This window comes from Sciurus vulgaris (assembly GCF_902686455.1).
Source record: "Sciurus vulgaris genome assembly, chromosome: 15".
Taxonomy (NCBI): domain Eukaryota; kingdom Metazoa; phylum Chordata; class Mammalia; order Rodentia; family Sciuridae; genus Sciurus; species Sciurus vulgaris.
Window position 1 is genome coordinate 78,431,584 of NC_136476.1, and position 72,089 is coordinate 78,503,672.

General features: G+C 38.4%; 3 protein-coding genes and 3 pseudogenes across 6 annotated transcripts; 4 read left to right on the top strand and 2 right to left on the bottom strand.

Annotated features, from left to right (window-relative positions):
• The first annotated feature begins 3,082 nt into the window (after window positions 1-3,082).
• LOC306644899 (olfactory receptor 1J21-like) lies at window positions 3,083-14,691 on the top strand (annotated as a pseudogene). Its single transcript has 2 exons — window positions 3,083-3,446; window positions 14,118-14,691. The product of its transcript is annotated as an olfactory receptor 1J21-like (transcript).
• A 15,096-nt stretch (window positions 14,692-29,787) lies between these two features.
• Window positions 29,788-30,726, top strand: LOC306645753 (olfactory receptor 1J21-like; the record flags this gene model as incomplete). Its single annotated transcript, XM_079113840.1, has 1 exon — window positions 29,788-30,726. One exon carries the CDS (start codon window positions 29,788-29,790, stop codon window positions 30,724-30,726), a length of 939 nt encoding a protein of 312 aa, XP_078969966.1.
• Window positions 30,727-38,682: 7,956 nt separating this feature from the next.
• LOC306645732 (glycerol kinase-like) lies at window positions 38,683-40,453 on the bottom strand (the record flags this gene model as incomplete). The annotated part of the gene is made up of 1 exon (XM_079113793.1): window positions 38,683-40,453. Exon 1 carries the CDS (start codon window positions 40,342-40,344, stop codon window positions 38,683-38,685), a length of 1,662 nt encoding a protein of 553 aa, XP_078969919.1. The 5' UTR covers window positions 40,345-40,453.
• Window positions 40,454-41,114: 661 nt separating this feature from the next.
• LOC306644900 (olfactory receptor 1J21-like) lies at window positions 41,115-42,044 on the top strand (the record flags this gene model as incomplete). The annotated part of the gene is made up of 1 exon (XM_079112156.1): window positions 41,115-42,044. The coding sequence occupies one exon, from the start codon at window positions 41,115-41,117 to the stop codon at window positions 42,042-42,044; it is 930 nt and encodes a 309-aa protein (XP_078968282.1).
• Window positions 42,045-45,890: 3,846 nt separating this feature from the next.
• Window positions 45,891-46,796, top strand: LOC306644901 (olfactory receptor 1J21-like; annotated as a pseudogene). Its single transcript has one exon. The product of its transcript is annotated as an olfactory receptor 1J21-like (transcript).
• Window positions 46,797-57,370: 10,574 nt separating this feature from the next.
• Window positions 57,371-58,823, bottom strand: LOC306644902 (olfactory receptor 1J21-like; annotated as a pseudogene). Its single transcript has 2 exons — window positions 58,326-58,823; window positions 57,371-57,820 (listed from the first exon to the last, which is right to left on the bottom strand). The product of its transcript is annotated as an olfactory receptor 1J21-like (transcript).
• Window positions 58,824-72,089: the final 13,266 nt, after the last annotated feature.

The following is a 72,089-nucleotide window of genomic DNA, read 5'->3' on the forward strand; positions in this document are numbered from 1 at the left end:
TTCTTCTCCCAGGGGAAGCAAAGGAAATGAAGCTGTTACATCCTGTTTGTCTCTAATTTGGAGCTGGGGATGGAGGCACTGCCTGCAGGACCCGACCCTGGTTTGTAAAACCATCACACTAATTTCTCAGAACTGTGAACGGTGTTTATCTCTATGACTGTGTTGGTTTACTCTGAAGGGGAGACTCTTCTGCATGTTGCTATGGAACTTTGAGCCCTTTGGAGACTCCACTTCCTTCACTGCATCTCATGACATTTAGAGGGAAATGGAAGGACGTCCCCATGACGTGTCCCGTGTGTGTGTGTGTGTGTGTGTGTGTGTGTGTGTGTGTGTGTGTGTGATAAAGCAGTCAGGGCCTATTGTCTGTATGAGAAATGTTTAATTATGTTAATGGCCAGAGAACTGATGTGGCCTCTGTTTCTTTCTTTTAATTCTGTTTAGTTGTACACAACAACAGAATATTCCCTGACATTGTCACATAGGTAAGGAACTCAACCCACTCAATACCCACAACTCCCCCTAAACCCTTGCTCCTCTCCTTCCACTCCACCAACCTCTATTCAATCCATTTACAGTTTACTTTTTTTTTTTTAAAGAGTGTGCTGTGGATACACCCAATACTGTGGCCCAGAGTGCCACATCCATACATGTACCTATGAAAATTCAGTCAGATTAGTTACACTGCTCTTCACTTTTTCCTTCTCATCAGTCCTCTTCATCTACTAATCTTTCCTCTATCTTGATGGAATAAATGTGTTTTTCTATCTGTGTGTGTGCATCCATGTCAGTGAGTAAAACTGATTTCTAGACTCCACCGAGCCTCACACAGAGTATTATATACAGTTCCTTGTGGAATAATTTATCTTTGAATTAAGTATCTATCTAAATTTTGAAAAGATAAGGCAAAATCAAGTCCCCATGCAGCAGTGCATCTCTAACTGATTTTATATTTCTTTTTTTGTTTGTTTTGCGGTGCTGGGGATTGAACCCAGGGCCTTGTGCTTGCAAGACAAGCACTCAACCAACTGAGCTACATCCCCAGCCCTTCTATTTCATTTTTGAAAGCATATTGTAAAAACAGTTCTCCTTTAGTCATCAGGTATTTTGGGATTTTCTTTGAAATTTTATACCAAATCCCTGTAATCTTACTCATCTCCTCAGCCACCATCCAGGTTTCATTTTGTGTCTAAACTGCAGCCAGAACTTCCTATTCAGATTCCTGTTGATCCTCTTGCCTTGCTGTCGTCTGATCTCTAACCAGTAGACAGCCAGTTACTTAAAAGTTTTCTTTGCTTTTCTTAAACCTTATGTTGTGTGAGCTAGTTCCCTGAGAATGGAATTGGAACATTCTATTTTAGCAGAAGAGGCCTTATAACTAGTTCTGAATAGTTCCTCACTTCATAACTTTTCCAGGATGACCATAACCTTGACATAATCCTTTCATGGCCCATCAAGGGTTCGTGCTCTTTCATTTCCAAATACATAACTGGAAGTGCCCATTTTTAGATATGTTATGTGTCTTTTTTTTCTATTAAGAACTCCTTTTAAAGTACACATAGGAATCCACTTCCTAGTCTGCTTGGCCTCTTGTAATTCAACGTCTTTCAATGTCATGACTCTACATTCCCTCTAATTTTATTTCTAGGAAATTATCCTATGGATATATATGTTAATTGTTACAATTTCATATGAACAATGTTATTTATATCAGTATTGTTAGAAGAGGCAAAAATATTAGAAACAACCTACATGTCCATCCAACAGCTCATTGTGATTTTTGTTGTGATAAACTTATAGTTACTAACATGGTAATCAGTCACATAACTCAATGTATAATTAATTTCAGGTAACAAGAACCTATTAACAAAAATTTTAACCTACTGTGCTGAAGAATGTAGAAACTTCAAAGAATTTCAACCAAGTTGAGAGAACTGGTACATTAATGCAAAGTTTAGTTAACCACTCAAACGAGTGATGAGTCTCATCTTGAGACATCTCTCCAGCTCCCAAAGACAAAAGATGCTCACAGTGAGAGATTCTATATTTAGTAGCACATCCTGTTTGGTTTTCCTATTCTGTTATGATTGTTCAAATGAATAGGTGTAAAGCAAACTGACTTGAAGGAGAGAGAGAGATGAATTAGCAGAAAAGTATAAGAAATAAGATAAGAAATGTTAGAATTATGAGAAGAAATATAAAATCAAGAATCTTTCATATAAATGTTTAGGAATGAAATAAAGGAAGAAGGTTTTATTTTCTTGTTCTAGATAGACATTTAAAAAGAACTTCTTCACTGACAAATCCTAGATATTACTAGAAAAGTTAAATACTTCCTGGTGTTCCGAGTACTTAAAATAAAAGAATGATCTCCTTTGAGCTAAGGGAACACACAATGGGAATTTGGAAGGAAAACCTGGTTTTTGTCCTTATTCCATGAAAATTCCTATAGATCCAAAATGTTGAGTGGGAAAGAATTTTCTTAAAGGCAGAACTGATGGGTTTGTCATAAGGAATGTCACCAGACATTTAATGTTATTTATTGAGAGGGATTCATGTCCTTAAAGCTCTTGCCTGGACTTGCTACAGATGATAAATCCAGCAGCTGTACAGTTCCTGATAACTTGCAGATCCAAAGCAGCAGATTGGATTCTCTTCATTTGATCTAATACCTGGAATTAAAGCATTAGCTAACATATGTTTAAGAGGAATGGAGAAGATTAAGAAAGGTCAACAAACTATTGGAGTTTATCTACAAATTTTCTATTAACTAGTTACTGACCTGGCCTTGAAACTAACCCTAATCTCACATTTCCATCATGAACTCCTCAAGTTGGTGAGATTTGATGATATTCAGATACTTCATTCTTCTTCAAAATGTATTGTGTTGGTTTCTAGGTATACAAATAATATCCTTTTATCTGAGCCATTACTAGTTGATAGTGTGTCAAAATTTTGCCATATTCAATTACAATGCACACACTAACCAGTCAAAAACCAATCTTTATTACATGATAGTCACAATCATTTCTCATTCTTTAACATTTACCTATATTTTTCATCTCCAGCAAAAGAGAAGAAGAGCATGAGGAGGGCGAACCAGAGCATGTGTCTGAGTTCCTCCTCCTGGGGCTCCCCATCCAGCCAGAGCAGCAAGGCGTGTACTGTGCCCTGCTCCTGGCCACGTACCTGACCACGGTGATGGGGAACCTGCTCATCATCCTGCTCATCAGGCTGGACTCTCGCCTCCACACCCCCATGTACTTCTTCCTCAGCCACTTGGCCCTCACTGACATCTGCTTCTCCTCAGTCACAGCTCCAAAGATGCTCATGAACATGCTGACGCAGACTCAGTCCATCTCATATGCTGGGTGCATTTGTCAGGCATATTTTTTCTTATTGTTTGGAGCTCTTGACAGCTTCCTTCTGACCTCAATGGCCTATGACAGGTCTGTGGCCATCTGCCACCCCTTGCACTACACCACTATTATAAGCCAGAGCCTTGACTCTGCTATGAGTTCACTGAAAAGCATGTGCAGGTGGCCGTCGCACATGTGTCAGAGACCATCACCCAGCTGAATCTTAGTGGCTACCGGAAGAATCTCCAGAAATCAGATGTCTCTACCTTAGTTAGAAGATGCCCCAACCTGTCCACCTGGACTTAAGTGACAGTGTAATTCCTGGCCTGTCTCGTCGTCCGAGGGACACGCTCCTACTTCTGTCCCTTGCGATTTCGCCCCAAGCATATTTATTTCTTTGAACATTTTTTATTTCTGTGTTGTCAAACATTCAAGAGCCTTTATTCTAGCTTTCTTAAGTATAGACTATATTATCATTTGCTCTGATCAACCTGTGCAATAGAATAGCCAAAACGATTCTTCCTATGTATTAATAGAGTAGCTGTTGACCAACCTTTCCCCCCTCTCTCCTTTCTTGTGTTCTCCCTAACTCTTTGTAATTCCTTAATCTCTGCCCAAATTATTTTCAGTTTTGTTAGGCTGACTATCTAGGCCCAAAGAGTGTAGCCTTTGTTCCAAACTGGAATAAGACAGAGATGAGACAGTTTTTCTGTAAACGGCCAGCACAACAGCCCAGACCGACTGGGTATAGGACCCAAGTGTTGACAGTGGTGAACTTGGTCAGAGTCCTCTGCCCAGTTCTAACAAGGCCACATGGGGGTGAGGCAAGAATGGGGGGTAGAGAGTCTTACAAGGCCTTCCAGGCGATGCTGTGATTATGGGAAATCAGCTCCTTCCTAGAGGGTGCTCTACCTCTTTGGGTGTGGGCTGGAAAGAATGGCTAAGCAGGGTGTCAGGAGGTCTAGGCATACTGAACTGAGCTCAAGTAGAAATTCAGCACGGTTTAACCCAATCATATTTTATTTTAAAATGAAAAAAAGAAACGTTCTTGCCCAACTCATCAATCTAGTGTCTTGTGTTTCCATCTAAAGTAGTTAAGTGTTATCTTTAGCCCTTAAGAAACCACTTCTGCTTAAGGCCAATGTGCTAGCCTCATTGTTGTAAGTTGGTAATGGTGACAGGTGTTTCTGTATTCCTTTAACTTTAGTATTTGGTATAAAGGAGGAATTCATATGTCAGAGACATTTAGGGACTATTCATATTCTGTTAAATTGCCTACATTTAGTTGAATTGTATTCATACTGTGTGTGAATCAAATCCTGAGACATAATAGTCTTGAATATTTTGATTTGAGTGATATTTTACTGGAAATTTTACTTTAGTATTTATAAAATATTGAAATAACAGAGAAAATATATAGACAGTTTAAATATATGTGTGTATACATAATATATTGTACATGTACATGTGCATGTGGTTTTGATATGTGACATGATAACATTGTAAATCATTTACAGAAATGTTTGTTTAAAAAGCTCAAGGTCTACACAGAAACCTCAACACTGTGAAGCTTCTTCGGTAGTCCTCCAGATATCTTCTTTCTTCTTCACTCTTTCCAACATGAGCTTGGGTTCCCTCAGAGTTCTAATACTTCTGCAGTGGCCCATGAATTTTGCCTGATTGAGAACAGCCTATACAATTAAATTAGACTCTCTTTATTCTTGACATTTGCCTTTGTTGTTTCTGTTGTCCATGTGAAATTCATCTATATATTCTCATCTTTTACTCTAAACTCTTAACACACTACTCTATTTTGTAATTTGTTCTTTTTAGGTACACATGACAGCAGAGTGTATTTTGACATACTATACACACATGGAATATAGCATTCTAATATGGTTACCTGCACTATTTTAATGGTTGCTTTTTGTTTCCACTATTTTGCTATTTTGAAAAATGCTACTATATATGTTTTTTAAGTGTGAATCCAGTGTGTATATCAGAGCGTCTCTAATTTGTACACACAGAACAATTACTGGATTTTTGGGCAACTATCACTGCTGAACTCCTCTATGAAATAGTTATATGGAGAAGCCATTCCAAAAAGAAACAGCATGTGATTTCTAATATACTAATTTCTAATATCCCAGAAAATGCAAAGCAACAGTGATAATAAAAAGATCAGTTGTCATCAAGGATGTGTGTAAGGGAAAGGAAGGGATGAATGGGTAGAGCAAAGAGGATTCATAAGACGAAAGTTATTATGTTTGATGCTTTAACCTTGAACACATGTTCTTATGCATTTGTCAAAATCAACCAACAAAACAAACAAAAACCAAAGGGAAGAGATTGTGCAGAGTCAAGGGAATGTTTCTGAGCATGAATAGGAAACCGCTGAGTCCTGTGACTGTAACACATGCCCCTGACCTAAGTAATCCTGTGTTCAGAATCCAGGCGGGGTGTCCTCAGGAGCTACAGCAGCAGAACCAGCAGTACATGAATTGATCACAACCAGCAAGACCCAGGTATTACAGCATGTGCACATCCCCTTCCCTGATAGAATTTTCTGCTGGAATTCACTAGTGAATCATGCTTTACACTATGTTTTAACCAAATATATCTGGATTTTTAAAAAAAATAAAGAACTCCTTTGTCCTATGTACCTAATAATATTATGCCATAGGTTTTTTAAAAACATTTTTTCCTTGTTCTTTTTAGTTTTATGTGACAATACAGTCTATTTTGATGTGTATATACAAACATATACAAACATCGAGTATATTTTATTCAAAATAGGAACCTAGATATGTGGATGTACATGATGTTGAGATTCACTGTGGTGTATTCATACATGTGTGTAGGAAAGTTATGTCAGCTTCATCCCACTGTCTTTCCTTTCCTATCCTCCTCCCTTCCATTTATTCCCCTTTGTCTAATCCACTGAACTTCTCTTCTACCCACTGTTTGTTGTGTATTAGCATCCACAACAATGTCAGAGAGAACATTCAAGCTTTGATTTCTTGGGATGGTGTACTTCACTTAGCATGATAGTCTCCAGATTCATTCACTTACTGGCAAAAGTTATAAAGTTATAAAGTCACCCTTTTCACAGCTGAGTAATATTCCCTTGTGTATATAAACCACATTTTCTTTATCCATTCATCTGTTGAAGGGCATCTAGATTGGTTCCAGAGCTTAGCTATTGTGAATTGAGTTGCTATAAACATTGAGGTGTCACTATAGTATACTGATTTTAATTCCTTTGGATATACACTGAGGAGTGGGATAACTGGGTCAAATAGGGTTTCCATCCCTAGTTTTTTGAGGAATCTCCAAACTGCTTTCCAGAGTCACACAGATTTGCATCCCACCAGCAATGAGCGTATGCTTTTCCACATCCTTGCCGACATTGTTACTTGTATTCTTGATAACTGCCATTCTTACCTTGAGTGAGATAAAAATCTCATTCAATGTTTTGTCCTTTTAATGATAAAGTATTTTAAATTAATTTCATCCTTTCTCCACTTCTCTGCAACACCAACTCTACCATTACCATTTTCTAGATGTAGACATTACTCTATACGTAGGTATACATCTATATTGCCCGTATGCCATGCTTCTGGTTTTTTTTACTGGTTTATTCATATTTCTATTTTTAATATGCATCTTTATCCTATTTGCCAAAAGCCATGTTTTCTGAAAAGTTATATTGTGTGGGGTGACAAGTGGAGTTGAGTGGTGTGTGCCCTGTGATCAGCACGTCATTTCTGGTTATACAAACCACAGAAACCAAGTGCTGGTGCTCAGTGAGATTCATATATAAGTATAGTTTTAAAAGTACTGTTGTAGATAAATATAACTGCATAAATATTTATGCTTATGTGCAATAAATACATACATGCAATAAAAACCACTTAATAGTCTAATTAACTGACAGTTCAGTTTGTTTATTACCACAGCATGGTCCCATCTGTTTTTTTTATAGAAATATGTTTAACACGTAACATATAACATTATTAACTGGAAACTTTATTATTCATAGACAAATATAGAAATATAGAAACATGGTTTTAACTGTAAGCTTGGGAATGGTAATTAGATTTTTGTCTGTTTATTTGTGGAATAATATTGGCTAATGAGAGTGAACTCTTGTTTTTCTTTTCTGTACCAGGAATTGAATTCAGGGGCACTTAACCACTGAGCCACATCTCCAGCCCTTTTTAGTTTTCATTTTGAGACAGGGTCTCACTAAGTTGCTGGGGCCTTGCTAAGTTGCTGAGGCTGGCTTTGGATTTGTGATCCTCCTGCCTCAGCCACCCAAGTGGCTGGGATTACAGGAGTGAGACACCAGGCTAGGTAAGAGTGAACTCTTGATTCATACAATAACATAGATTACGTTATCATGCTAAGTGAAAAACATCCTATATAAAAGATTATATGCTGCATGATTATGATTAAATGAAGTTAAAAAGCATTCAGGAAAATCAGGGCGGGTTGAGATTGGAAGACCATGTACCTTTGGGAGATTCAAACTATAAAGGGAAAGAGAGGGGCTTCTGTCAGACTGGAAGTTGTCTATCTCTTGACCTAAGTGATCATTCCAGTAGTGTATACAAATGAAAAAAATTAAAGAGGTGGATATTTAAAATTCATGTTTTAAAAAAGTATAAATGACAACACCTCAATAAAAATTATTAGGAAATCACAAATAATAAACTTACATGGACTATGTTTATAAAAGAAATTATAAATTGAATATATTTTCAAAATAAATGGTATCACATTGTAGAAAAGGGAAAAATCTTACCTGTAACATACTAGTGATTTTTGGGCTGAACTCAGAATTAACCTGAAATAAGACAGATTACACTATTAGGAAAATGAACCAAACAGATATTTCCTTAACATTTCATCCAACAGTGGCAGAAAGCATATTTGTCTTAAAGTCAATGGAATATTCTCCAGGAATGACTGTATTTTAGTACTCAAAACAAGTCTTAAGTAGTACAAATAAATCAATAAATAATTAAAAATAAAAGAAAGAAAGAAAGAAAAGGGTATCATGTATCATCTTCGAGCACAGGGGAATAAAGCTAGAAACCAGAAACGGAACTTTGGGAATGATACAAAGACCTGAAAATTAAACAATGGTCTTTTGAATGACCAAGAGATAATCATGAAGAAATCAAGAGAAATGAAAAAAATATATTAAATCATATGAAAATGAAAACAACACATCAGAACCTGTGAGATAGCAAAAGCAGTAATAAGTGCTTATAGAAAATATAAGAAAAATTTGAAATAAATAACCTAGTGATGAAATTCAAGGAACTAGAAGACCAAGAACAACAAAACCCCAAATTAGAAGAAAAGGAATAACAAATATCCGAGATACAATAAACAACATGCAGACTGAAAATACAAAAGCCCAACAAAATTAGAAATTTTGTTTCTGAAGAGTTAAATAAAATTGACACAACATTCCAAGACTAAGAAGGAAAAATAGAAGAAATAACCCAAATAAATAAAATCAGAGATGAAAAAGAACACAGTACAACGGATACAACAGAAAACACAAAGGATAATTAGTGACTACTGAGAATAAGTGTACTGAGCTGGGCAAAACATAGAAGAAACTGACAACTTTATGGATGTATACAACCTACCCAAACTGAAGCATAGGTGCATAGAAAAGTTGAACAGATCAAAAATGAGTAATAAAATTGAATCAAGATTTAAAAATGGGGCTGGGGTTGTGACTCAATGGTAGAGCACTTGCCTAGCATGTGTAAGACACTGGGTTTGATCCTCAGCACCACATATAAATAAATAAATAAAGTTTCATCAACAATTAATAAGAATATTTTTTAGAAAATTTAAAAATTCCTTTCAACAAAGAGAAGCCCTGGATGAGATGGCTTCTCTGATGAATTTTACCAACCTTTCCAAGAACTAACATGAGGTTCTCAAATCCTTCTGATGTATTGAAAGGGAGGGAATCCTTCCAAACTCCTTCTGTGAGTCCAGTATTAGCCTGATACCAAAATCAGCAAATGACAAAATAAAAAAAGAAAAGCAAATATTAATATCTGTATGAACAATATGATGTACATCACCACAAAATTTCTCAAAAAGTGCCATCAAATCAAATACAAGACACAAAAAAGATCATACAGGGAACTGTGGAGGTAGTTTAGTGGTAGAGTGCTTGTTTGGCAGGCATGAGACTTGGGTTGAATCCCCAGCATCTCCAAAGTAACAAACCGCATCATGATCAAGTGCAAATTATATCAAGAATCCAAGGATGGTTTTTATGGTTTAACATTCATGCATTGTAAACATAATACAGCACATCTACAGAATGAGGATAAAAACCATAAGTTCATGTCAATAGATAAAGAAAAATCAAAATGAGAGGGAGGAGGGGTCAGGGGTATGAAAGATGGGGGAATGAGACAGACATCATTACCCTATTACATGTATGATTACACGAATGGTGTGAATCTACATCGTGAACAACCATAGAAATGAAAAGTTGTACCCCATTTGTATACAATGAATCAAAATGCAGTCTGTAAAAATAAAAAAAGAAATAAAAAAGAAAAATCATTCAATAAAACTAACATTCTTCATGATAAAATTTCAGAAAATTAGATATAGAAGGAAGATACATCAGGACAACAAGGCTTCATATACAGACACAGCCCTAGTAATTGAGAATGGAGAAATGTTTTTTCTCTAAGATCAGGAGGAAGACAGGGATGTCCACTTTTACTACTGTTAAATATAATACTGGAAGTCTTAGAGCTATAAGACTAGAAAAAGAAATAGAGGGTATCAAAATCAGAAAGGAGGAGATCTAATTATCCTTGTTTGCAGACAACATGATTTTATGAAAAACCTGAAGACTCAGAAGAAAACAACTAAACTTTTAGGTCCATAAACACATCATAAAAATCAATAGCTATTCTTAGATGCCAATAACAAAATTTATGAAAGAAGAAAAGGAAAGAAATTTCATTCACAGCATCTCCATCAAGTGACCAATGGCCTTCTTCACAGAACTGCAAATTCATTTTGAAGATTAAAAGACCCAGAATAGTCAAAGAAATGCTGAGCAATAAGAGCAAAGCTTGAGGCATCACAATACCTGATTGCAAATTATACACAGACCTATAGTAAGAAAAAAGGCATGATGCTGGCATCAAAATAGACATGAAGACCAATGCAATAGAATAGAAGACACAAACAAATTCACATAGATACAGTAGGGTGATCCTTCAAAATGCTGCCCAAAACATACACTGGAGAAAAGACAACCTTTTAAACGAATGGCGTACTAGATACCTAAGCTTATGGTTTCAGAGATTCAGTCCATGGTGACCAACTCCATAGCTCTTGGCTGGAGGTGAGGCAGAACATCATGGCCAGAAGGGCATGCTGGAGGAAGAGTGCTAGATTCATGACATCCAGGAAGCAGGGGGGAGGGAGGGAGGGAGGGGAAGGAGAGAGAGAGAGAGAGAGAGAGAGAGAGAGAGAGAGAGAGAGAGAGGGAGAGAGAGAGAGGGAGAGACAGAGAGAGAGAGAGAGCGAAAGGGAGAGAGACAGAGGGAAAGAGAGAGACAGAGAGAGAGAGAGAGAGAGAGAGAGAGAAAGGGAGAGAGACAGAGGGAAAGAGAGAGACAGAGAGAGGGAGAGACAGAGAGAGAGAGAGAGAGAGAGAGAAAGGGAGAGAGACAGAGAGAAAGAGGGAGAGAGAGAGACAGAGAGAGAGAGAGAGCGAAAGGGAGAGAGACAGAGGGAAAGAGAGAGAGAGACAGAGAGAGAGAGAGAACGAAAGGGAGAGAGACAGAGGGAAAGAGAGAGAGAGACAGAGAGAGGGAGAGAGGGAGAGACAGAGAGAGACAGAGAGAGAGGGGGAGAGAGAGAGAGGGAGAGAGGGAGAGACAGAGAGAGAGAGACAGAGAGACAGAGAGAGAGAGGGAGAGAGAGAGAGAGACAGAGAGAGAGAAAGGGAGAGAGACAGAGAGAGAGAGGGAGAGAGAGAGAGACAGAGAGAGAGAGAGAAAGGGAGAGAGACAGAGAGAGAGGGAGAGAGAGAGAGACAGAGAGACAGAGAGAGAGAGACAGAGAGAGAGAGAGAGAGAGAGAGAGGAAGTCTAGCCACACCCTAGCTGCCTAGAGTTACCACCCCATTAATTCATTCAAATTATTAATTCATCAAATAAATTAATCCACTGATTTGATTACAGCTCTCATATTCTAATAATTTCACCTCAACATTTCTGCATTGTCTAAACATGAGCTTTTCAGGAACAGCTCATATCCAGACCATAACAACAGCTGATGGGATGCAGGTGTGTTTTTGTGATCATTTATCAAGCTTTGCACTTCAGGTCTACCCATTTCTATCTGTGAATATTATACAGTCATTAAAAATATTTATTTTTAAGAAAGCAAGTTTGGTTTATAACATTTAAAAGAACCAATTAATCACAATAAATTTTCACATACGTTGACCCTGAAGAATGAGCACATGATATTAATTTTCTACCAGGCATGGGGGAAATAGAGCTGATGATACATGGAATAAATCTGGGATAAATGTTTCAATGGTTTAGTGGACGGCACACATTGATGGTATTGTGTGAATCCTGCACTGAAGGAATGTGGACACTACAGCTTTGGGGCAGAGACAGATTTACAGAAACTACATTCTTTTCTCTAAGTCTGGTGGTGACCATGAGATATGGTTTCCCTCACTCTTTGGCCGTAGAGTAAAGATATTAGAGTGTTTCTGGTGTGTTTGAAATATATGGGGTTGAGAAATGAGTCTTTGGTTAGCATGCTCAACCTCAACGTCCCATTATTCCAAGCACAGAATGAACTTTTCCGAGGGTGAAGTGGTAAGGCGGTAACCTCTATGAACCACCAAGTTCCTAATTGCAGCCTGTTTTTATTATCATGGTTCTTCCAAGAGTGAATTATTTTATTCCTGAGTCAACAAGCAATTCGTTCCCCACAGGAGAAAGGAAATGAAGCAATTACATCCTGTTTGTTCCTAATTTGTAGCTAGCTGAAGTGGGGGTTGTCTCCTAGGACTTCTGTATGCTTTTCAAAATAACCCCACCCCTGCTCAGATGCTGTGAACAAACACATATCCATACCCCTGTCTTGTTTTGAACTGATAGCTTCTCTGTGTTAGAGTGGATCTTTGAGCCCACCTGTTTTCACTCTATTCTATGTCTTCTAAAGAGAAACTGAAGAACTTTCCCATGGTATGTAACTGAAGATGTCCTTACTTATCATCTAACGGGCCATACTGGAGCTTGAGTAGAATCTATGTTAAATTGTATGCATAGGTTTGGCGTGTGTGTGTGTGTGTGTGTGTGTGTGTGTGCCCAGCATGTGCTACTGATCTTTAGACTCTATCCACCTCACACAAGAAGATGACAGACAACTCTGTAGAGTAATTCATCTTGAACTGAATATCTATTTAAATTTTGAAAAGAGAGGGCAGAACCAAATTTCCATGTACAATGCTTTCTATCTGATCCTGTATCTAATTTTTGAAAAATCAGTGAAGAAATATACTTCATTTTGTTATCATTAAGCACTTTTAGGTCTTGCTGGGTTTTCTCCAAATCGTATTCCAAGCCTCTGTATTTTTATTTATCTCTACTGTCAAGATTTAGTTGTTATTTTGTACCTAAAGTGCTTCAATAGATTCCTGCTGACATTTGCCATGCTACAATCTGATCTCTACTCAATGGACTATATGCTATTTGAATTTCTTGGTCATTTCTATGCTGAAACTTTTTCTTGGGTATACTATTGGCCTGAAAATAAAATCGAAACTTTCCATTATGTCAGAAGAGGCCTTATATAGTTTGACTTCTCAACAATTCACCAACGCATAATCCTCCCAGGCTGCCCATGGCCTTGAATTTTCTCCATTCTTAAATGCCCCAGCCATGTCCTCTCCAAACACTTCACTAGAGTGCCCATTTGTATAACCTGTGACAGCTTCTTCTATTAAGAGTTTCTTTTAGAAAATATGTAAAAATAGACAACCTCATCACTGTAGTTTCCTATAGTTTGACACTCCATCAAGATCATGATTTAGATACATATGTTATCATACAAAATGACATGTAAATAATATTATTTATTGTAACAGTGCTGGAAAGAGACATATTATGAACAGCCTATGTGTCCTGGGGGGGACAAAAATGTCTTTTGTCCAGATCATCTGTAGCTGACTAATGTGGAAGAAAGCTTGAAATATTTGAATTAAGATGCACACACTGACTAGTCCAAAGCCATGTTTTTATTGTGTAGTAGTCACAATGACTTCTCATTCTTTCACATTTCTATCTCCATTTTCATCTCCAGCATGAGGAGGGATAACCAGAGCAGTGTGTCTGAGTTCCTCCTCCTGGGGCTCCCCATCCAGCCAGAGCAGCAAGCCATGTTCTACGCCCTGTTCCTGGCCATGTACCTGACCACACTGCTGGGGAACCTGCTCATCATCCTGCTCATCAGGCTGGACTCTCACCTCCACACCCCCATGTACTTCTTCCTCAGCCACTTGGCCCTCACTGACATCTGCTTCTCCTCAGTCACAGCTCCAAAGATGCTCGTGAACATGCTGACGCAGACTCAGTCCATCTCATATGCTGCCTGCATTTCCCAGGTGTATTTTTTCTTGTCATTTGGGGGTCTTGACAGCTTCCTTCTGACCTCAATGGCGTATGACAGATATGTGGCCATCTGTCACCCTCTCCACTACACCACCATGATGAGTCAGAATCTCTGTTCCCAGCTAGTTGTTGTGTCTTGGGTTTCATCCTTTTCTAATTCCCTTGTACATACCCTCCTTCTAGCCCATCTCTCTTTCCTGAGAGAAAACACCCTGAACCACTTCTTCTGTGACCTCTCTGCTTTACTAAAGCTGTCCAGCTCAGACACCACTGTCAATGAGCTGGTTATTCTCATTGTAGGATCAATGTTCATAACTGTGCCATTCATCTGCATTTTGGTCTCTTATGGCCACATTGGGGCCAGCATCCTGAGAAGACCCTCCATCAAGGGGATCTGCAAAGCCTTGTCCACATGTGGCTCCCACCTCTCTGTGGTTTCACTGTACTATGGAGCGATTATTGGGCTATATTTTCTGCCCTCATCTAATAATTCCAATGACCAGGATGTCATTGTGTCTGTGCTGTACACTGTGGTCACCCCCATGCTGAATCCCTTCATCTACAGTCTGAGGAATCAGGATATGAAAGGAGCTCTGGGAAACATACTCAGGAGAGGAAGATTTTCAGCATGAGGGACAATTTTTGTTGCATTACGGATATTATATCTTCTCAGTCCTCACATGCATCACTGTCACTCTGAAAGGCTGTTTCTTGGTAAACCCTGATGTGTGAGTCTTTCTTCAGCCTTGCTTCACTTTGAGTTCAGTTTTGTGTCTGTTTAAGTTTCTTGTGAAATGTAGAGTCTCAGGAAAGATTTTCACAAACACGTCTGCACATTGTTACTTTTCACTTAGTATCCTTGTCTTACCAACATTGGGATTGTTATGTAGTCAGAGCCATTGTTCATTTTAAAAAATTGGATGGATTTCTTTTTTAGTAAAACTTTTTACTTTGACAAGATAATACATTTAATTAAAAATTAATTTTTTTCTGAATTATATTTATACATTTATTTTTACTTTCAAAATCGACACATAAAGTTGTACATATTTACAGGGTACTCTCTTGTTTCTTTCCTTCGGTATATATTGTTTTCTTACATACATTGCATGATATTCAAATGAAAGTAGGCATATCTATCTTCTGAAATATTTATAATTTATTTTGCTGAAACATTCCAAATCCTTTGTTTTTGGAAAAATACAATATATTATCATTATCTTTAGTCAAGCTACAGTGCAATAAAACACAGAATTATGTAACTAATGTACAATTAATCAATCAACTTTTCTCTGTCCGTCCTTCTCCAATATCCTCATCAGCTATCCATAATTTCTTATTCACTATCCAATTATTTAGTTATTTTACTAGAAAGTTGGTAACCAGGTCCATAACTTTTTTTTCCTCAAAGAGACATGGCCTGTTCACAAATATAAATGAGATGAATTGATGCAAAAAGTCATGGTAATTTTCAAAAAAATATACAGGTACAGGACCAGTGTGTACTCTACCAGGTAGTGTGGTAATTTTTGAAAATTACCAATCGTGTGGTAATTATGGGAAATGAATTCTTTTCCGATACAGGGGTTCAGCCTATGTAGGTGTGGGCTGAAGAGTGGATTTGTCAGGATGTAAGTGTAGGCCACCTGACCTGAGTTTGAGCACAGTTTAACCCACCTGTAATTTATTGCAAATGAAAGAAGATACTTTCCTTCCCAAATATGTAAATGTAGTGTCCCATGTTCCCCTTGGAAACAGTGAAATGTTCTCTTCAGTGCTTGAGAAACTGCTTCTGCTCCAGGCGAGGACATTAAACCCCATTCCTATAAGCTGATTACTGTGACAGATGTTCCTATGTTTATTATTTCCATTTCTATTTGGTTAAAAAAATGAAATTTAAATTTAAGAAAGATTATAGCAAGCAAGTGTCGCTACACTAGCAAAATTTGGAGAAAGTGGAACTCAAGTCATGTGTAATATTAAATCTGAGTTGCGGAAACTACATGAATATTTTTCAAACCTCAGAAACATTTTAACTCATTTTACTTGAGTCTTACAAAAATACTGAAATAGCTTATAAATAAAATGACATGTATACAGTTTAAATATGTGTGCATACATGTAATATAATGTACAAATTATGTCTGTGTTCATGTACATGTGACATATGATCACATTTTAAATAATATTATTAAAAGAAATAATCCTTGAACAATCTCTAGACTTAGTAGAGAACTAACAATATTATTGACTCTCCTTTGGTCTTTCCTCAATCATATATTTTTTCCTCTTGAAAGAACCTAGTATCTTGACTATTTTCAAAGTCCTTTACTTTGAATTAATATTTTACACTTTTGTATTGATTCCTAAATTTGCCTCCCCCAGAAATATATATAAAATAGTAAACAATACTATATTTACTTTGCTGGTTTGCTTTTGTGGAGACTAATGTCCTTGTGAAATTCATCTATATTTTCATCTTTCACTCTGAACCCATAACAGACTAATCTCTTCAATTTTAGTATCCATTTTTTTCTTTCAGCATTTTATTACAATGAAAAATTTGCTAAAAACACTTATATGCATGCATCCAGTGTATACTTGCATCAGATCTTGTAAATTGCATACTCCAGAGAATAATTGGATTGCAGGGTATGCATTTATCTGGTATAAATATCAGGGCTACACTCTTCTACGAAATAGATACACTAAGAAACCTGTCTGAAAAAGTTACATTCTAAATGATTGCAACTGCATGACATCCTAGAAAATGCAAAAAATAGAGATAATAAAATGATCAGCGGATGATAAGACTTTAGGGTAGGGATGGGAGGGATGATTACATAAAGAGGATTTAAGGGTCCAAAAACTATTACATATGATGCTGTAGCAGTGGGTACCTGTCACTATGCACTAGTCAAAAACAATGCTGAAACAAACAAAAAGGCAAAGTAATCACTACAGTACAACACAAAGCATGAACCCTAATGAAAACTATGGATTTCAGTTAATAATGTAACAATTTTGGTTCAATTGTAGCAAATGTATTACACCAATGCAAGATGTCAATAGAGGGGGGTAAGGATGTCAATAGAGGAACCGTGGCCAGGGATTGGGAAAAGAACTGTGTGAACACTTCCTGTTCATTTTTTCCATAAACCTCAGGCAGATCTTAAATATCTATTTTTTAAAATTATACTATTTTAAAACTTTATCCTCAAAGTATAAGAATTCCAGTTACTTTACCTCTTAATATGTGGTATTGACAAGGAGATCTTTAAAATGTTTGCAAGTGTTGCAAATGACAAATTAAGTGTCATTGTACTTTTACTTTCTACTTCACTGACCATCAATGTGGCAAAGCATCTGTCACTAGGTTCACTGTATATTTTGGACAGAGACGGCTGGCTCTCCACCCAAATTTTACCATTTGTGAAGTTTCACCAGGAGGGAGCTGCTACATTTCAACTAATCTATGTGGGTCTCAGTGACATTGTTCCGAGTGGAAGAAAATGTGTTATTTCCTGGTCAAGATTTTAGAGAAAACACATGAAACTACTCACCTATTTGATGGAAGCAGAACACCCTCAGTACTTGGAAATACTGGAGCCTGGTTCCTGAATTACCACATGGTGGAACATCATCTACCCACCAGGAGATCTACCCTCCACCATTACAACAACCATCATTATCCTTGCTACTAAAAATTCCTTCAAGTGAAATAAGTGATCATGTCTTTCTCTTGCCTTTGTATTAGTTGTATTGTACTTTACATATTGCATTGTAGACAGTCTATGTAATGTGGATGTTAGTCCTTTGTATTCAGTGAAATGTCTTTCATGATTTTTATATGGTTACTTTAAAAATGTGTATGAGGGTCTCAATTTTAATGTGTTTAAAGTACTTAAATCATCTATTTGGCTGCCGTTCTTGATTTTAATGTGATTCTTTGAGGAAATCACCTTGCAATGGCCACCATTGTGTTTTCTTTCTTTTTCTTTATTTTTATTGTAAACAAATGGGGTACATCTTGTTTCTCTGTCTGTACATGAAGTAAAGGCATACCATTTGTGTAATCACACATTTACATAGGGTAATGGTGTTTGACTAATTCTGTTGTTTTTTCCTTCTCCCCCACCCCTCCCTCCCCTCTTTTCCCTCTATACAGTCCCTCCTTCCTCCATTCTTGCCTCCCTCCTACCCCCCATTATGTGTCATCATCTGCTTTTGCAGCGAGATCCATTCGTCCTTTGGTTTTATGAGATTGGTTTATCTCACTTAACATGATATTCTCCAATTTCATCCATTTGCCTGCAAATGCCATAATTTTATTATTCTTTATGGCTGAGTAATATTCCATTATATATATATATATCAATGTGATATATATCAATGTGATATAGATATAGATATAGATATAGATATAGATATATCACAGTTTGTTTATCCGTTCACCAATTGAGGGGCATCTAGGTTGGTTCCACAACCTGGCTATTGTGAACTGAGCAGCTATGAACATTGAAGTGGTTGCATCTCTGTAGTATGCTTATTTTAAGTCCTTTTGGGTATAGGCCAAGCAGTGGGATAGCTGGGTCAAATGGTGGTTCTGTTCCAAATTTCTAAGGACTCTCTACACTGCTTTCCAGAGTGGCTGCACTAATTTGCAACCCCACCAGCAATGTATGAGTGTGCCTTTTTCCCCACAACCTCACCAACACCTATTGTTGTTTGTGTTCTTGATAACCGCCATTCTAATTGGGGTGAGATGGAATCTTAGTGTAGTTTTGATTTGATTTGCATTTCTCTTATTACTAGAGATGTTGAACACTTTTTCATATATCTGTTGATTGCTTGTACATCTTTTTCTATGAAGCATCTATTCATATCCTTAGCCCATTTGTTGATTGGGTTATTTGTATTCTGGGTGTAGAGTTTTTTGAGTTCTTTATAGATTCTGGAGATTAGCACTCTATCTGAAGTATGAGTGGCAAAGATTTTCTCCCACTCTGTAGGCTCTCTCTTCGCATTGCTGATAGTTTCCTTTGCTGAGAGAAACCTTTTTAGTTTGAATCTATCCCAGTTGTTGATTCTTGCTTTTATTTCTTGTGCTATGGGAGTCATGTTGAGAAAGTCTGATCCTAAGCCGACACGTTGAAGGTTTGGGCCTACGTTTTCTTCTATAAGATGCAGGGTCTCTGGTCTGATTCCAAGATCCTTGATCCTTGTGCAGGGTGAGAGATAGGGGTTTAGTTTCATTCTGCTGCATATGGATTTCCAGTTTTCCCAGCACCATTTGTTGAAGAGGCTATCTTTTCTCCATTGCATATTTTTGGCACCTTTGTCTAGTATGAGAAAACTGTTTTTATTTGGGTTTGTGTCCATGTCCTCTATTCTGTACCATTGATCTACCTGACGATTTTGGTACCAATACCATGCCATTTTTGTTACTATTGTTTGTAGTAGATTTGAAGTTCTGGTATTGCGATACCCCGTTTGACTCTTCCTGCTAAGGATTGCTTTAGCTATTCTGGGTTTCTTATTCTTCCAGATAAATTTCATGATTGCTTGCTCTATTTCTCTGAAGTTCATAATCTTAATTGGAATTGAATTGAATCTGTATAGCACTTTTGGTAGAAAGTCCATTTTGACAATATTAATTCTTCCTGTCCATGAACATGGGAGATCTTTCCATCTTCTAAGGTTTTCTTTAATTTCTTTCTTTGGTGTCTGTAGTTCTCATTGTAGAGGTCTTTCACCTCTTTTGTTAGATTGATTCCCAAGTTTTTTTTTTTTTTTATTGAGGCTATTGTGAATGGGGTAGTTTTCCTAACTTCTCTCTTTGAGGATTTATCACTTATGCATAAAAATGCATTGGATTTATGAGCATTTATCTTATAACCTGCTACTTTACTGAATTCACTTATGAGTTCTAAAAGTTTTCCGGAGGAATTTCCCAGTTCCTCTAAATATATAATCATGTCATCAACAAATAGGGATAGTTTGAGTTCTTCATTTCCTATTTGTATCCCTTTAATTTCCTTGGTCTGTCTAATTGCTCTGGCTAGAGTTTCAAGGACAGTGTTGAATAGAAGTGGTGAAAGAGGGCATCCCTGCCTTGTTCCAGTTTTTAGGGGGAATGCTTTCAGTTTTTCACCATTTAGAATGATATTGGCCATGGGCTTAGCATAGATGGCCTTTACAATGTTAAGGAATGTTTCCACTATCCCTATTTTTTCTAGTGTTTTGAGCATGAAGGGGTGCTCTATTTTATCAAATGCTTTTTCTGCATCTATCGAAATAATCATGTAATCTTGACTTTAAGTCTGTTGATGTGGAGAATTACATTTATTGATTTCTGAATGTTGAACTAGCCTTGCATCCCTGGAATAAAGCCCACTTGATCATGGTACACTATCTTTTTAATATATTTTTGTATGCTATTTGCTAAAAATTTGTTGAGAATTTTTGCATCAATGTTCATTAAGGATATTGGTCTGAAATTTTCTTTCCTCGATGTGTCTCTGTCTGATTTAGGTATCAGGGTGATATTGGCTTCATAGAATGAGTTTGGGAGGGTTCCCTCCTCTTCTATTTCATGAAATACTTTGAGGAGTATTTTAATGAGCTCTTCTTTAAAGGTTTTGTAGAACTCGGCTGAGAACCCATCTGGTTCCAAACTTTTCTTTGTTGGTAGGCTTTTGATGACTACTTCTATTTCATTACTTGAGATTGATTTATTTAAGTTGTGTATGTCCTCCTGGTTCACTTTAGGTAAGTCATATATCTCTAGAAACCTGTTGATGCCTTTGAGATTTTCTGTTTTATTGGAGTATAGATATTCAAAATAGCTTCAAATTATGTTTTGTATTTCAGTCCTGTCTTTCGTGATAGTTCCTTGTTCATTCTGAATTTTAGTAATTTGAGTTTTCTCTCTCCTTCTCTTTGTTAGTGTGGTTAAGAGTTTATCAATTTTGTTTATTTTTTCTTTTTTTGTGTGTTTTAATCTTTTTTTTTATTTTATTGTAAACAAATGGGATACATGTTGTTTCTCTGTTTGTACATGGCGTAAAGGCATACCATTTGTGTAATCATAAATTTACATAGAGTAATGTTGTTTGATTCATTCTGTTATTTTTTCCCTTCCCCCCACTCCTCCCACCCCTCTTTTCCCTCTATACAGTGCTTCCTTCCTCCATACTTGCCCCCCTCCCTAACCCTAACTCTAACCCTAACACTAACCCTTCCCTCCCCCCATTATGTGTCATCATCCACTTATTAGAGATATCATTCGTCCTTTGGCTTTTTGAGATTGGCTTCTCTCACTTACCATGATATTCTCCAATTTCATCCATTTGCCTGCAAATGCCATAATTTTATCATTCTTTATGGCTGAGTAATATTCCATTGTATATATATACCACAGTTTCTTTATCCACTCATGAATCGAAGGGCATCTAGGTTGGTTCCACAGTCTGGCTATTGTGAATTGAGCAGCTATGAACATTGATGTGGCTGTTTCTCTGTAGTATGCTGATTTTAAGTCCTTTGGGTATAGGCCAAGGAGTGGGATAGCTGGGTCAAATGGAGGGTCCATTCCAAGTTTTCTAAGGAATCTCCACACTGCTTTCCAGAGTGGCTGCACTAATTTGCAGGCCCAGCAGCAATGTATGAGTGTACCTTTCTCCCCACATCCTCGCCAACACCTGTTGTTGCTCGTATTCTTGATAATCTCCATTCTAATTGGGGTGAAATGGAATCTTAGGTTGGTGCTGATAGTTTCCTTTGCTGAGAGAAAGCTGTTTAGTTTGAATCTATACCAGTGGTTGATTCTAACTTTTATTTCTTGTGCTATGGGAGTCCTGTTAAGGAAGTCTGATCCTAGACCAACAAGGTGAAGATTTGGACCTACTTTTTCTTCTATAATCTGCAGGGTCTTTGGTCTGATTCCGAGGTCCTTAATCCATTTTGAGTTTAGTTTCATGCATGGTGAGAGATATGGGTTTAGTTTCATTTTGTTGCATATGGATTTCCAATTCTCCCAGCACCATTTGTTGAAGAGGCTATCTTTTCTCCATTGCATATTTTTGGCACCTTTGTCTAGTATGAGAAAATTGTATTTATTTGGGTTTGTGTCTGTGTCCTCTATTCTGTACCATTGATCTACCTTTCTATTTTGGTACCAATACCATACCGTTTTGGTTACTATTGCTTTGTAGTAGAGTTGAAGATCTGATATTGCAATACCCCCTGTTTCACTCTTCCTGCTAAGGATTGCTTTAGCTATTCTGGGTTTTTTATTCTTCCAGATGAATTTCATAATTGCTTGCTCTATTTCTGTAAGGTACATCATTGGGATTTTAATTGGAATTGCATTGAATTTGTATAGCACTTTAGGTAGTATGGCCATTTTGACAATATTAATTCTTCCTATCCAAGAACATGGAAGATCTTTCCATCTTCTAAGGTGTTCTTTAATTTCTTTCTTTAGTGTTGTATAGTTCTCATTGTAGAGGTCTTTCACCTCTTTTGTGAGATTGATTCTCAAGTATTTTATTTTTTTCGAGGCTATTTTGAATGGGGTAGTTTTCCTAATTTCTCTTTCTGAAGATTCATCACTTATGTATAAAAATGCGTTGGATTTATGGGCATTGATCTTGTAACCTGCTACTTTACTAAATTCACTTATGAGTTCTAAGAGTTTTCTGGTGGAATTTACAGGTTCCCCTAAATATATAATCATGTCATCAGCGGACAGGGATAGTTTTTCTTCTTTTCCAATTCGTATCCCTTTAATTTCTTTGGTTTGTCTAATTGCTCTGGCCAGAGTCTCAAGAACGATGTTGAATAGAAGTGGTGAAAGAGGGCATCCCTGCCTTGTTCCAGTTTTTAGGGGGAATGCTTTCAGATTTTCACCATTTAGAATGATATTAGCCATGGGCTTAGCATAAATGACCTTTACAATGTTAAGGAATGTTTCCACTATCCCTATTTTTTCTAGTGTTTTGAGCATGAAGGGGTGCTGTATTTTATCAAATGCTTTTTCTGCATCTATTAAAATAATCATGTGATTCTTGACTTTAAGTCTATTGATATGGTGAATGACATTTATTGATTTCCTGATGTTGAACCAACCTTGCATCCCTGGGATGAAACCTACTTGATCATGGTGCACTATCTTTTTAATATGTTTTTGTATGCGATTTGCTAAAATTTTGTTGAGAATTTTTGCATCAATGTTCATTAAGGATATTGGTCTGAAATTTTCTTTCCTTGATGAGTCTCTGTCTGGTTTAGGTATCAGTGTGATATTGGCTTCATAGAATGAGTTTGGGAGGGTTCCCTCCTCTTCTATTTTATGGAATACTTTGAGAAGTATTGGAATGAGCTCTTCTTTAAAGGTTTTGTAGAACTCGGCTGAGAACCCATCTGGTCCCGGACTTTTCTTTGTTGGTAGGCTTTTGATGACTTCTTCTATTTCAGTACTTGAAATTGGTCTATTTAAATTGTGTATGTCCTCCTCGTTCAGTTTAGGAAATTCATATGTCTCTAGAAACCTGTTGATGTCTTTGAAATTTTCTATTTTGTTGGAGTATAGATTTTCAAAATAGCTTCTAATTATGTTTTGTATTTCAATCCTGTCTGTTGTGATATTTCCTTGTTCATTCCGAATTTTAGTGATTTGGGTTTTCTCTCATCTTCTCTTTGTTAGTGTGGCTAAAGGTTTATCAATTTTGTTTATTTTTTCGAAGAACCAACTATTTATTTTGTCAATTTTTTGTATTGTTTCTTTTGTTTCAATTTCATTGATTTCAGCTCTGAGTTTAACTATTTCCTGTCTTCTACTACTTTTGGTGCTGGTCTGTTCTTCTTTTTCTAGGGCTTTGAGCTGTAGTGTTAGGTCGTTTATTTGTTGAGTTTTACTTCTTTTATTAAATGCACTCCATGAAATAAATTTCCCTCTAAGTACTGCTTTCATAGTGTCCCAGAGATTTTGATATGATGTTTCTTTGTTCTCATTTACCTCTAAGAATTTTTTAATTTCCTTCCTAATATCTTCTGTTATCCATTCATCATATAATAGCATATTGTTTAATCTCCAGATGTTGGAATAGTTTCTGTGTTTTATTCTTTCATTTATTTCTAACTTCAATCCATTATGATCTGGTAGAATACATCGTAGTGTCTCTATCTTCTTGTATTTGCTAACATTAGCTTTATGGCATAATATATATATGGTCTATTTTAGAGAAGGATCCATGTGCTGCTGAGAAGAAAGTGTATTCGCTCTTGGTTGGATGGTATATTCTGTAAATGTCCGTTAAGTCTAAATTATTGATTGTGTTATTGAGATCTATGGTTTCTTTGTTCAATTTTTGTCTGGAAGATCTGTCCAGTGGTGAGAGAGGCATGTTAAAATCACCTAGTATTATTGTGTTATGGTCTATTTGGTTTCTGAAATTGAGAAGGATTTGTTTGACATACATGGATGAGCCACTGTTTGGGGCATAGAATTTTATGATTGTTATATCTTGCTGATTTATGCTTCCCTTATGAAATGACCTTCTTTATCCCTTCTGATTAACTTTGGCTTGAAGTCCACATTGTCTGAAATGAGGATGGATACTCCATGTTTTTTGCTGAGTCCATGTGCATGGTATGTTTTTCCCCATCCTTTCACCTTTAGTCTATGGGTATCTTTTTCTATGAGGTGAGTCTCTTGTAGGCAACATATTGCTGAATCTTTCTTTTTAATCCAATCTGCCAGTCTATGTCTTTTGATTGATGAATTCAGGCCATTAACGTTCAGGGTTATTATTGAGATATGATTTGGTTTCCCGGTCATTTAGTTCATTTTTAAAATTTTATTTATTTATTTTTTTGACACAACTTGGTTCCTCCTTTATTTGACAATTCCTTTAGGATAATTCCTCTCTTTGCTGATTTGCTTCTTTGTTTTTCATCTCTTCCTCATGGAATATTTTGCTGAGAATGTTCTGTAATGCTGGCTTTCTTTTTGTAAATTCTTTTAGCTTTTGTTTATCATGGAAGGATTTTATTTCATCGTCAAATTTGAAGGTAAGTTTTGCTGGGTATAAGATTCTTGGTTGGCATCCATTTTCTTTCAGGGCTTGAAAAATGTTGTTCCTGGCCCTTCCAGCTTTTAGGGTCTGGATTGAAAAATCTGCTGATATTCTTATTGGTTTCCCCCTGAATGTAATTTGGTTCTTTTCTCTCACAGCCTTTACAATTCTGTCTTTATTTTGTATGTTAGGTATTTTCATTATAATGTGCCTTGGTGTGGGTCTGTTGTAATTTTGTGCATTTGGAGTCCTCTAAGCCTCTTGAACTTTATTTTCCATTTCATTATTCAGATTTGGGATATTTTCTGTTATTATTTCATTGAATAGATTGTTCATTCCTTTGGTTGGTTTCTCTAAGCCTTCCTCAATCCCAATAATTCTTAAATTTGGCCTTTTCATGATATAATGTCTGAGGTTCTGTCTTCCAGGTATTCTATCCTATTGGTTATGCTTTCTATGGAGTTTTTAATTTGGTTTATTGTTTTCTTCATTTCAAGGATTTCTGTTAGGTTTTTTTTTTTTTTTTTTTTTTGCTGTATCTCTAACTCTTTATTGAAATGATCTTTTGCTTCCTGTATTTGTTCTTTTAACTGTTGATTGGTGCGATCATTCAAAGCCTGCATTTGCTCTTTCATCTCCTTGTTTGCTTCTGTGATCTTTTTGATTATGTACATTCTAATCTCCCTTTCTGACATTTCTTCTGCCATGCTGTCATTGGATTTTATTGCTATACCATGTAGGTTTGTTTGGGACATTTTTTTCCCCTTGTTTTCTCATATTGCTCAGGTATCTTCCCCTCTAGTAGTGAAACTCTGAGATATTACAGATTTCCTCTATTAACTAATAGTTTCCCTGTAGATTTCCAGTAACTCACCTCCTAATCTTCAGTAGCCTGATGTCTTGGAGGAACTTGATAATGTAGTTCTCCACAAGGAAGCTGTCCCTCTTGGGGTGGTGGCCTTCAGGTGGGGTATATTTCCTGCTAGTGGGCAGAGGCGCCTCCACTTGTTGACTGATAGTCAGCCAAAGGGCAACTAGACTGGGGGCTGGGGCATGGCTGGTCTGGACCTGCGTCTCTGGTTCTACCGCCCTGGTGGGAAAGCCTCACCCAGCAGGGAAGACTCACCTGCTGGGGAAGTCTTACTGGCCAGCTCCCCTCTGAGAAGTTCCCTTCAGTCCAGAACTACTGCCTGGGCTGGGCAACCCTCCTCTGCAACATTCCCAGGGGTCTGGACCTACTGCCTGGGCCAGGGAGCCTCATCCTGCACCAAAGTGTCTCGCTGGGTGGCCCTCCTCTGAGAAGCTGCCTGCAGTCCAGTCGTACCGCCTGGGCCTGGGACCCTCTCTCTGTGCCAAAGCCTCTCGCTGGGCGCCCCTCCTCTACAGTGCTCCAGGTTTTCTGGGTTCACCGCTCCAGTGGGGGAGTCCCTGTGGGCAACTCTTCTCCACGAAGTTCCCTGTGTTCCTGGACTACTGCCCCGTCCCGGGAGCCTCGCCCAGTGAGAGAGACTCACCCAGCGGCTCTGAGTTGGTCCCGAGTCTCTCAATACCTCCTCTTGAATCCTGAGTCCTGGAGCAACATGAAATGCAGTCATCCTCTAGTCTGCCATCTTGAAAAACCGTTTTATTTCTTATATTATGATTGAAGTGTGTAACTTTCTGTGTCTCTATGATTATTTGCTGTTCAACGTTGAATTGCAGTGAATTCCCTTGGTCAGACACCTTGCTGAGGAACACCTTCACTCCTTAAACTCTAAAGCTAAGAAACTGCTGGACAGTGCACCTTCCTCTAATCTGCCTGGTCATGAGCGTCTTTTATCTTCTCTCATATAGGAAAAGAGGGAGGCAACCATGATATTGTTGTGTTTGAGATGGAAGTTTTGTCAACCCCTGACTTCTACCAAGCAGACAGATCAATTGGATACTATCATCAGAGACACATGATCACCATGATTGACAGGACCCTGAAACCAGTCCAGAAGTTTAAATATCTTACAGAAATTTATCTCTTGAAGAGCATTTCCCTGTATAGCTTAAATTTAACATAAATAGAAATATTTATCAACATATTTAATTTTTACAGAATACATTTTGATTCATTACACAAATGGGATACAACTTTTCATGTCTATGGTTGTACATGCTTTAGATTAACACTCTTTGTGTACTCATACATGTACATAGGGCAATGATAATTTTCTCATGCTACTATCTTTCCATCCCCATTATTTTCTCTCTACACAGTCATATTCTCCTCCATTCTTCCATTACCTTCCCCTTCATTATGTTTCAGTATCCACTTATCAGAGAAAACATTCAGTCTTTGGTTTTTTTTGGATTGGCTTATCTCACTTAGCATGATATTCTCCAACTCTATTCATTTACCTGCCTATACTATAATTTTATTCTTTATCTCTGAATAATGTTCCATTGTTTATATATACCACAGTTTCTTTATCCATTCATCTACTGAAGGGCACCTAGGTTTGTTCCACAATCTAGCTATTGTGAATTAAGCTGCTATAAACATCGTTGTGGCTCCTTTACTGTAGTATGCTAATTTGAATCAACATGTATAAATATTCAAATATCTTCACCTTGAATAATGAGCACACAATATTCATTTTCTACCAGCATTGAAGAAATTGAGCTGGGGATGTACAAAATGGATTAGGATCAGTTTTGTAAGGAGCTGAGAGAAAAGCAAGTTTTAAAGTTTATTTTATGGTATTGTGAGAAATGTGCGCCAATAGAATGCCTTTAAGGAAGAAATTGAAATTTATAGATATTTCATTCCTCAAGTCCATTAGTAATGATGAAATTTAATGTCCCAAATTCTTTATTCAGAGTTATAGTATTTGAGTATTTCTGTTGTTCTTGAAATAGTATGGGGTCGAAGGCAAGAAACTTTGATTATCACTCTCCACCTCTAACTTGGCCTGTTAGGGGGATCTTAATCACACTTTCCCCAATGTCAATTGAGAAGGCAGAAAGCACTGTGAATCACCAGGTTCCTAATGGCTGACTTGTGGTTATTGTCATTATTCCTCCAAGGGTGAACTCTCTTATGTCTGCTTCAGCCTCTTTCCCCAAGGGAGCAATTGGCAATGAAGCAATTATATCTGGTTTGTCTCTAATTTGGATCTGGAGTGGGCATTGCTCTCCCTGCCCACAGGTCCTCTCCATGGTTTGTAAAATCTGCGTTCACACTGATTTCTCAGGATCTGTGAGGAAATGAGTATCCATATCCCTATTCTGAGTGGTTCTGAATCAACTCTTCTTCGGTTGCAATGGAACTTTGAGTCTTTTAAAAATGCCACCTTTTTACTGCTTTTTGTGCCTTCTAGAGAGAATTGAAAGAACCTCCTTTTGACGTGTAGCTGAAGGTATCTGTGTTCATCATGCGAGGGGCTATGTCATAGCAGGTGTAGAATTTGCATTCAGTAATACAACTTTATATGTTCTGGGTCTATGTGTGTTTGTCAGTTGGGTACAACTGATCTTTATATCCTACCCCCCACATAACACACTACAACAGGCAGTTCTATGTAGAGAAATTTGTCTTGACTTGAGTTTGGGTCCACAATTTGATATAATAGGAAAAAATGTCTTGAGAAAGAGATTGAAAAACATCTCTTTTTCTTAACTTTAATTCCATTAGGTCTTGTTGGGTTTTCATGCAACTTGTATCCTAAATCTTTATTATTTTCTTAATTTCTGCTGCCATAATCCAAGCATAGGAGGGCATCATTTTGTGCCTGAACTGCAGCAATCACCTACTATTCTGATTCCTGCTGACACTTTCTCTTTGGTATCATCTAATATCTACCTAGAAGTCAGTGAGATTAATCACTTCTTACTTAATCCTTTATTTGAATGCACTGCTGTCCTAGACTAGATTGAAATTTCAATGATAATGTAATTTTGGGTTTTCTAGGTGGACAAATAACATAACAGAAGTTTTATCCACATCTCTTGACAATTCCTGTAGAAAGAGAGATTGAAAGTTAAGATCATTGAATGGGAAAACTTTCTTAAAGTAAGAACTGATAGATGCATTGCAAAGTATGTCATTAGATATTTAGTGTTAGAGACACTGATTCATCCCTTAACACCCATGCCTCAACCTGTCCATCTGATATCTCCACCAAGTCTCCAGATCTTAATCTTCTCTACATACAAAGCAGTCCACTGCATTCACTTGAATCAACCCATGGAAATCAAGCATTAGCTGCAGTGTATTTCAGAGGCATGGTGAAGGTTAAGAGAGGTGAAAAAGCCATTAGACATCACATCATCTATTAGTCTCTCCATTAGTTGATTACTAACCTGATCATGCACACTAATTCCCTAATCTCAAATTTCCATCCTGAACCCTAAAGTTGTAACTTTGTCTGATTTGATAAGCATTCTGATATTTCATGGTTTCTCCCAAGATGTTCAGTTGTTCTCTAAGTGGAAAAATGTCATCTTTTCTTCAGACTGTCACTAGCCTATTAGTGGACGAACAGCCTGAGGTAATTAGGTTAAAGTGCTCATACTGATTAATTAAAAACCATGATACTATTACTTAGTATTTACAATGACTTCTCATTCTTCCAGATTTCCATCTCTTTTTCATCTCCAGCAAAAGAGAACTTGAAGAGCATGAGGAGGGAGAACCAGAGCAGTGTGTCTGAGTTCCTCCTCCTGGGGCTCCCCATCCAGCCAGAGGAGCAAGGCATGTACTACGCCCTGTTCCTGGCCATGTACCTGACCACACTGCTGGGGAACCTGCTCATCATCCTGCTCATCAGGCTGGACTCTCGCCTCCACACCCCCATGTACTTCTTCCTCAGCCACTTGGCCCTCACTGACATCTGCTTCTCCTCAGTCACAGCTCCAAAGATGCTCATGAACATGCTGATGCAGACTCAGTCCATCTCATATGCTGGGTGCATTTGTCAGGAATTCTTTTTCTTATTATTTGCAAGTGTTGACAGCTTCCTTCTGACCTCAATGGCCTATGACAGGTATGTGGCCATCTGTCACCCCCTGCACTACACCAGAATGATGAGACAGAGCCTCTGTTTCCTGCTAGTCTTTGTATCCTGGGTCTTGTGTTCTGCTGTGGCCCTTTTACACACTCTCCTCCTAGTCCGGCTCTCTTTCCTTAGAAACAACACTATCCGCCACTTCTTCTGTGACCTTTCTGCCTTACTTAAGCTGTCCAGCTCCGATACCACCATCAATCAGCTGGCCATCCTCATTGTAGGATCAGTGGTCATTACCCTGCCATTTATATGTATTCTGGTGTCTTATGGCCACATTGGGGCCACCATTCTGAGAAGACCCTCCATCAAGGGGATCTGCAAAGCCTTGTCCACATGTGGTTCCCACCTCTCTGTGGTTTCTCTGTACTATGGAGGAATTATTGCACTTTACTTTGTCCCTTCATCTAACAGCACTAATGACAAAGATGTCATTGTGTCTGTGTTGTACACTGTGGTCACCCCCATGCTGAATCCCTTTATCTACAGTCTGAGGAATCGGGATATGAAAGGAGCTCTGAGAAACATCCTCAGTAGAGGAATAATTTCAATGTGATATTATTTAACATTTTGTGACTAATAAATGTTTTCAAATAAATAATTTCTTTTTATAGTTTCATGATTTTATTTTTTGTTTGTTATTCCCTGTGATTTAATTTTCGTGTGTAACCTCAATTAGAAATCTAGATTTACTTTTGGTATTAGCCTTTTATTTATTTTTAGATTAAATGACAGAAATGATACATATTTATAAAACAGTATATGATGTTTCCATATAAGATGTGCATAGTGTATAATGTTCAAATCAAGGAAAGCATGTTTTTATCCTCAAATATTTATCACTGCCTTGTATTAAATATTTATAGTTTCTTCTAGTTTTTAGAAATATGTAGTGTTGTATCATTATCCATAGTCACCATACTGTGCCATAGGAGACAAATAATTTCTCCTATGTGAATGTAACTTAGTATTCATTGACCAATAGTTCCCCATCCTCCCTCTTTTAGAATTTGCATTGGATTTTAAATCCATGTCCATTTTCCAACAATATTTGTTTAGAGTTTTTATAATGAAGGGATGTTAAATTTTGTCAAATTCCTTTTTTTAAACTTTTAATTATTTGTTTTTCGTTTGTTTGTTTATTCATTTTTATGTTGTGCTGAGGATTGAAACCAGTGCCCCATGTGTGGTGGGCAAGTGTTCTACCACTGTACTACAACCCCAGTCCGAAGGTCTTTTCTTGATCATGTGATTTTTGCTCTTAATTCGATTTATGTGGTATACTATGTTTCTTGATTAGTGTACGTTGAACCATCCTACATCTTGGAATGAATCCAACTCAATCATGGTGCATGATATTTTTAATGTATTGTAGAATTCTATTTGGGGGGGTGTACAAGGGATTGAACTCAGGGGCACTTAACCACTGAGTCACATCCCCAGTCCATGAAGAGGTCCTTTTCTGGTCTTATGTATTTGAAGTTGTCAATGCAACCAGTGCCTTAATGTCCATCTCATTCCTGAGGTTTGGAAATTTTTCTGCTATTATGTCACTGAACCCGTGTCAATGCTTTAGCCCATGTTCCTTCTCAAGGTCTTTGAATCTTAAGTCAGAGCTCATGAAATTGTCCAGGACTTTTTGTATATTCTGCTTCTACTCTTTTATTTTTTGTTTTCATTATTGTTTGGATATTCTAGTCAATTCACTTAAACTTCAAGATCTGAAATTGTGTCTTTTACTTGATCTCGTCTTCTGGTGAGAATTATACTGAACTTTTATTTGAGTTATTGACCTTTTCATTTCCAAGACTTCTGTTTTGTTCATTTTCAGAATCCTCATTCCTTAGTCAAATTTCTCATTTGTATTCTGTATTATCTTCCTTAATTCATTCAGATGGCTATTTGTACCTTCTTTGAACTAATCATTTTAGTAGTCAATGTTTAAATTCTTTGGCATTTAGTCACTCATTAGGAAATTGTGGATTTGCAGGGGGGCATCTTGTTTTCTCATGTTTCCTATGATTCTATGCTGAGGTTTTCATAACTGTTGGGATGGATTTTTCTTCCACTATTTATGTGAAGTTCTCTTAAATGAACAGTGATCTCTAAACAGATGCCCTGGGCTAAGGGTATACCTGAGCAACCCTGATCAAAGTGCTTGTTTCACCCACCAACACCACATTAATAAGAAAGAATAACACCAAAAATAGTAGTAACATAGGAGCAAACCATATCAACATACAATGTAAAACTAAAGATAGTCACCACAATTCCAAAGAGGAAAGAAGGTGAGTAATAACATGAAATACTATGGTTAGGTAGTTTAATTAGCCATGAACAGGTGGTAGAGAAAAAGACAGTGAGGGACAGACATTAGGTTTATGCACCTAGAAAAATTCAGGAGTCATAAAACTGAAACCATAGGGAACCTTTTCTAAACAAGCAAACATTTACAAATAAGGATCGGAATGCCCAACCTTTCCTAGGCTGTAGATTATTATAATCTACTAAGGGAGCTATGACTTAAAGTCATGGGGACCTTAGTTGAAACAGACAAGCTTCAGAAAAGTGGGGTTTGGGTATGTCAAGACCTCCAGGTATCGTTAATTACAACCCCTCAAAGGAATCAACTCTTTCCAGACCACATCATCATGATCTCTTGCAACCAAGTCCCGAGGCCCTTCCTTTACACTGAAACTATGTCACAGCTGCCAATCACCCAGTCAGCTACAACGTCAAGACCCTCGCAAAGAAAGCTCTCTGAGGGCTATACAAAGGGTAGTAAACCAGTAAGGGTGCAGAAAAATTGGGCAAGAAGTAAAGATTCAATTTCCTTGAAAACTCCAATAGGCGAGAACCTTACCATCCTCTTTTCAAGGCAGTCTGTACAGTTCCTGTGCTGAATGTTCACCTTGTTTCTCACTCTTTTAAACTTGTTGAAATCTATTCCAAGTATTGCTTGAATTCTTTCTGGTGTATTCACAAGAACCAGCATTCAAAAACTGGCTCTGCCTGCAGGACCTAAACTTATGATACTTGAAAAATTATCAATTGTAATAAACTCAATACTGAAACATATGGGAAGTAAGCGGCAAGGGAGGAGGGAAGGGAGACCAAGGAAGAAATGAGGAGAAAGAACAAACAAAGAGGAGAAAATGGAATAAATGAGAAGAAAAAAGATATTGAGAAAAATCCAACTGGCTGAAAAAATACACAAGTTAGAAGGCAACATTAAAAAACAAATAATGAGGCAAAACACAATGAAGCACCTTAGGGGGAAAAGTGAGTGCAAAACCAGAACATATTAATATTTCTCCTGACTGATGTAATTACAAGAAGACACAACTTCCAGGGCTTCAATTTTATAATCATGTAGCTATGGGGAAGTATGTGGGATGCATATAAAGTTTAATTTGTTCCTTCTCAGTTCCAACTCCAATAGGCCAAACCTGCTCAGTGAAAAGCTCCACCCATCCCTGCCCACCTACGTCTGCTGCAGAGCTAAATTAGCCCTCATTAGCACTGCTTTTTGTACCTGGTTCCTCGGACATTGCTGTGGTAGGAGCCACAGACTCTGTGGGCTGATCTAATTGTACCACCTCCCACCTCCCAGACCCTCATTCCATTCGCTTTGGGGAAAGTGGCTACTGTCCAGGTTGAGCAGCAAATCCTCCAAATGCCTCTGGGCATGGAAGAGGTGGCTGGCGTGGGCTCTGGCTGGAGTGGGGTGCTGTGGACAGCACACTTCCCACTAGACCCAGGTGCAGCGCTGCCGTACCCAGGGCCTCCGGCATCCACACCCAGCCTGTCTGGCCTGTGGTCACAAGGCTCAGGCTGCCTGTGTCCAAAGGACACGCACTCCGCCTTCCTCTGCTTTGCAAATCTACACACTGGAACCCACAGCTCCAGCCGCCTAGAACTCCCAACAGTGGTGTTACAGACTTGGGTCCAGCCTGCCTAGAGAAAGAAAAGGTAAAGTGGACATTGGGTTTATACACACACACACACACACACACACACACACACACACACACACACTAGAAGAGGAAGAAGAGGAGGAGGAAGGGGAGGAGGAGAAGCCATGGCAGGGGTTCCTGATCTTAACAGAGAATAGTCGATAAGCCTGCCTTAAGGTAGTTCCCCTTCCCAACTCTCACTGAATCCAGAGGAAAGTACAGGGATTTTCTTCTGCCATGCCTGTTCACCATGCAGGGTACGACCTCCTATCTGCTCAGATTGCGTATTTTCCAGTAGCAGAGCTTACATTTCTTGAAATCCCTCTCATTCCTTTGGTTGCTGAAGGGGGGTTCCCCTCCCTCACTGCACTGCCCTCTGCCTGATCCTGGGGCAGTCTGCTTCTTTCTAAAGTTCTCTTGTTATCCTAAAAACCAATGTTTCTGGTTTCCCTGGTCACCGACTGAGTTGCAATCCAGTGCAGAATCCAGTTCCAAGCCCTCCTGCCTCCTCATGCAGCCTCACAACTGTTGATCTGATTTAATATCAGTGAGTAGATCGTATCTCCTGGATGCCTCTAGTCTCCCATCTCCTGGGCTTGCCAAACAATACAATTTTATTCCACATTAATTACTTCATTAGAGAACCTGTCTTCAAATATAGGGAGTTATGGTTTCGATATATAAATTTATACACTGCATGCAAACATTGAGTCCATAAAATGCATACACATACATATGCAACCCTATTTTTTGTTCTATGTTTGTTATATTGTCAAAACTAGCCTTTTCTCTTCAATTTTTACATTTCTTTAATACATGTGTAATATGGTAAATAATTACTCCATAATATTCCTTCTGAAAGAATATAAAAACTTAAATGAATGTTTCCCCTTTGTTTCTGCTATTATGAGAGCTGCTGTTATGATACTTAGTATTGTCTTCAGTTTTTTAATTTATATTTGAGGTATTTTGGGATACAAATTTCACATTTGACTGGCCAATGGCAATGTGTATTTTACAGTATAAATTGTAACTAGATGTTATTTCTTTATTAAAAGTAATTAAGACAACCAAATAATCTATAACATTATCAGCAAGGAGCATTCCCAAACTTAATCAATCTCCTGATATAAAGTGGAACAATTTTGAGGCTTTAGCTTATCTTTTCTGATCATTATTGAAGTCGGTCATGTTTATGTGAACTTGAAGTGCTGTTCTTTGAAAGCTTTGATAATACTATTTGCCTACTTTTTCATTTTTGTGTCTGCATATGCAAGTATATTTTGTTATTAAATTTTAATTTATTGTAAGAAGAGACTCTTGGGCAGGAATCAGAAGACTTCTAGGAGAGACTTGGTGTTGAAGAGGATAAAGGTGAAGTTCTTCCAGGAAATGATATCTGGCACCTGGGAAAGTAGTAATGTTATTTGTAAATACAAGAAAGTAATTTATTCCATATGGTTTAATCAAAAGAGAAATCTTGTAGTTGTGAATTCTATTTTTATCCTTATACATGAAAGGAAAGAGGGAGGTACAATGATGCTCTTTGGGTTGGAAAGGAAATTTTGTCAATCCTTCCCTTCTAGGAAAACATGCAGGTCAGTAGGAGGATTATTGCCAGGGAAAACAGATGTTTGACTATGATCTACAGGACCCAGAGGCCATTCCTGAAGTCTAAATATCACAGGATTTCTTCACTCAAGTACCAATTTCAAGTACAGGTTTGATTTAATACAAACCGAACCAAATAGTGATATTTCTAAGTATTCACAGATCTTCACCTTGAATAATGAGTACATGGATTCAGTTTCTGCCAGGAAGAAATGGATCTAGAGATGTGCTGAATGGATTTGAGATCAGTTTTGTGAGGGGATTAGTAGAATGCATATACCGAATGGTAATTCTATGTTATAATAAGAATCTTGCACCAATGGAATGCTGGCATCATAGTTTGTGCCAAGAGAGAGATTTGTAGAAACTCTATTCCATTCCTCGGGGTTCAGGGGTGACTGTGACATGTATTCTCTTTCACTCTTTTGATCAGAGAATGAAGGTATGAGTGTTTCTGAGGCCTTTTAAATAGTATGGGGTTCATTACTGAGATCTTTGGGTTATCACACTCAACCCTCACCCTGGTTTGTGATGGACTCTCATCACACTTTCCTCAAGGTAAACTGAGAAAGCAAAAATAGTGTGCATTGCTAGGTTCCTGCCTGTTGGTAATGTCATTATTCCTCCAAGAGTGAAATCCCTTAGGCCTACTTCCACATGTGGTTCCTCCCATAAGGGAAGCAAAGGCAGTGAAGCAATCATGTCCTGATTTTCTCTAATGTGGAGCTGTGGATGGTTTGAAAAATTATTAATCAGACTGATTTCTCAGAACTATGGACACATGTGGACACACACACACACACATGCACACACAAATGGTTTGATTCTGAACTGATAACTCTTCTCCCTGTTGCTATGGATCTTTGAGCTCTTTAGAGACTCCACCTGTTTCACTGCATTCCATGACTTCTGGAAAGAAAGGTAAAGACCTTCTCATGTCTTATAGCTGATGGTATCTGTGCTCATCATGTAAGGGGCCCAGTCAGAGCACAAGTAGAACTTACACATCACTGTGTGTGTTTCTGTGTTACATATGCGTGTGCTTCTGCTCCCTAGACTCTACACCTCCTCACACCAGAGCTTGACACATGGTTCTGTGTAGGGTACTCAAACTCCACCTGAGATCCTATACAGATTTTAAGAAGATAGCAAAACCAAATCTCCAGTTAGAAGTGTGTTTTTTTTTTTTCTTTTTCAAACTGATCTTATGTCTCATTTTTGAGAAGATACTAGAAAAAAAATTTTTCCTTTGTATAGCTTTAACCCCCATTAGATCCTGTTGGGAGTTTTTCTAAATTTTATACTAAAACTGTAATTTTGTTCTAAAACTGTCATTTTTATTCATCTCTACTGCCTCACTCCAGGTGTAAACAGGTGTTATTTTGTGTTTACATAGCTGTAATAGCTTCCTATTCAGATTTCTGCTGACCCTTTCCTAGCTATAATTCTATCTCCACCCAGTACAAGAAAGCTACTTAAAATATTTCATTACTTCTTAAGCTTTTTATTTATTTATTTATTTTTGAGTGTGCTGTTGCTTTGGAATAGGATTGAAGCTTTCTATTACAGCGGACAAAGCCTCATAACTCTGGCTCCATCCACGTTTTTCCCCGATGACCGTGGTCTTGAGGTTTCTCTGCTCACCAAGTGCTCTAGCACCCAACTAGAGTGCTCATTGTTTTATTCTTCATGAGGCGGGATCTCTAGTAAATGCTCCTTTTAAAGAACACATAGAATGACCTTTCTGTCACTTTAACCTTTTGTAATTTGAAAAGCTTTTAAAATTGTCACTATATATTACCTCACATTTTATTCCTAGAACTTTATATTATATATATATAAAGAGAGATAGATATATACTAATATATGCATAGTATAATAATGTACACTAATTAGTATAATAATGTATACTAATGTCCCAAATTACAAATGAATATTGTTATTACAATGTAGTAAATACTGCTGGAAATACAAAATATTGGAGCAAACTAAATGATGAAAAGACAACTAATTGCTATTTTTGTTCCAATGAACTGATAGTTTTTTTTATAGTATAAGCAACACAACTGAATGTGTCCAAGTCAGGTAACAACATTACTTTAACAGGATTTTTAAATTAGTAAGCTGAAGAATGCAGAAATGTTAAAGAGAATTTCATTTGAATTGAGAGAATTGATACTTTAAACTTCAGTTAATCCCAAATCTGAGTGATGAGTCCTAAGTTGAGACACCTCTCCAGCTTTCAAAGACAAAGATGATCAGTCCAGTGAGTCTTTGCATAAAATATGGATTCTATTGCGTGGCAAACAGATCATCGTGTTCTCTGTCCTTATTAATTTGTAATTTTTCCATGAATAGGTGTAAGATCAGCTGACTTGAAGGAGTGAGAGGAATGATTATCAAAGTATAAGAAATCTTAGAATTATGACAGGAACAATACCAGTTAAGGATTTTTGGCATAAGAATGGGAACAATAAAAAGGAGAAGGTACTATTTCCTTATGCTAGATGGACATTTACACAAAGCCTATTCTCTGGCAGATCCTGGATGTGACTGGAAAAGACAATTATGTTCTGGTGTTCTGAGGACTTGAATGAAAATTTTCTACTTCTACCTGAGGGAACACAAAGGGGGGGAATGAAAGAAAAACCTAACCATTTCCCCACATTCCAAGGAAATTTCTATGGAAAGGGTAAGGGTGAGAGATTGAACATGTTGAGTGGGAAAGAATATCTTTTTTTTTTAGCATTCTTTCTGCTGCATTTTCTTTATTTCAAGCCACAGGTCTACTTGGAGGATCATGCAGCAAGTGGCTTATAAATAAAATCAGTCTATGAATAGTGTCATCACATTAAGAGACAGAATTGCTGGATTCTCTCATTACCTTTTTTATGTAATGCATCTTGAGAATCCATGAGTTGGTATTATGGGATTATGAGTTGGTATTATGGGATACCTGTGAGGTATCTTGCTCCAATTAACATTACCATGCTACTCACAATAAAAAAGCCCAAGGGCAGACTACAGAAGATACTAGGGTCACCATTTTCCGGACACTGAGTTGTAACACAGCCCATTGACTTCATCACAGCTTTCTTCCATGTAGAATAGCGAATTTCACTTTCCTCAGCATTGATCTGAGGTTCAAACCGCTCCATCGTGACGGCTGACAAGTCCTCAGGTTCAAGGCTCCAAACGCCAACTCCTTCTGCAGCCCCTGCTGCCATGGCAGCACCCAGTGCAGTTATTTCAGGCATGGAGGGCTTCACTACCGGAATATACAGAATGTCTGCTTGCAGCTGCATAAGAATTTTGTTCCTGGTCATTCCTCCATCTACCTGCAAATGACTGAGTGGAATTCCACAGTCGCGATTCATGGCATCCAAAATCTCTCGGGTTTGGAAACAAACAGCTTCTAATGCAGCAAAAGCGATATGGCATTTATTGGTGAACTGAGTGAGTCCACAGATTATCCCTCTTGCACTGGGTTCCCAATAAGGTGCATATAACCCTGAAAATGCTGGAACGAAGTAGCAGCCATAAGAAGTACCTACTTCTTTAGCGAGTTTTTCGATTTCCTCTGAGGACTTTATAATACCAAGATTGTCTCTTAGCCAGCGAATAACAGCACCAGCTATAGCAACAGAACCTTCCAATGCGTAATACACCGGTTTGTCTCTGCCAAGTTTGTAAGCCACTGTGGTCAGAAGGCCATGTTCAGAAAATACACACTTACGGCCTGTATTACACAGTAAGAAACATCCTGTACCATACGTGTTTTTGGTTTGTCCATTCTGGAAACACATTTGTCCCACCAAAGCAGCAGACTGGTCCCCCAAACACCCAGATATTGGCACACCTTCCAAGGCTCCAGTTTTCATTAGGCCATAGATCTCAGAAGAACTTCGAACGCTGGGAAGAATTTCCATTGGAATCTCAAAAAATTCGCAGAGCTCTTCATCCCATTTCAAAGAATGAATGTTGAAAAGCATGGTCCTACTTGCATTTGTTACATCCGTACAGTGGACACCTCCGCGGACGCCTCCTGTCAAATTCCAAATAAGCCATGAATCAATGGTCCCAAAAAGAGCTCTATTTTCTTCAACAGCCTTTTGAACTTTTCTCACATTGTCCAGGAGCCAACGAAGCTTCACTGCACTGAAGTAAGTGCTAAGTGGAAGGCCTGTCTTGGACTTGACGAAGTTATTATTTCCTGGAATTCTTTGACTAAGATTCTCAACGGTAGACTGGGTTCTTAGATCAAGCCACACCACGGCACTGTAGAGAGGCTCTCCAGTTAACTTGTCCCAGACTACAGTGGTTTCCCTCTGGTTGCAGACGCCGATAGCTTTTATGTTGGAAATATCAATACCGAGCTGTCCAAGCTTCTCACAGGTTTTCTCGATACATTCATAGACAGACTGCAGAATTTCCGTAGGATCTTGTTCCACCCATCCTTCTCTTGGGAACTCCTGTTTTATTTCTACTTGGTGATGACCAAGTAGTTCAGCTGTTTTTGAATTGAAAACCAAGAAGCGTGTGGAGCTGGTACCCTGGTCCACTGCCCCCACCAACGGCTCCAAAACTGCTTTCTTCGCGGCTGCCATGAAACCAGCTTCAAGTCCGCCGGCTATCGCGACTCGTTTCCCGGGTGACCGCGGTGGGCGGGGGAGGGGCCGGCGCTGAGACCCAAGGGTAGGACCGCGCGTGTCCTCTGAAGGCCGCGCAGGAGGCAGCCCTTCACCCGCGCGGAGCCTTCTCACCCGCCCGGGGAAAGAATATCCTTAAAGGAAGATCCGATAGATGTATGGCCAGGTATGCCACTTGAAATCTTGTTACTGACTTATATTTCTACCCTTAAAGCCTGTCCTCAACTTGCTCCATAGGATATTTCCACCACCTCTGCACATGCTGAAATCTTATAGATGGAAATTTCCCCATTGGATTCTCTGCATTTGATCTGGTTCTTGGAATTAAAGCATTAGCCAAAGTGAGACTCAGAGGCGTGGAGAAGTTAAGAGAGGCCAACGAACCTTTAGTGATCACCCACTCATTTTTCTAATAACTGGTTTTTGACCTGGGCTTCCACCTTGTTTCCTAATCTCAGATTCTTCGTGAGTCCTTGGATTTGGCTTGATCTCATGCTCCTTGAGGAGTTTCACGGTTTTTTGCAAAAGATGTTGGGTTGCTTCCTAGTTGTACAAATGACATCCTTTCTCCAAAATATCACTAGTCCACTAGTGCGTCAAAAAGCTTGAGATATTCACCGTTGAAATGCATTTACTGACTAGTTAACATCATGCTTTTATTATATAACAGTCACAGTGATTTATCATTCTTTCACATTTCCATTTCGGTAAAAGAGAACTTGAAGATCATGAGGAGGGAGAACCAGAGCAGTGTGTCTGAGTTCCTCCTCCTGGGGTTCCCCATCCAGCCAGAGCAGCAAGGCATGTTCTACACCCTGTTCCTGGCCATGTACCTGACCACGCTGCTGGGGAACCTGCTCATCATCCTGCTCATCAGGCTGGACTCTCGCCTCCACACCCCCATGTACTTCTTCCTCAGCCACTTGGCCCTCACTGACATCTGCTTCTCCTCAGTCACAGCTCCAAAGATGCTCATGAACATGCTGATGCAGACTCAGTCCATCTCATATGCTGGGTGCATTTGTCAGGAAATCTTCTCATTATTCAGAGGTGTTGACAGCTTCCTTCTGACCTCAGTGGCCTATGACAGATATGTTGCCATCTGTCACCCCCTGCACTACATCAGAATGATGAGACAGGGTCTCTGTTTCCTGCTAGTCTTTGTATCCTGGGTCTTGTGTTCTGCTGTGGCCCTTTTGCACACCCTCCTCCTAGTCCGGCTCTCTTTCCTTAGAAACAACACTATTCACCACTTCTTCTGTAACCTCTCTGCCTTACTTAAGCTGTTCAGCTCCGATACCACCATCAATCAGCTGGCCATCCTCATTGTAGGATCAGTGGTCATTACCCTACCATTTATATGTATTCTGGTGTCTTATGGCCACATTGGGGCCACCATTCTGAGAAGACTCTCCATCAAGGGGATCTGCAAAGCCTTGTCCACATGTGGCTCCCACCTCTTTGTGATTTCCCTGTACTATGGAACAATTATTGGACTCTACTTTGTCCTCTCATCTAATAGCAATATTGGCAAAGATGTTGTGTCTGTGTTGTACACTCTGGTCACCCCCATGCTGAATCCCTTTATCTATAGTCTGAGGAATCGGGACATCAAAACAGCTCTGGGAAATGTCCTGAGTAGATTATTTTTGGTTTGATGGGCTTTATCTTCTCAGTTAATGGAAATATGATTTTCACATGTATCATGTCCTCTCTAAATTGCTCTTTTTTAGCCAATCTTTGTTTATTTTTTTGCACTGAAGATTGAAACCAGAGCCTTGTATACACTAGTCCTCTGCTCCTGGGTTACACCCCAGCCCTGATTCTTCTTGACCTTGATGTGAACATCTTTCTTCAATTGTTTCACTGGGAGTATAATGTCTGTCTGTATTGAATTGTCTGGTTAATTGTTAAAAACTTTTTACAAGCATGTATGCACAACTACCTTCTGCTAAAATTTGCCTTTTATAGTGTTTTAGTAAGTGTTTTCACTGCCATGACCTCAATGCACAAAAAGAGCCATTTTAGAACAAGGCTCAGCTCAGACGGCCAATGTCGTCAGGATACACACTCTGCCGTGCTCTGCTTGGAAGACCTACATACTGGACACCACAGCTCCTGCCCCTAGAACTCCAGATGGGTTCCTGGTACATTCTCACTCCTGGACGGTGACTCCCTCTTGGGGGTGGGCGCTCACCCACCTAGTGAAAAGAAAAGAAAATGTGGTCCTTGTGTTTTAGAGACACAAAAAATGATAAAAAAATAAATAAATAAATAAATAAAAGTAGGCAAGGGTTTCCAATCTTTGGAGAGAGTCTAGACAGTGAGTCTCACTTTAAGGAGGTCCCCTTCCCAGCTCTCACTGAACCTGCGGGAAGTACATACCGGCTCAATATGCAGGGTGCCGACCTCATTTCTGCTCAGATTGTGCATGTCCCCACCAGCAGAGTCTGCCTTTCTCTTTTAATGTTTTTATTAGTGCATTTTATGAATACACATAATAGTGGGGCTCATTTTCACATAACCATACATGCATGGAATATGAATCTCTCTTTAATTACTAGTACTTAACACCTTCTCTCCCCTCGTCCCTTCTCCTGTTCACCTTCTTCTACTCTACTGGTAGTCCTTGTATTTATTTATTAGCTCTTTATTGGTGATGTATAGATGTAAATGTAAAGATGAACTTCTCTTTGGTATATTCATATTTGTCCATAGCATGATTTGGTCATTTTCATTCTGCTGGTCCTCACTTTTGCCATTGCTCCTCCATTCCTTCTATGTCCTTCCTCTACCCCAGAGACACCCCTTGTATTTTCACAGGGTCCTTCTCCCACTCTTTATATGAGAGAAAACACTTGACACTAGATTGAGTTTGGCTTATTTCTCTTAGCACGATGTTGTCCAGTTTCATCCATTTACCGGCAAATGTGGTAATATCTTTCATCTTTATGACTAACTAAAACTGTGTATTTAACACAATTTTAAAATCTGTTCATCTGTTGATAGGCTCCTGGGTTGGCTTTCTAACGTGGTTACTGTGAATTGTGTTGCTATACACAACAGTGTGCCTGTATCACTATAGTATGCTTATTTTAGTTCTTTTGGATAAATTCTGACAAGTGGGAGAGTGGGGTCTCATGGTAGTTCTATTCCTAGTTTTTTGAGGAGTCTCCATACTTCTTTCCAAAGTGATTGTACTGATTTGCAGTCACATCAACAATGTAAAATTGTATCTTGGCCCCCACATCCTCACCAGTATTTATTATTATTTCTTTTTTTTTTTAACTCAAAGTGATTATTTTATTCATTTCCCCACTCAAAAATGAACAAAATGTTCTATGGTTCTTCAGTACCACACTCACACAATGCACTATCCTCAAATTAGATTCTACTCTCATGTATAACTAAAAAGAACAAATAAATTTTTTTTAAAAAATAGCAAAGAATATCAGAGAGCTTTCTGAAAGTTATTCAATGTCAATCAGAGGAACCAAAGCTCAGAAACATGTACTTGTAATTTGGGGGGATCTTTTTGAACAGTAAAGCTGACACATAAGAAAGAAAACCACACACCAACACAGCATCCGTTAGCACCCACATTCTCACTCAACTTCAGGCCACCTAAATATCCGTCAAACAACAGTGACAACAATGTTGGGATTGGAAGGTTTGAAGGGTCATTGGGCAGATTATTTAAAATGTGTAGAAATGGATAAACTCATACAGTCCTTAAATGGAAGAGAAGATTATTACTTGTATTCTTGATGATTTCCATTGAATCTTAAAAGAGAGAATATCTCAAAGTAAATTTGATTTAAATTTCCCTGGTTGTTAGGAGTGTTGAACTCATTTTTCATGTATTTTTTGACCATTTGTAATTTTTCTTTTGAGACATGTATGTTTAGTTCTTTTACCCACTTATCGATTGGGTTATTTGGTTGGGTTTTTTATTTTTGGTGTTGTTTTTTTTTTATATTCATTTTGGATATTAATTCCCTATAGAAGGAGTAGCTGCAAAGATTGTCTCCCTCTCTGTAGGCTCCCATGCTCTGGTTTTCTTTGCTGTGCAGAAATTTTTAAATTGGATTCTGTCCCAATTATTAATTCTTGGTTTTATTTCTTGAACTTTAGGGGTCTTGTTAAGAGAGTTGGTGCTTGTGCCAATATGTTGAAATGCTGAATCTGTATTTTCTTCTAACAAATGCGGAGTTTCTGCTCTAATTCCTGTGTCTTTGATCCACTTTGTGTTGACTTTTGTGTAGGGTGAAATAGGAATCTACTTTCATTCTTCTATGTATGGATAACCAATATTTCTGGCACCATTTGCTAAAAATCCCATATTTTTCCAACATGTTTTTGGTACCTTTGTTGATGATCAGATGACTGTATCTATGTGGGTCAGTTAAAACTGTGATTATGTGGGTAACTATCTTCTGTTGGTCTTCGTGTCTGTTTTGGTGTCAATGCCATGCTGCTTTTGTTACTATGGCTCTGTAGTATAATTTGAGAACGGGTATTGTGATGCCTCCTGCTTCATTCTTCTTGATCAGTAGTATATTGGCTATTTTGGGTCTTTCATTCTTCCAAATGAATTTTAGGACTGTTTTTTCTAGTTTCATGAAAAATGCTCATGATATTTTGATGGAGATTGCATTGAAAGCACATAAAACTTTTGATAGTCTGTCGTTTGGGTGATATTAATTCTATCTATCCAAGAACATGGGAAGCCTGCCCATTTTCTAAGGTCTTCCTTCATTTCTTTCTTCCTGTTCTATAGAGGTCTTTCACCTCCTTGGGTAGAGTAATTTCAAACTATTTTATTTTTTGAGATCATTATGAATTGAATAACTTTCCTGATTTCTTCTCAGTAATTATTGGAGTACAGGAAAGAAATTATGTATGTGCATCTTGTATCCCTTTTGCTCGTCAGCTCTCTGAGTCTTCAGGTGGGGTGTTTTGGGTCTTCTAGATGTAGTCATGTTGGCAGCAGACAGATAATTTGAGCTCCTATTTTCCTATTTATGTCCTTTTAATTTCCTCCTCTCACCTGATTGTCCTGTTTAGAATTTCAAGGACTATGTTGAATAGGAGTGGTGAGAGTGGACATCCCTTTCTTGTTTTTGTATTTAGAGGAAATGCTTTCTGTTTTTCTCCATTCGGATTGTTGTTGACTTTGAGTTTGTGTTTGAAACATATCTGATCTGATAAGCATTAAAATATTTCATGTTTTCTCCAAATGATGCTGGTGTTGGTTCCAAGAGGACAAAAATCTTCTCTGTTCAGAACCTCTCTAGCCCAATAATGTGGAAAAAATCTTGAAATATTTGAATTAAAATGCACAAACTGACTAGTCCAAAGCCAGGGTTTTATTGTGCAGTAGTCACAATGATGTCTCATTCTTTCACATTTCCAACTCTTTTTCATATCCAGCAAAAGAGAAGAAGAACTTTAGGAGGGATAATCAAAGCAGCGAGGTTGATTTTCTCTTCCTGGGGTTCCCCATGCATCCAGAGGAGCAAGGCATGTACCTGACCACAGTGCTGGGGAATCTGCTCATCATCCTGCTCATCAGGCTGGACTTGCACCTCCACACCCCCATGTACTTCTTTCCCAGTCACTTGGCCCCCACCAACATCCCTTTCTCATTTGTCACTGTCCTAAAGATGCTCATGGACATGTTGACACTGTCAATCCGTCTCATATCCTGGATGCATTGCACAGGTATATTTCTTATCATTTACGGGTCTTGACAGCTTCCTTCTGACATCAGTAGCATATGACAGATATGTGGCCATATGCCAACCTCTCCACTACACCATCATGAATGAGTCAGAATCTGTTTCCAGCTAGTTGTTGTGTCTTGGGTTTTATCCTTTGCCAATTCCTTTGTACAAACCATCCTCCTAGACCGTCTCTTTCCTGAGAGAGAACTCTCTGCCCCACTTCTTCTGTGATCTCTCTGCTTTACTAAGCTGTCCAGCTCCGACACCACTGTCAATGAGCTGGTTATTCTCATTGTAGGATCAAAGCCATTCATATGCATTTTGGTCTCTTATGGCCACATTGGGGCCACCGTCCTGAGAAGACCCTCCATCAAGGGGATCTGCAAAGCCTTGTCCACATGTGGCTCCCACCTCCCTGTGGTTTCTCTGTACTATGGAGCAATTATTGGACTCTACTTTGTCCCCTCATCCAGTAGCAATAAAGACAAAGACGTCACTGTGTCTGTGTTGTACACTGTGGTCACCCCTATGCTGAATCCCTTCATCTACAGTCTGAGGAATCATGATGTGAAAGGAGCTCTGGGAAACATCCTCAGGAGAGGAAGATTTTTCAGCATGAAGGACAATTTTTTTATTATGGATATTATATCTTCTCAGTCCTCACATGTATCATTTTATCTCTGAATTGCTGTTTCTTGATAATTCCTGATATAAAAGTCTTTATTCAGCTTTGCTTCACTTTGAATCCAGTTTTGTCTCTGTTTAACTTTCTTGTGATCTTAGAGTCTCAGGAAAGATTTTCACAAACACATCTGCAGACTGTTACTTTTCACTTAGTATCCTTGTCTTACCAGCATTGGAATTTTTTACTTAGTCAGGGTCATCATTCTTTTTAAAACCTGGTTGGTTTTCTTTTTATAACAAAGCTTTTTTACTCTCACGAGATAACACAGTTAATTAGAAATTAAGTTTTTGGTGAATTGTATTTATTCACCCATTTTTATTTTAAAATTGACATAAAAGTTGTACATATTTACAGATAAACTCTTGTTATTTGTTGTGCTGAAATTATTCCGAATCATTACTTCTAACTTCTTTGACATATGCAGTGACATTATTATTATCTTTAGTCAAGCTACAGTGCAACAAATCCCAGAATTATGTAACTAACTTACAGTTAATCAATCAACTTTTCTTTGTCCCTCCTCCCATATTCTCATCAGCTATTTATAATAACTTATTCAAAATCAATTATTTAAATTATTCTACTGGAAATATGGTAATTATTTAGTTATTTTACTAGAGATATGGTAATCAGGTATATAACTTTTTTTTCCCAAAGAGAGATGGCCCACTCATAAATGTAAATGAGATGGATTGATGCAGAAATTCCTAAACAAAATAAATACAGGACAAAATGTGAACAGGAACTTGGTTGGAGCCCTCAAGGCTGTGGAAAGTTCAACCGGGTGTGAGTCACAGTATCAATAGCAGGGATTTTTTGAAAGACCTACCAGGTGGTGTGGTAATTATGGAAAATCAGTCCACTCTGATCTGGGGGTTCAGGTTCTGTAGCTGTGGGCTGAAGAACTGGTGGGCAGAACGTGAGGAAGTGCAGGCCACCTGAACTGAGTTCAGGCAGGACTTCAGTGCAGTTTAATCCACCTGTAATTTATAGCAAATGAAAAAAGGTACTTTCTTGCCCAAGTATACAAACGTAGAGTTCCATGTTTTCATCTGAAGTAGTGAAGTCTATTCTTAGTGCTCAAGAAACTGCCTCTGCTCCAGGCAAAGGCACTAGACCCCATTCTCCTAACCTGGTTACTGTGACAGATGTTTCTATGTTAATTATTCCCGTTACTATGTGGTGAAGGGACAAAAGTAAAATTTAAGAAAGATAATAGCAAGCAAGTGTCATGAATCTAGCCACAGTTGGAGGAAGTGGAACTCAGGTTACTGTGTGATGTGAAATGCTGAGACCTGTAAACCACATGAATACTTCTCAAACCCCAGAAATATTTTACCCATTTTACTTGAGTTTTACATTCCAAAATAGCTTATAAATAAAATAACATATATACAGTTCAAATATGTGTGCATATATGTAATGTACAAATTATGTGGATGTTCATGTATATGTGACATATGACCACATTTTCAATAATATAAATAAAAGAAATATTCATTTAACTATCTCTAGACAATTAAAAACTAACACCATTATTGAAACTCCTTAGGTCCCTCCTCAATTGTATCTTCTTTCCTCCTGAGAGAACCTACTACCTTGAATATTTACAAAGTCCCTTATATAAAATATACATTTTATACTTTTGTAGTGATTCTTAAATTTGCCTCCTCCAGGAGTGTATATAAATTGTATAATACTCTATTTTGCCAGGTTTCATTTTTGTGGAGACTATTGTCCTCGTGAAATTCATCTATATATTTTCATCTTCCACTGTGAACCCATAGCAGACAAATCTCCTCAATGTTAGTATCCATTTTTTTCTTTCAGCATTTTAATACAATGAAAAATATGCCAACAATGGTCTCATACTGCACTTAATGTGCATATGCAACAGATCTGGTGATTGTATTCTCAGGAAAGAAATTGGATTGTAAGATATGCATTTATTTCATTTAACTTCACTGCTAAACTGTTCTACAAAATAGATACACTAAGAAGCCTGTCTGAAAAAAAAAAAAAAAAAGAAGCCTGTCTGAAAAAGTTCATATGAAATCATGGCAACTGCATGACATCATAGAAAATGCATAATAATAGAGATAATAAAAAGATCAGTGATGCTAAGACTTTAGTGCAGGGACGGGAGGGATGAGTAGGTAGAGCAAAGAGAATGTTAGGGTAGAAAATTTATTCTATGTGATGCTGTAGCAGTGGGTACCTGTCACTATGCCCTAGTCAAAAACAAAGCTGAAACAAACAAACAAAAAGGGAAAGTAATCACGAGGGTACAACACAAAGCATGAACCCTAATGAAAACTATGGATTTTAGTTAATAATGTAAGAATTTTGGTTCAATTGTAGCAAATGTTTTACACCAATGCAAGATGTCAATGGAGGAGGGTAAAGATGTCAATAGAGGAACTGTGGCCAGAGATTGGGAAAAGAGCTGTCTGAACACTTCCTGTTCATTTTTATTTTATTCATAAACATAAAGCATATCTTAAAAATCTTTTTTTTAAAAATTATACTATTTTAAACCTGTATCCACAGAGTTCCTGTTACTTTACCTCGTAACACATGGTATTGACAAGGAGATTTTAAAAATGTTTTGCAAGTGTTGTGAATGACAAATTAACTTTCATTGTACTTTTACTTTCTACTTCACTGACCATTAAAGCAACAAAGCATCTGTCACTAGGTTCACTGGACATTTTGGACAGAGATGGCTGGCTCTCCACTCACATTTCACCATTTGTGAAGTTTCACTGGGAGGGAGCTGCTACATTTTCATCTAACCTAGGTGAGTCTCAGTGACATTGTTCCTAGTGGAAGAAAATGTATGGTTTTTCTTGGTCAAGATTTTTACAAACACATGAATCTATTCACGTATTGGACGGAAGCAGATCATAGATGATTCCCTCAGTGCTTGGAGACAATGGAGCCTGATTCCTGAATTACCACATGGTGGAAAGTCATCTACCCACCAGGAGACCTACCCTCCACCATTACAACAACCATCATTACCCTTGCTACTAAAAATTCCCTCAAGTGAAATAAGTGATCACGTCTTCCTCTTGCCTTTCTATTAGGTGGTTTGTATTTTACATATTTGATTGTAGACAGTTTTCATATAATGTGGATATTAATCCTTTGTCCTTGCACACAGAGAAAATGTCTTCTGTATTTTTATAGTTACCTTAAAAATGGGTATGAATGTCTCAATTTTAATGTGTTTGAAGTACTTAACTCATCTGTTTGGCTGGTGTTCTTGATTTTAATGTGATTCTTTGAGGAAATCACCTTGCAGTGGCCACCATTGTGTTTTCTAGACACTAAGGAAGAGACCTGGCATCAGGAAAAGCACATTCTGATAAAGAGGAACTTCTACTTCTTTTCAAGAAAATGTCTGACATTTGTGTCAAGTAGAGATATCCAGTGAAATTCCTTCTAACACAATTCCATAGTTAATATGGAATTAACTAACACCAATTCAACACACACAGGCTTTATGGAAAATTTAGTTGTGCAAGATATTGTCAGAGTCTAGGGGACATTTGTGACTATGGAAATTAGGAGTTAACTGAGTCCCTTGCATGAAACACATGCACCCAACCTAATTAATATGCTATGATAAGAACTGAGCTAGATTTCACCAGTTAGCACATCACTACATATATGTCTTGATAATTATTCAACTTTACCCATTATAGCAGCACTTGGAGAGTCCCTCCCTGAATAGAATTTTGGAGTGGCTCCGCCCAGTGAATCAGATCACTGTGTGTCAACCAGATATCTATGAAGCATAAAAAATAAGATACAGGGGCGGATGTTGCTGCCTCAGATGTCACTGAGGCCAGCGGAAGGTCTTCTCTGGAAGGCAGGAGTGCAGCTGTGCCTGAGGCCACTGCCACAGAGGCCCGAGGCCTTTTCTCTGGGCACTGCTGCAGCCGTTGCTGCTGTTGCAGTCGCCATCCTGGGAGGTCCGTTGCCCTCAATGCTGCCTCGGATGCCCGGCTGCTACCAGAGCAGCTGCCGCTCCCTGGAGGTCACCTGGAGTCTCCTCTCTGGGTGCTGCTGCAGCCGCAGCCACAGCCGCCACACCACCACTGCTGCCGCAGTCCCCACCTGCTGCCCATGCCACCGTTGTCCGCAGCTGCTGGCGACCCCCTGCCTGCTGCCATGGACTCCTGCTGCTACCACTTCCACCACTGCCCAGAGGCCTGCTGCCAGGAAGACCCCAGGTTTGGTTGCACCCCACCACATTCATTTGAGATGCCAGCCAGAGCTTGGGGTTTGTTTGGGGTGCCTATGGGTTTACTGTCACTGCCACCTTGGGGCACAGTCACCCCTGTCTGGGGACACCCACCAGGACCAGGAGGCTCAGTGTTGGGGGGCCTATGGTGTGGCTGCACCTGGGGTCTTCCTCCTGGGAGTGTGTCTTGCAGCCATCTAGTTACCGTCCCTCAGGATCGCGCATCCCTGGGGTCTCTCTCCAATTCCCAGTGGCATTGAGATCTTGGGCCTGCATCATGGCCGAATCCAGGACATCTGAGGCCCAGATTGGTGGGGTAGTGACTGGGGCTTCCAGGGCCTGTTGGGGTGAGGTGGTCTTGTGGGAAGTCGGAGACAGCATAGAGAAGCTTCCGGACACTGGCAGAGAGAGTTGTTCAATATTTGACAGAGATTTATTTTATTTTTGTGTTTTTTTCCTCTGACATCTCACTCCACCACATTTGGAGCAGGGTGTTTTTTGTGCATTAGCTTGTTGAAGATGGTGATATATGCATGGTATTTTGTAGTTCTGCTGTATATTCTGTATGTTCTTATGTTCTTAATGTTTTTCTTCTCTTTATATGTATTCTTCTTCTCACTTGTCTGTCTTCCTAGATTCCCTTTCTACCTTTTCTCCACCTAGCAGCAAATCTCTGTTGGTTCCTCTTTCACTCTTCCTGTGGATTTTTGCTTCTGGCTTCTTTCTTTCCACCTCATGAACACCATGTCCCTCACTACTTGTGTTCTTTCTTTGTCCACTATTTGAGATGGTAAATCTGTTTATCAAATTTTCTGTTTTTATTATGGACAGTGATTGAACTCATCATTGCTGTTTATAGCAAGAGAGCTGTGAATGCCTTGCTGGGAATTATTAGATTTGGGGCTGTACATTGTTTGCACTGGGTATTGTTAGTATTGGTCTCCCTCTTAAAGGCAGGAAACTGGAACTCTTCAGTGACAATATAGGTCTACAGGGTTGAATCTGTATCATCTCAGATTCATGGCAGTACAGATGGGAGAACACATAAGCAACATTAAAAAACAAGGGAACAAAATGCCACAAAAAAGCCAAGATGCTCCAATAAGAGAAGTCACTGACAACACAGTAGAAGAAATTTCCACGAAAGAGTTTAGAATGTACAAGGTTAATCTGATCTGCAAAGTAAAGGATGGTATAAAGAGTGAAATCAAAGAGAAAATACAAGAAGTAAAAGATCATTTCAATAGTTAGAGATTGGGGGCGGGGGGAAACCAAGCAGAAATCATCAAAATGAAGGAATCAATAAATCAAACTATAAATTCAATGATGCTTTCCATCATTGACCATTTGGAGTACAAAACCTCAGACAATGAAGACAAACTGTTTAATATTGAAAATACAGTTCACTATGCAGATAAAATGGTAATAATCCATGAACAGAACTTCCAAGAATTATGGGACAACATAAAAAAGACCAAATTTAAGTTTTATTGGGATAGAAGAAGGAGCAGAGATACAAACCAAAGGAATGCACAATCTTTCCAATGACATAATATCAGAAAATTTCTAAACCTAAAGAATGAAATGGAAAATCAAATACAGGAGGCTTAGAAGAGCCCAACTGTAGAAAACTAGAGCAGACCCACACCAAGACACATTATAATGAGATTGACCAAAATACAGAATAAGGATAAAATCTGAACAGCCATGAAAGCAAATAAAAAAAAAATGAAAAAAAAATTAAACATAGGGGAAAAACAATTTGGATCTTAACTGATTTCTCAACCCAGACCCTCATAGCTAGGTCATTGAACATGAAACAGCATATTTCAAGCTCTGAAAGAAAAATGGATGCCAACCAAGAACTTTATATACAGCAAAATTAAGTTTCAGATTTGAAGGTGAAATAAAAATCTTCTGTGATAAGCAAAAGTTAAAAGAATTCACAATTAGAAAGGCTACAGAACATTCTCAACAAAATATTCCATGAGGATGAAGTAAATAAAAAAGTGAAAACCAGCAAAGGGAGGAACTACACTAAAGGAGAAAAGCCCAAATAAGAAAAGTCCAAGACCAGTCAATCAAAGGAGAAAACTAAATCAAATTAAACACCGGAAATAAACCAAAAGACTGGGAATACAAGTCATATCTCAGTAATAGCCTTGAATTTTAATGCACTAAACTCATCAATCAAAAGACATGGACTTGAAGATTGGATTTAAAAACTAGACCCAACATTATGCTGTCTCCAACAGACTTATGTCACAGACAAAGACATCCACAGACTGAAGGTGAAAGTATGGGAAAAAACATATCACTCATATGGATTGTGTAAACAAGCAGGGGTTTCCATCCTCACATCAGGTAAAGTGGACATCAAGCCAAAGTTCATCAGAAGGGACAAAGAAGGTCATTTCATTCTACTGAAGGGGATTATATATCAGCAAAATATAACAATTGTAAATATTTATGCCCCAAACAATGGAGCATCTATGTATATCAAACAAACTCTTCTCAATTTCAAGAATCAAATAGACCATAACACAATAATACTGGATGACTTTAACTCACCTCTCTCACTACTGGACAGATCTGCTAAACAAAAGCTAAATAAAGAAGCTATAGAACTAAATAATATAATCAATAATTTTGACTTAACAGATATATAGAATACTTCATTCATCAACGAGCAAATACACTTTTGTCTCAGCAGCACATGGATCTTTCTCTAAAACAGACCATATCTTATGCCACAAAACAACTCTTAGTAAATACAAAAAAAAATGGAGATAATACCCTGCATTTTATCATGACTGAAGTTAGAAATCAATAATAAAATAAAGCTACTCTAAATGATGAATGGATAGTAGAAGAAATCAAGGATGAAATGAAAACATACTTAGAGGTAAATGAGAATATTGACACAACATATGAAAATCTCTGGGACACTATGAAGGCAACACTAAGAGGAAAGTTCATTGCATTGAGCTCATTTATTAAAAGGATAAAAAGTCAACAAATAAATGACTTAACATTACATCTAAAGCCCTAAAAGAAGAACAAATCAACACCAAAAACAGTAGGAGACAGGAAATAATTGAAATCAGAACTGAAATCAATGAAATTGAAACTAAAGAAGTAATTGAAAAAAAATCCCTGAACAAAAAGTTGGTTCTTTGAAAAAAATCAATACAATTGATTAAACCCACAACCACACTAATGAAGAGAACAAGAGAGAAAATCCAAATTATTAAAATATGTGATGAAAAAGGAAACATCAAAATAGACACTACTGACATACAGAAGATAATTAGAAACTATTATGAAAATTTATACTCCAATAAAATAGAAAATATTGAAGACATTGACAATTTCTAGAGACATACAACCTACCTAAATGGAATCAGAAGTCCATACAGGATTAAATAGAATGAAATAGAAAATGAGATAGAAAATAAGTAATGAAATAGAAAATGCCTGTAAAAGCCTACCAATTAAGAAAAGCCCAGGACCAGATGGATTCTCAGCCAAGTTCTACAAGACCTTGAGAGAAGAATTAACACCAATACTCCTCAAATTATTCCATGAAAAAGAAAAAGAGGGAACCCTTCTATGCTCATTCTATGAGGCTAATATCACCCTGATACCAAACGCAGTCGAAGTCACATCAAGGAAAGAAAACTTCAGACCAATATCCCTTATGAACAAAGATGCAAAATTCTCAATAAAATTCTGGTGACTTGCATACAAAAACATATTAAAAAGATAGTGCACCACAATCAAGTGGGGGGTTTGGAAAACAATATATGTAATTCATCATATCAATAGAGTTAAAAACAAGAATCATATGATCATCTCATTAGATGCAGAAGCATTTGACAAAATACATCACCCTTTCATGTTCAAAACACTAGAAAATCTAGGGAGAGTAGGAACATACCTCAAAATCATAAAACCATATATGCTAAACCCAAGGCCAACATAATTCTAAACAAAGAAAACTTGAAAGCATTCCCTCTAAAAACTGAATAAAAACAAGGATGCCCTCTTTCACCACTTTTATTCAACATTGTCCTTGAAACTCTAGCCAGAGCAATTAGAACAAAGAAATTAAAGGTATACAAATAAATAAAGATGAACTCAAACTGTCACTATTTGCCAATGATATGATTCTATATTTGGAAGATCCCCAAATTCCACAAAATATCTTCTAGAACTAATAAATGAATTCATCAAAGTAGCAGGAGATAAAATCAATACCCATAAATAAGACACATACCTAAACATCAGTAATGAATCTACTGAAACAGAAATAAAGAACACTACCCCATTCACAATTGCCTCAAAAAATAAAAATAAAAATAAACAACTTGGGAATCAATCTAACAAAAGAGGTAAAAGACCTCTACAATGAAAACTATAGAACATTAAAAAAAAAGAAAGAAACTTGAAGAAGATCTTAGAAGATGGAAAGACCTTCCATGCTCCTGAATAGACAGAATTAATATTGTCAAAATGGCCATACTATCAAAAGCAGTATACAAATTTAATACAATTTCTATTAAAATCCCAATGACATACTTCATAGAGCTAGAAAAAGCAATCATGAAATTCGTTTGGAAAAATAAGAGACCCAAAATAGCCAAAGCAATCCCTATCAAGAAAAGTGAAGCAGGAGGCATCACAATACCAGATTTCAAAACTATACTACAGAGCTAAAGTTATAAAAATAGCATAGTATTGCCACCAAAACCAACTTGTAGACCAATGGTACAGAATAGAAGACACAGAGACAAACCCACATAAATACTGGTATCTCATACTAGCCAAAGGTGGCAAAATCATTCACTGGATAAATGATAGCTTATTCAACAAATGGGTCTGAGAAAAATGGAAAGTCACATGTAACAAAATGAATTAAACCCTTATCTCTCACCCTGCACGAATTTCCACTCACTGTGGATCAAAGACTTAGGCCGTAGAACAGAGACCCTGCGACTACTAGAAGAAAAAGGAGGCCCAAATATTCACCATCTCAGCCTGGGACCTGACTTCCTTAACAAGACACCTAAAGCACAAGATATTAAGTCAAGAATTAATAAATGGGATGGACTCAAACTAAAAAGCTTCTTTTCAGGAAAAGCAACAATGAGTAATGTGAAGAGAGAGCCTACAGATTGGGAGAAAATCTTTACCACATGCACCTCAGATAAAGCATTAATCTCGAATATGTATAAAGAACTCAAAAAACTTAACACCAAAAAAACAAATAACCCAATCAATATAGGTGCTAAGGAACTGAGCAGACACTTCACAGAAGAAGATATACAAACCATCAACAAACATGAGAAAATGTTCAACATTTCTAGCACTAGAGAATTGCAAATCAAAAGTACTCTAAGATTTCATCTCACTTCAATCAGAAAAGCAATTATCAAGAATACAAACAACAATAAATGTTGGCGACAATGTGGGGGAAAAGGTACACTCATACACTCCTGGTGGGAATGGAAATTGGTGCAACCACTCTGGAAAGCAGTATGGGGTTAGAAAACTTGGAATGGAACCACCATTTGACTGAATTACCCACTCCTCAGCTTATACCCAAAGGACTCAAAATCAACATACTATAGTGACTCAGTCACAACAATGTTTATAGCAGCTCAATTCACAATGTCTAAACTACAGAACCAAACTAGATGCCCTTCAGCAGTTGAATGGATTAAGAAAATGTGGTATGTATATATGATGGAATATTACTCACCTTTAAAGAAGAATGTAATTCTGGCGTTTGCTGATAAATGGATGGAGTTAGAGAATATAATGCTGAGTGAAATAAGCCAAACCCAAAAAACAAAGGCCGAAAGTTTTCTCTGAGATGGGAAAGCAAATTCACAACAAGGTGGGGCTAATAGGGAAGAATGCAGTTACTGTAAATTAGGTAGAGGGGAGTGAAGGGAGGGGAAGGGATTTTGGGGGAAGGAATGATAGTAGAGTAAAACAGACATTATTGCACCATGCACATGTATGACTGCATGACTGATGTGATCCTGCAATATGTATAATCAGAAAAATGAAAGATTACACTTTATTAATGTATTATCTTTCAAAGTGGATGAGCACATTTTACTGTCATATACAACTAACTAGAACAAATAAAATAAAATAATTTAAAAGAAGGTAAATCTAGATTTCTAACTGAGGTTACACACCAATATTAAAACACAGGAAATTACAAATATAAACAAAAAATAAAATCATGAAACTATGAAAAGACAATACATTTAAGGAGAAAAAAATTTCACAAAAGGTTGAATAATATCACAATGAAATTATTCCCCTACTGAGGATGTTTCTAGTGCTTCTTTTATATCCCGATTCCTCAGAGTGTAGATGAAGGGATTCAGCATGGGGGTGACCACAGTGTACAGCACAGACACAGTGACATCCTTGTCTTTACTGCTATTAGATGAGGGGACAAAGTAAAGTGCAATAATTGCTCCATAGTACAGGGAAACCACAGAGAGGTGGGAGCCACATGTGGACAAGGCTTTGCAGATCCCCTGGATGGAGGGTCTTCTCAGGATGGTGGCCTCAATGTGGCCATAAGAGACCAGAATGCACATGAATGGCAGGGTAATGACCACTAATCCTACAATGAAGATGGCCAGCTGATTGACAGTGGTGTCTGAGCTGGACAGCTTAAGTAAGGCAGAGAGGTCACAGAAGAAGTGGAGCAGTGTGTTGTGTAGATGTTCAGAAACGGGTTTGCTGAGGGTGAGGATGAACGATGCCTCCCCTACCTAGCCTTGTGCAGCGCGCTTACTGAGCCATCAGAGATCAAGCTCCGAAGACACGGATCTAATTTTATTTAGGGTTGCACAGGACATATACAGGCACAGGTTAACATGCTTTTAAAGTATAACAGAGTCAGCCTATAGGTGGACTATACGTTGAGGGTACAGTAGTGTAAACAAAACAAGCATGCCTAAGCAATCCTGCCCAGCAACAGGTCTGAGACAAAGAACTCGGGGGATGGCAAGCTCCAGACACAGCATGAGGCAAGGTAGTCCGGGTGAGCTCACATCACAGCTTGTTGGGATGCTTGACAGAACGAGGCCTCCCCTCAGCTCAAACTCAGCCTCAGCAACTGCAAAGACCTTCATTCCATGGCGAGTCTTTACCATTACCTCAGTTTCTCTCTTCAGATGCTTTGGCTTGCTTAGACCATGGTGTCAGTGACTGCTGTCAGGTAAGCTTGAGGAATGTTCCCTACAGTGTTGCCTCTAAAAAAGAGACCTGGGCTAGGAGGAGGGTGTGCACAAGGACAATGGCAGAGGACAAGACCCCAGACATCACCACTAGCAGGAAACAGAGGCTCTGTCTCATCATTCTGGCTTAGTGAAGAGGATGACAGATGACACATATCTGTCATAGGCCATTGAGGTTAGAAGGAAGATGTTGAGACTTGCAAACAATACAAAAAATAATTCCTGACAAATGCACCCAGCATATGAGATGGACTGAGTCTGCATCAGCATGTTCATGAGCATCTTTGGACCTGTGACTGAGCAGAAGCAGACGTCAGTGAGGGCCAAGTGGCTGAGGAAGAAGTACATGGGGGTGTGGAGGCGAGAGTCCAGCCTGATGAGCAGGATGATGAGCAGGTTCCCCAGCAGCGTGGTCAGGTACATGGCCAGGAACAGGGCGTAGAACATGCCTTGCTGCTCTGGAGGAGAAACTCAGACACACTGTTCTGGTTCTCCCTCCTCATGCTCTTCAAGTTCTCTTTTGCTGGAGATGAAAAAGAGATGGAAATCTGGAAGAATGAGAAGTCATTGTGAATACTAAGTAATAGTATCATGGTTTTTAATTAATCAGTATGAGCACTTTAACCTGATTATCTCAGGCTGTTTGTCCACTAATAGGCTAGTGACAGTCTGAAGAAAAGATGACATTTTTCCACTTATAGAACAACTGAACATCTTGGGAGAAACCATGAAACAGCAGAATGCTTATCAAATCAGACAAAGTTACAACTTGAGGGGTTCAGGATTGAAATTTGAGAATAGGGAATTAGTGTGCATGGCCATGTCAGTAATAAGCTAATAAACACTATTAGATGATGTGATGTCTAATGGTTTTTACACCTCTCTTAACCTTCACCATGCCATTGAAATACACTTTAAATCCCATTAATATGGACAATGATAATGCCCCAATAAAAAATGTGGAAAAAAGTAAAGGAAAATATCATTCGAGAGCTAAGATAGTGGGTCACTATATAATTTATCATAAACTCATTTGGGGATTTAACTACAATTTATGAACCAATTCTTGCAAGTTGATTGAAATTATCTTTTAAATGCTATATCCTTTAGCAAACTATGTTAAAATTTTATTTTTGTGACCTTGTGAGCTGATGTGGATTATACTTTTGGTTGTTACTTATCAATGTATCAGTAACAATCAGTTTATCACAATGAAAACAGTAATTAGCTATCAGTTGAACATGTAGGTTGTTTCTAATATTTTGCTGGTTCCAGCATTGTTGCAACCAACATTGTTCTTGTATCATTTTTCATACCAGCATATATATCTGTAACATAAACTCTTAGAAATTAATTGGAGGGAAAATATTCATGGTTTTGTTAGAGTGTGTCAAAATACTAGAAGCTAAGGTGATAAGGAAGCCAATTCTTATAATCTAAAAAGAGTTCTTCACAGAAGAACCCATCATGAGAAGACAATGAGAATGGGCACTCCAGTTTAGTATCTGGAGCCAGGGCATTTGAGAAACAGAAAATTCCAGACCATGGTCACTCTGGAGTCAGAGAATTATTGAGGAGCCAAGGTATAGAAGTCCATTTACATTATCATTAAAATTTCTGTCTAGTCTAGACAGTAGTGCATTCAAGTAAAGGATTAAGTAAGAAGTGATTAATCTCACTGACTTCTAGGTAGATATCAGATGATACCAAAGAGAAAGTGTCAGCAGGAATCTGAATAGGAGGTGGTTGCTGCAGTTCAGGTACAAACTGATGCCCTCCTGTGTCGCTGGCTCTTTGCGGTTCCAAAATCCATGGATATTTGTCACCTCCTGCAGCAACAACTTGCATGGGTCTTATGGGTGGTGGAGTGGAAACTGAGGCACTTCTATCTTTCTCTTTAGTACGCTGCTTTCTTGTTTGTTTGTTTATAGAGGATAGGGGAAATGAGGTTTACTTGCTTTGAGAGGAGAGAGAGAGAGACCCCGCTTATCAGAGAGAAAGAAACTTTGCTTAAGAGAGAAACTTTGAAAGAAAGACAGGTTTTTCTTAGAGCTTAGAAGGAGAGAGGCCTGCCACGCCTTAAAGTCCTGCATCCTGTGAACTAAGGGTGTGTCTAACCTTCTAGTACCTAAGGTCCCCTAGTGATGCGTCTCAGTTCTCTGTTCCGCAATCTGCCTTCCGCAGCTGCCCCTACTCACTGCTGTGTTTTTCCCTCTGGCTGCTTCTAATGGCTGCTATATCGTGTTTTTCCCTCTGGCTGCTGCCCCGCGTGTGTCTTCTTCTACTAGCTTTTCTGGTAATGGCTGCTGCTTGTCTGTCTTGCTCTGCCTACACTTATATCACCTCCAGGACGCAAAGACTAGGCGAGATGCTCTAGCAGGCAATTAGTGCTCGAGAACACATGCGCATACATTGTGTGCGTGGACGAGAAAATCACCTGAGTGTGCTTATGTCAATTAACCTTCTCGCTGCCGATGTGATTAGGCGCCATCCTGGCGCTGCCAACATGGCACAGCCCCCAACACTCCTGCACTTGGATTATGGCAGCAGAGACTAAGAAAATAATAGAGATTTAGGATACAAGTTGCAGGAAAACCCACAAGATCTAATGGAATTAAAGTTAAGAAAAAGAGATGTTTTTCCACCTCTTTCTCAAGGGTTAGATATATCCATCTGAGATTAAACTATGCTGTGACATTTTTTCCTATTAGATCAAGTTGTGGACCTATACTCAGGTCAAGATAAATTACTCTACATAGAGCTGCCTGTTGTAGTGTGTTATGTGTGGGGTAGGATATAGAGATCAGTTGTACACACTGGACAAACACACATAGACCAAGAACATATAAAGTTGTATTACTAAATGCAAATTCTACACCTGCTATTACATAGCCCTTTACATGATGAACACAGATACTTTCAGCTACACGTCATAAGGAGGTTCTTCCAATTTTCTCTAGAAGGCACAAAATGCAGTAAGCAGGTGGTATTTCTAAGGGGCTCAAAGTTCCATTGCAACAGAAGATAAGTTGGTTCAGAACAATTCAGGATAGGGATATGAATACACATCTGTTCACAGCTCCTGAGAAATCGGTGTGAACTCTGATTCTACAAACCATGGAGAGGACCTGTGGGCAGGGAGAGCAATGCCCACCCCAGATCCAAATTAGAGACAAACCAGATGTAATTGCTTCATTGCCATTTGCTCCCTTGGGGAAAGAGGCTGAAGCAGGCATAAGAGAGTTCACCCTTGAAGGAATAATGACAATAACCACAAGCCAGTCATTAGGAACCTGGTGATTCACAGTGCTTTCTGCCTTCTCAATTGACATTGGGGAAAGTGTGATTAAGATCCCCTAATAGACCAAGTTGAGGTGGAGAGTGATAATCAAAGTTTCTTGCCTTTGATCCCATATTATTTCAAGAACAACAGAAATACTCAAATACCATCACTCTGAATAAAGAATTTGGGACATTAAAGTTTATCACTACTAATGGACTTGGGGAATGAAATATGGTTTCTGTAAATTTCAATCTCTTCCTTAAAGGCATTCTATTTGTGCACATTTCTCACAATACCATGAAATAATTTTGAATGTTTGCTTTTCAGTCTACTTTTGACAAGGGTGGTCCCTAATCGATTTTGTACATCCCCAGCTCCATTTCTTCAATGCTGGTAGAAAATGAATATCATGTGTTCATTATTCAAGGTAAAAATATTTTAATATTTGTAAATTTTAATTGTTTTTATGTATGTTAAATTTAAGCTGTATGGGAAATGCTATTCAAGTGAAAATGTCCTGTAAGATATTTAAACTTCTGTACTGGTTTTGGGGTCCTGCAATCATGGTGATCATGCGTCTCTGATGATAATACTCCAATTGATCTGCCCGCTTGGTAGAAGTCAGGGGTTGACAAAACTTCCATCTCAAACACAACAATATCATGGTTGCCTCCCTCTTTCCTATACGAGAGAAGATAAAAGACGCTCATGACCAGGCAGATTAGAGGAAGGTGCACTGTCCAGCAGTTCTTAGCTTAAGAGTTTAAAAGTGGAAAACCTGCTTCTCAGCAAGGTGGGTGACCAAGGGAATTCACTGCAATTCAACATTGAACAGCAAAATAATCATAGAGACACAGAAAGTTACACAATTTGATCATAATATAAAAAATAACATATTAGAGATGCACCTGCTAGGCTGGCAGCACTTCCAGCCCACCACTGAGGGAATTGGGGATACAGGAAGAGAGAAAGAAAGGCTTGGTGAATAAAATTGACTTGGGAGAAACTGTGGAATAGAGAGAGGTGGATCTTAACAGATGGAGAGATGATGGGAGAAGTGGTTGAGTGACAAGTGTTTCAAATCACTCCCTGGGAGGCAGATCTTCCCCAGGAATGAGATTTCCTGTGCAGGTGGTCAAGTGGCATGACCTTGTGTCAGTGAGCAAAGTTGGAAGATTAAGAAATCATGGGAAGTCACTGGCCTGACCCAGCAGTTGCCTTTTGTGGGATCCAGAGTGTGTCTGGGCCAACGTGATTGACACGGCACAGACAGGACAGTCCTGAGGGTGGTACAGGGTGGGGAAGGTGAGGAGAGAGAGCCCATGGGTGCTGGCGTCCCATATGAGCTCTAGGAAGATTCCAGTATCCGGTCTGACAAGTAGGTCTAAGGTTAAATTCACTGCTCTTCTTCAGTATAGACTGTGAAACTCTAATCAGAGCAATCAGACAAGAGAAGGATATTAAAATAGTACAAGTATGAAAAGAAGGCAAATTATCTGTTTGCTGATGGCATGAGCATATATTTAGAAGACCCAAAAGATCTCCACCAGAAGGCTTCTAGAGTCGATAAATAAATTCATAAAAGTAGTACATGGGGAACTGGGGATTGGGATGGAGTAAGCTAAATTTCATGCATATATGATTATGTCACAATGAACCCAACTGTTATGTCAACTAAACATCCTAAGAAAAGAAAACGGAAACAATAAGTGATGACTCTACGGTGATCTCATTTAATAGCATGAGGAAGTGTCTCTCTGTGTTGACAAATGACATTGTTACTTCCCCAGGTACCAAATACCATTACCTAGATGACCTTCATCTATGTCTTCCTCCACAGCAAGCCTCTCTCATCTTTCTGAGTTCTATTCAAAACATGCCCCTGGCTGTAGCTTGTAATTCAGTAATAGTATACATTCAAAGATGTAGCCACAGCAAAATTGAAAAACTGGCCAATAAGATGAACAAGGATTTCAGAAAAATAAACCTCAATGAGCTAATCCCCACCCACAAAGATGATCAATTCAAAATTAATTTTAAAAAAACTACATTGAAACCTCAGTAAGAGTTCATTTTTTACCAGGGGATTGGAAAAACTGTTTTTGAAGATTGTCTTTGAAGACAATGGTGTGTATGATCTGGATGTCTTGGTGACCTTTAACAGAGAAACAATGTGGCACCATGACTGACAACTGAAAACTTGCCTCGCCATGGACCATGCATCCTAGCATCAGTGTGTACCCAAAGGCGTCCTGCCCTAAACAACTGCAGACAAATAAGCAGGATCATAGCAATATTGAGATTCCTATTAGCAAAAGGGTGGGGGGAGTTCAACAAAGAATAAGTGTGATGATTTTACAGAAGAAATGGTGTGGAGCAATGCTGTGCTATACAATAGGTAAATTAAGAAAAGTAGTAATGGAAGAAAAGCACAAATCTCCAACAATATGGCAAAACAGAGAAACAAATTTTTTGTAGTTAGAGACTGAATGCTCATTCCTCCCCCATAGATTTATGAATTGAAGCTCTACCCACCAGTGTTGCTAAATTACTAATAATGTAAAGGGGGATTATAACAATGTGACCCTGATTCAATAATCTTAGTGTCCTTCTAAGAATATACCAGAGAGTAGGCTCACTTTCTCTCTCTCTCTCTCTCTCTCTCTCTCTCTCTCTCTCTCTCTCTCTCTCTCTCAGAGGGAGACATTATAAGATTGTTTTGATTTGCATTTCTCTTATTACTAGAGATGTTGAATATTTTTCATATATCTGTTGATTGCTTGTAGACCTTCTTCTGTGAAATGTCTCCTCATTTCCTTATTCCATTTATTGACTGTGTTATTTATATTCTTGGTATGAAGATTTTTGAGTTCTTTATAGATTCTGGAGATTAGTGCTCTATCTGAAGTGTGTGTTACAAAAATTTTCTCCCACTCTGTAGGCTCTCTCTTCACAATGTTGATAGTTTGCTGAGAAAAAGCTTTTTAGTTTGAATCTATCCCAATTATTGATTCCTGCTTTTGTTTCTTAAGAGAAATATAAATCAAAAACTACCCTAAGATTTCATCTCACCCCAATTAGAATGTCTATTTTCAAGAATATAAGCAACAATAGGTGTTGGTGAGATGTGTGCATTGCTGGTGGGGTTGTAAATTGGTGCAGTCACTCTGGAAAGCAGTGTGGAGATTCCTTAGAAACTTGGAATGGAATCACCATTTGACCCAGCTATCCCATTCCTTGGTCTATACCCAAAGTACTTAAAATCAGCATACTACAGTGATGCAGCCACATCAATGTTTATAGCAGCTCATTTCACAATAGCTAGATTGTAGAACCAAACTAGATGCCCTTCAATTGATGAATGGATAAAGAAACATATATATATATATATACACACACACACACACACACACACACACACACACACACAGTGGAATACTATTCAGCCATAAGGAAGAATAATATTATGGCATTTGCAGGTAAATGGATGGAGGTGGAGATTATCATGCTAAGTGAAATAAGGCAATCCCAAAAATACAAAGGCTGAATGATTTCTCTGATAAGTGGATGATGATACATAACAGGGAGGGGGAGGGAGGCAAGAATGGAGGAAGGATGGATCGTATCGAGGAAAATGAGGGTTGGAGAGGAGGTGGACAGAAGGAAAAAAAAAGAATGAGACAAACTTCATTACCCTATGCACATGTATGATTACACAAATGGTAAGACTCTACTTTGTGTACAACCAGAGAAACTATAGTTGTATTCTATTTGTTTACAAAGAATCAAAAATTTAAAAAGACATTATAAAAAGGCAGCTGTGATATGGCATAACAGAGTCCTCAAAAAGAACCAATGAGCTGAACCATTGATCATGTATTTCTAGTCTCATGAACAGTGAAAAAATAATTCTCTCTTATCTAAGCCAACCAGTTCATAGTCTACGATTATGATAGCCAAAGCAGGTAAAGTCAAACTCATGTCTATGTGAAATATAAATATATGTTTGAGAGATAAACACAAATGGAAATCAATTACGAGAACCAAAATTATAACACAAAAGTTGGGCTTTTTAGTCCTGAGAGGAGATAGGAAGGTACCCCCTAGAAGTGCATATAACAGGTCCAAAACCTCTCTGTTGAGTCCTACAATTCTTTCTTTGGGATCAGAAAGAGTAAGCTGGAGGCGTTTAAACCCTGGCTAAAGGCTAGTTAATATCGCAGAGAATGCCTGTGCAGTATGCTGACTAGTGAGGTGAAGCTGGGGCCTGGGGCCTGAGCCAGGGAAGGTGGAGCCCCAGACACGCCACGCACCTCTGCACCTCCATCAAGCACACCTGCCGAAGAGGGTGGTGCTAACAGAGTGGCATACGAGTGACATTGGCCAAACTGCACTGTCATAGTGTGTGCACGTGTGAGTACGTAACAACAAATTCCATCATGTGTACAAATGTAAGGCACCGGTAAATATATGGAAAGCAAAAACTAAGTTATTTAGCTTTGTGTAAAAATAAAGGAAAAGGAGAGAGGCATGAACCTCCAGCTCTGGTAGCCACAGTGAATGCATCTGGAGGGAAGGCCAACTCTGGCAGATGCCCACATCTACCAAGGGCCCCCCAACCCCAGACCCTCTCTAGGGAGGCCTGAGCCTAATGGAAGGGCACACCTCTGATGCTGGCTGGCACCGCCAACTGCCTCTGACAGGGAGCGGCCAGCCTGGGAACGGGATGCCCCACCACTGCATCCCTCCTCTGTGGGTCTCTACTCAGGAGGACGGAGACTAGAGAGTAGTTGCAACGCTGCACCTTGGTAGGTGCTTTCATGGAGCATGGCTGCCAAAGAGGGCACGGCCACGAGGTGAGTCAAACATCTGGTCCTGAAGCCACTGCCCCAACCTTGGACAGGAGGCCAAGCCTGGGACCTGCACAACTCAGCTGAGGCTCCTCCACCCAGCATCACACAGGAGGGCAGAGCCTGGGAACTGCACACCTCAGCTGAGGCTCCTCCACCCAGCATCACACAGGAGGGCAGAGCCTGGGACCTGCACACCTCAGCTGAGGCTCGTTCACCCCAGCATCACACAGGAGGGCAGAGCCTGGGGACAGGGCCATGTCTGCCACCATCCTCCAGCAGGACCCTCCTCAGCAGTCCTCACCCTGAACACATCCCTGTTCTGCCTAGTCCTCTGGCCTGCAGCTACTCTTCACCTCAGGTGCTACGTCACCCCATGCCTGTACCATGTGCCAACTTTCCTAAAGCATGAAAGTCTACAAGGGCAAGCACTATCTGGGGGTAAAGTCCCCATTAAAATATCTCAACAAGGAGAAAACTGAATCTTTATGATTATTATTGCAGTAATTGTTTTGTAATGAGGTTGTTTATCCTTCCTTATTATGTGATATTCCTATAATTTTATGTAAACTTTGAATTAACTGGAGTTTCTTCTATACTGTTTTCCTTCTTGTCTTTTTGTCTGCATTCCCTCCCTTTTCTCACTTCTTTCTAACCCTTCATGTTTTTCCATCTCCTTTATCTCTACTACCTTAATTTTTCCTTCCCTGTTTTCCCTTTATTCCATTATAATTTAGTATTAAGTATATTATCATTAATGCTTAACTTTCATTCTATTCTATATTATTACCATCAAAATTTTCTCACTAGCTATGTTATGGTTGGGATGAGATATCTTCAGATCTCATGTGTGAGACAATGGAAGACAGTTTACAGGTGAAATGATTGGGTTGTGCATTTTGTCCTAGTCAGTACATTAATCTGCTGATAGGGATTAGCTAGGTGGTGACTTTAGGCAGGTAAGGTATGGCTGGAGGAGGTGGGGGATGTGACTTTGGTGTTCATATTTTGTCCATGGTGAGGAAAGCACCCCCCCTTCCTGGTGTCCATGTCCTTAGACACTTTCCTGTACTACACACCTCCACCATGAAGTCCTTCCTCACTCAGGCCCAGAGCAATGGTACTGGCAATCTGTGGACCTCTGAAACTGTGAGCCCCCAAATAAACTTTTCTTTAACCTGTCTATTGTTCTTGTCCGGTCTTTTGGTCACAGTAGAAAAAAATAATCTGACTAAAGTTAGAAGATTTGTAGATAATTGTAGCAATAAGTTTTTAACTATGTAGTGAATTGTGTTTTGCTTTTAAATTACCACTGTTACCAGTGGATATTCTCTCCTCTCAAAGCAGCTCTGGAGGCTTAACATAGCACTTTGAGGACACTGATTTGATGTGGTTACATACTCTCAGACAAGGACTTATTGTAAACCCTTGGGGTCCCTCCCCCATAAAAGAGGAAGAGGACACCATCTCAATGGATGAAATAAATTAGGATCCCAGAGAACCAAGTGGTTAATCATTAAACTAAAAGGGGCGAACGGATAGGCAAAGAAAAACTGAAGGAGAGGCCTTATGCGGTAAGGGGAGGGAAAGTTTGCAAATATGTCTCCTGTGGCATACTTAATGTGCTTGAGGCACGTGCGCTATTTTCATTCATTTGCAAATAGTCTTAATAGAGCACATAATTCTATTTTGGCACTGTAATAGACTTAGGGGATATAGAGCTAAAGAGACGTAATCGATGCCATTGTCTATTTGACAGTCTCGTGGCCAATATAATTTGCTGGGTTAGGAAAATGTCCTTAAATAAAGGTCCAAAAGCAAGTAAATAAATAAATAAATAAACTAAGAGAGAAAATATAGGGAGTGAAAGAGCATTTCAATAAAGACACAGAAATTCTGAAAAGAACCAACAGAAATTCTGAAACCGAAAGACTCAGATTAAACTTAAAAATTCAGGCCAGGTGTGTTGATGCACAAGGGTCATGTCAGTGACTGGGAGGCTAAGGCAGGAGGCTCAGGATTTCAAAGCCAGTCTTAGCAACTTAGGCTTAAAGCAATTTACTGAGACCCTGTGTCAAAATACCATAGAACATGAACTGGGAATGTGGCTCAATGGACAAGTGCCCTGGGTGAATCCCCAGTACCACCCCCACCACCAAAAAAAATAGAACAAAAAAATTTGAAATTCACTTGGGAGTCTTACAACACATAGACCACACTGAAGACATGCCTTACGTTCTCAAGAACAGGTTAGATAATCTTGACCACTTAGCAATTAAAAAAAAAAAAAGAACAGAACACTATGTTCAACATCTCTAGTAATAAGAGAAATGCAAATCAAAACTACACTAAGATTTCATCTCACCCCAATTAGAATGGTGATTATCAAGAACACAAGCAACAATAGGTGTTGGCGAGGATGTGGGGAAAAAGGTACACTCATACATTGCTGGTGTGGATGCAAATTAGTGCAGACACTCTGGAAAGCAGTGTGGAGATTCCTTAGGAAACTTGGAATGGACCCATCATTTGACCCAGCTATCCCACTCCTCAGTTTTAATACCCAAAGGACTTAAAATCAGCATATTACAGAGATGCAGCCACATCAATGTTCATAGCTGCTCAATTCACAGTAGCTAGATTTTGGAACCAACCTAGATGCCCTCAGTTGATAAATGGATAAAGAAACTGTGAGATAGATAGATACACACACACACACACACACACACACACAATGGAATATTACTCAGCCATAAAGAATAATAAAATTATGGCATTTGCAGGCAAATGGATGAAGTGGAGAATAATGGTGCTAAATGAGATAAACCAATCCCAAAAAACCAAAGGCCAAATTATCTCTTTGATAAGTAGATGATGAATACGTAACAGGTGGTGGGAGGGAGGCAAGAATGGAGGAAAGATGGATTGTATAGAGGAATGAGGATGGGAGGGGTGGGGCTAAGGGAAAAATAAACAGATTGAGACAAACATCACCCTATGTACATGTATGATTACATAAATGTTAGGACTCTGTATTATGTACAACCAGAGAAATAAGTTTACCCCGTTTGTTTACAATGAATCAAAATAAGTAAATTTTAAAAAACAATATTCAAGAAATCTGGAATACCACTGAAAGAGCAAAACTAAGAATCATTGGGATTGGAGGGCATCTCACAAAAATAGAGAAAGACCTAAAAATGTAGAGGTAGGGGATTAAGAGGTAGGGAGGAGGGAAGACATGGGGAGTACTGGGCAATTAAATCTTCCAAATTGTGCTGCCTATGAATAGCATCCATAATGAATCACAGTACATATATAATTATAATGTTTTAGTCAATTAAAGTAGTAATAGTAATGATACAAGGGATAACAGGAGAGTAGAGTGAGTAGGTCAGGGGAGGAAGGAGCGAAAAGAAAAATAGGAACTGGGGATGAGATTAATCAAGGTATGCTATGTACCTGTACAATTATGGCATGATGAATCCATTAGCATACATATATTTGTAACGCATAAGAATGCATAAGAATGTGTGTCCAAGGTTAAATTGAACCAATTGAAAAAGAATCATTGGATTGAAGAGGAACCTGAGATGTAAGCTAAGGAATGAATAAACTATCATGCTAAGTGAAGTAAGCCATTCCCAAGAAATCAAAGGCTGAATGTTCTCTCTGACATGTGGATGCTAATACACAACAGTGTGTGGAATAGAAGTTCAGTGGATTAGACAAAGGGGAATAAATGGAAGGGAGGGAGAAAGGAATAGGAAAGACAGTGGGGTGAATCTGACATAACTTCCCTACACATTTGTATGAATACACCACAGTGAATCTCAACATCATGTACATCCACATGTCTAGAATCCTATTTTGAAAGAAATATACTCCATGTTTGTATGAATATGTCAAAATAGACAACTATCAGTTATAACTAAAAAGAACAAGGAAATTAAAAAAAAATCTATGGCATAATATTGTTAGGTACATATGACAAAAAAGTTCTTTATTTTTTAAAATTCAGATATATTTGGTTAAAACATAGTATAAAGCATATGATTCACTAGTGAATTCCAGCGAAGGGGAGGTGCACATGCTGTAATAACTGGGTCTTGCTGGTTGTGATCAATTTTCTGCTGCTGTAGTTCCTGAGGACACCCCGCCTGGATTCTGAACACAGGATTACTTAGGTCAGGTGCACGTGTTACAGGTCGCAGGACTCAGCGGTTTCCTATTCACGCTCAGAAACATTCCCTTGACTCTGCACAATCTCTTCCCTTTGGTTTTTGTTGCTTGTTTGGTTGATTTTGACAAATGCATAAGAATGTGTGTCCAAGGTTAAAGCATCAAACACACTTTTCTTATAAATCCTCTTTGCTCTACCCATTCATCCCTCCATTTCCCTTACACACACCCTTGAGACCACTGATCAGATAACTGATTTATTATCACTGTTGCTTTGCATTTTCTGGGATATTAGAAAGTAGTATATTAGAAATCACATGCTGTTTCTTTTTGGAATGACTTCTCCATATAACTAATTTCATAGAAGAATTTAGCAGTGATAGCAGCCCTAAAATCCAGTAATTGTTCTGTGTGTACAATTTGCAGAAACACTTTTGTATATATACACACTGGGTTCACACTTAAGAACATATGTAGTAGAATTTTTCAAAATAGCAAATAGTGTAAACAAAAAAAAACATTAAAATAGTGCAGATAACCATATTAGAATGCTATATTCCATGTGTGTATAGTATGTCAAAATACATTCTGCTGTCATGTGTACCTAAAAAGAACAAATTACAAAATACAGTGGTGTGTTAAGAGTTTAGAGGTAAAAGATGAGAATATATAGATGAATTTCACATGGACAACAGAAACAACAAAGGCAAATGTCAAGAATAAAGAGAGCCTAATTTAATTACATAGGCTGTTCTCAATCAGGAAAAATTCATGGGTCACTGCAGAAGTATTAGAACTCTGGGGAAACCCAAGCTCATGTTGGAAAGAGTGAAGAAGAAAGAAGATATCTGGAGGACTACCGAAGGAGCTCACAGTGTTGAGGTTTTTGTTCAGACCTAGAGCTTTTAAATGAATATTTCTGTAAAATGATTTATATGTTTATCATGTCACATATCAAAATCACACACACATGTATGTGAACAAATATTATGTATACACACATATATTTAAACTGTCTATATTTTCTCTGTTTTTCATATTTTATAGATCCAAGGGATGCAAACTTGGCTCATATTCAAATCACTAATGTGATTCTTCACATAAGTAGAATTAAGATGGACAAGAATCATATGATCGTCCTAATAAATGTAGAAAAAGTATTTGATAAAATCCATCATCCATTTATGTTAAAAATGCTAGAGAAACTAGGAAAAGAAGGACTGACATCAACATTATAAAGGCCTATAATTAACAACTTCCAAGATAACATCATACCGAATGGAGAAAACAAAATGAAAGCATTTCCTCTAAAATCAGGAAAAAGACAAGGATATCCACTCTCACCACTTCTATTCAATATGGTTCTTGAAACTCTGGTTAGAGCAATCAGGCAAGAGAGGAAATTAAAGGGATATGAATAGAAAATAAGAAGTCAAATTAATGTACAATAAATC